Source organism: Phascolarctos cinereus, unplaced genomic scaffold (genome assembly GCF_003287225.1).
Source record: "Phascolarctos cinereus isolate Bilbo 61053 unplaced genomic scaffold, phaCin_HiC Scaffold_2;HRSCAF=192, whole genome shotgun sequence".
Taxonomy (NCBI): domain Eukaryota; kingdom Metazoa; phylum Chordata; class Mammalia; order Diprotodontia; family Phascolarctidae; genus Phascolarctos; species Phascolarctos cinereus.
This window is the reverse complement of record NW_027555625.1, coordinates 315,552,775-315,617,607: the sequence shown is the minus strand read 5'-3', so window position 1 is coordinate 315,617,607 and position 64,833 is coordinate 315,552,775. Positions and strand designations below refer to the sequence as shown.

Below are 64,833 nucleotides of genomic sequence, written 5' to 3'. Positions count from 1 at the left end.
CAAGAGCAAGGACTGATGTTTTATCTCCCACACTGCCAATCATCAACTAAGCAAATATTTCCACTGAAGACAGACTTTATGAATGGAGAATTGAGGGGAGGTTTGGGGAGACCAGGATTAGGAGAAATGGACCTGTGATTTCTCAGGTCCTCCTGACTTCAGGGCCAGTGCTCTATCCACTGCGCCACCTAGCTGCCCCATGGCTTTTTTTTTTTTTTGCTTTTTGGTGAGGCAATCAGGGTTAAGTGACTTGGCCAAGGTCACACAGCTAAGTTAGTGTCAAGTGTCTGAGGCTGGATTTGAACTCAGGTTCTCCTGACTCTAAGGCCAGAGCTCTCTCCACTGTGCCACTTAGCTTCCTCTGGACCTGTGATTTCAATGTTGTGGGGAAATCCTGATGTGAAAATCACTTCACTAGGGCAGATTAGCAACTCATCTGTACCTTAATAGTTTTAGAGAAAACTGGGAATTGAGTGACTTGCCCAGGGTCAAAAAAACATGTATGCATCAGAGACAGGATCTGAACCCAGATCTTCTGAATTTCTAGGCCAGTCATCCACTACACCATGCTATTTCTTATTTGGCCTTTAGTTGTGGAAAATGTTTAGGATGCCTTGTTTCCAGGTCGATTTGTCACCATTGAGTGAACATCTAGAGAATGAGGCCTCTAGTAATTGGAACTACTCTTACCTTGACATGTCCTTGGAGTATGGAAGTCCTTCATGTAGCCAGCCTGAACCTTCTTGCTCTTTTCCTCTGTGGTGCTAAGGGAGAGGAAGGCTATTTATACTTGAACATGATTAGCTGTGGGGATAATGAGAGGGTTGATAAGCATGCAGATAATTATCAAAGTAAAACAACAGACTCAGTTCTGTAGTAGTTTTTTACCCTTTCCAATGTAAATAGAATTCTATGTTCTCAGAGCTGAAGGAGACCCCTGAGGTCCCTAGACAACCTTCTTCCCAATACGTGAATCCCTTAGCCAACATGCCTCTGTTTGAGAACCTCCAGTGATAGGGAGTTCACTATCTTCTGAGGCAGCCCATTTGCTCTCAGGCAGATCTGATTATTAAGAAGTGTTTCATTGTATTAAGACAAAATCAGCTTCCTTGTAACTCCCACCCACTGGTCCTAGTTTGGTCCTCTAGGGCCAGGCAGAATAAATCAAAACCTCTTCATCATAACAATCTTTCAGATACTTGCCAGTTAAAATCGTGGAAAATGGGGGACCAACCTAGGGCAATGATGGTTCTAGGGCCATTTGGGAGGGCCTAGAGTGGCTTGGCAATAAACTAGAGAGTAGGAAATGGAAGTTCTAAAAGCACGATGTAGGATAGAGCAGAGGATGATGGGAAACATAGCTGGAGCCCAAATAGTAAGGCTCAGCAGGCCATCCGAATATGGGCTAAGCAGGCTGCATCCCAACATTCAGCCACTTGGGGGCATTTCAAGAAGTCAATCTCAAACATAATAGCACAAAGGGAACTGCTCAAGGAGTGATGGGACCTGAGATTTGCCACTAAATTCACTGTGTCGCCTTGGACAAGTCACATCCCTTCTTAGTTTCCTCGTCAATAAATGACATGGCTAGACTAATCTCTAAGGCCCCATTCAGCTCTTATGTTCTGGGTTCTATCCTAAGGTATCTTCCAGACCTCATACTTTATCTTCTACATTCCAAGATCCTTTCCAGTTTGAAGATTCCATGACTCTCTGCAAATGTTGTGGATTGGGGAGACAACCTACCTAACTCTGGATAAATAGGAGACAACAGATCTGAAAGGAAAAGTCTCTGTGTCTCCCTGTCTTCTCCCTGAAAGGATCTACTAAGGTTGGGTGTCTCTTACCATCTAAAGGACAGGAATAGAATTGCCTCCAGGAGAGTGAATGGAGGCAGATGTTCTGCACTTATGGAAAAGAAGTGGCCAGAAGGAGAATTCAAAAGAATGTTTCTGACAATAGCTCACTTATTTTTTAGCACTTTTAGATTTATAAAATGCTTTCCTCACAACCAAGCTCCTTGGGGGCAGGGATTTTTGAGTTGGATAGTAAATGGATTATTATCCTCATTTTACTGCAGAGAAACTGAGGTACAAACAAGTTAAGTGATTCATCCATGGTCACAGAGATAGTATTTGCCAGAACCAGGTCTCAAACTCAAGCCTTGTACCCTCAAACCCAGTGCTATTTCTGCGGCTATTCTCTGGTGCCCAAAAAGCACTGCAGTTTCTTAAACAGGGAAGGGGCATGGTCAGACTTCTGCTTTAGTAAGAGTATTCTGGCAACTGAGTGAAGGATGGATTGAAGAAGGCAGATCCTCGAAGCTGGGAGTCCAGGCAAGAGGTGCTGAGAGTCTGAACTAAGGTGGTGATGGCGGGGTGAGGAGAGGAGAACCAAAATGGGAGATTTGTTGTAGAAATATAATTGACAAGACTTGGTAAGTGATGGGGTATAGGATGTGAGAGGAAAGAGTTGTTTCAAAAAGTCTGGAAGGGTTTCAAACCAGCATGACTAGAAGCATTAAGTTACATCTCTCTCATACACACACACACACACACACACACACACACACACACACACACACATATACACACACATACACACACATACATGTATGCATGTTCTTGTTGTTCAGTCATTACCATTGCATCCAATTCTTCATGACCCCATTGGGATTTTTTTGGCAAAGAAACTGGAGTGGTTTGCCATTTCCTTTTCCAACTCATTTTACAGATGAAGAAACTAAGACAAACAGCATTAAGTGACTTGCCCAGAGTCACACAGCTAATAAGTGTCTAAGGTAAGATTTGAACTCAAGGGAAATGAATCTTCAGGCCTGACACTCTACCCTTTACATGTATGTATGTATATTAGATAGGATCTTAGGACATAGAATGTTAAAGCTAAAAAGGACCTTAGTACCTAGAATGTCAGAAATGCAAAGGACCTTTAGAACATGGAATGGCAGAGCTGAAAGGAGCTTTAGAACACAGAAGATCAGACATGGAAGGGATCTGATTACATGAAGTAGCAGAGTTAAAGGGTCCTCAGAGATGATCTAGTCCAACCCCATTATTTTTACAGAGTGTATTAGCAGCAGGACTCAGGTACCTGACTCCCAGATCAGAGCCCTTCCCCCTACACTTAATTATCTACCATGACAAGCAAGTATTGACTTTAGGCTGCCTGGGCTTTGAAAATGCTAGAAACACACACATATGGAGAGGTTTCTCATCTACTGCCTTCTTTGAGATTAAGTCTGTCCTTTTTCTCTGAGAGATGGACCCAAGATGGTGAGACTGAGAAGGTGGGGCAGCAAAAATCCCAGAGGGACCCTGTCCAGTTGAAGGCAGGCCCATAACTTTGAGACTCAACCTTCCCCAGTCCAAACCCAGTTTGTCTAGCCCTAGCCCTGAATCTCTGATGCCAGCCAGCAAGAGATAGAATCATTGGCTTATCCACTTGGCTTCTCTGCCCTGCCATACCACTAAACCTCAAAAACCTCAGAAGTCCTCAAAACCACAATGTGTCAGGAGGCTGCTTCCTAAGCCCCAGCCACACAGAGCCAGCTAAGCACAGGCAACCCTATACCTTTCCTTTTAGCATAAGCTATGGGAGAGGGACAAGACACGGAACCTGGAGTCTTGAATTCTAGTCTGGACTTTGACACTAAACATCTAAGTGACCTCAAGCAAGTTAATTCCCCCACTCAGCTGCAGTTTTCTCATCTATAAAATAAAGGGCATTGAACTGCCATCTCTGAAAGTCCCTTCTAAACTTGAAACTATTTTCCATCTGTAGCACTGATTTTTGATGTTCTGTACGTACAGACTGCTTCCCCTGTTGGAATGTGAGGGCAGGAAATGTTTTGCTTTTGTCTTTGAATCTCAGCACCTAAAACACTACCAGGCACATGATAGACTCTTAATAAGAGCTTGATGGATTGATTGAAAATCCTTCCATGCTCTGATATTCAATGAGATCTTCTTCATAAAAAAAAATAGTCAAGCATTTTTTCAGTGTTTGTTACATGCCAGGCACTGTGCTAAGTGCTGGGGACACAAAGAGAAGCCAAAAAAGGATCCCTGATCTCAAGGAGCTCACATCCTAATGGGGGAAATGCAAAGTGTTGTAGACATAAGATGTGTGCAGTATATGTGGAAGGTAATCTCAGAGGGAAGTGACTAGCAGAGGAGGGCAGGAGGGTTGAGGAAGAGGAATAAGAAAGGTCTCTGCAGAAGGTACAATTTTAGCCAGGTTTTGAAAGAAGCCAGGAATAAGAAATGAGCATTCCAGACAAGGAGGACAGCTAGTAAAAAAAGATGGCGGTAAGAAAAGAATCATAAAGTATCACATTCAAGGAACAGCAAGGAAACTTCTGTTGCTTCATTGTAGAGAATGCAGAGAATAGTATAACATAAGAAGATTGGAAAGGTAGAAAGGGGTGAGATTGTAAAGGGCTTTAAAAGCCAAACAAAGGATTTTATATTTGATCCTGGGGTAAATTGGGAGCCACTGGGGCTTATTGAGTAGGGAGTAACATGATCACTTTAGGAAAAATCAGTCTGGCTGCTGAAGGGAGGATGCATTAGAGTGGGGAGAAACTCAAGGCAGGGAGACTACCCAAAAGGCTACTACAATAATCCAGATAAGAAATATGATGGCCTATACCACGGTGATGGCTGTGTGAATGGAGAGAAGGGCATGTATGTGAAAGACGGCGTCAAGATAAAAACAAGACTACAGACTGGACACATAGAGTGAGTGTGAGAGAATAGTAGAGGGTAACAATGAGGTTATGAGCCTTAGAACAGTGATGCCCTCAACAGTATTGGGACGAGGGCATTTGGGTTGGGGTGAGGAAGATAATGAATGCCATTTTAGATATGTTGAGTTTGAGGTGTCCAACAAAAGGTAGTTGGCGATGCAAGATGGGTAGCTTGGGAAAGAGACTAGGGCTATATAGATCTGGCAATTCTCCCTATAGAGATAACTGGACCCAAGAGAGCCAATGAAGTCATAACCACAGCTCCTATCTATTGTTCTTGAATGTAAGAGGCAACACCTCCAAGCAGTGAGGTGTACGCTAAAGAAAAAGGTTTTGATTGTATGAGAAGGTGTCCAAAAAGCATTTCATATGGGGATATACAGCATACACCTGCCCCTTGGTCTACTTCTAAGATAGAAGAGAGTCAAAGGGAGGACACCAGGCCCTTTCAAATGGGTTTCAGAACACAGCTTACCAGTGAGGGATTTTAACTCCTTATTCATGCACTCAACCTGACCAGAACTCTGGGGATGATACAGAGTATGGAGTCTGGGGGAGACTCCAAGGTCAGAATACACTTGAGAAAAGACAGAGTCAATAAAGTGCGATCCTCTATCAGAACTCATGAGGAATGGGGACCACATCTGGGCACAATTTCTTTAATCAGCATCTTAGCTGCAAAGGCAGCAGTGGCTGTTGAAGTAGGGAAGGCTTCAACCCAGCAAGTCAATTGATCAATTATGACCAGACGATGTTGAAGAGGTACTGCCCTGGGTATATTTATGAAGTCTGTCTGCAAGTGTTCAGAAGGAGTGTGAAGAAGGAAGCAGCTACCAAAAGTTGCAGTCTTAAAGGCATATTGACCAAAGGCTAAACAGGTGTGACAATTTGAAGTTATTCAAGCAGCAACCAGAGTGATACCAGGAGCAACCCACCGATGTCTAATTGAATTATTCCCCATGTTCCATAATGACTACCAGAATGAATTGAAAGACACGCCTGATGATACAAAAAACAAAAAACTCTGGGGAGGAGCAGTTTGCCTTCAGGAATGACCCAGACCCCAGAGACCTGCTTTGCATTTCCGTCTTTCATTGTAGGTAAGAGGATATCAGTGCGAATAAGCAGGGTTGTCACAAGGCTCGTGACAAAGAATCACAAAGCTGGAGAACAAGAGTAGGTCCTTCCAAAGCTTCAGATTTGGCAGCTGCATCTGCATGGCATTTCCAAGGGAAACAGGATCAGTTCCATTAGTACGAGCAGAGCAAAGCACAATAGCCAATGCTCTGAGCCATTTCAAGGCAGAAAGAAGATCTTTAATTAAGTCAGAATTAGCAATAACTGTACCAGCAGAGGTCAAGGAGCCTTGCTGTAATCACAATAACCTAACTGTGTGGCGTGCTCCAAAAGCATAACGAGAATCAGTATATCTGGTGACATCTTTACCAGTGGCAAAGCAGCAGGCCTGAGCGAGAGCACTCAGTTCAGCCTCATGGGCACTGAGGTGAGGAGGGACTAAGGCTGCCCAAACTATACTGTAATCAGAGACTTCAGAGGCTCCTGTAAAACACCCTCCATCTCTCATAAAACAGGAGCCATCAGTATAGAAGATCAAGCCTGGATTGTCTAGAGGGACATCAATAAGGTCACTATGAGGATTCTCATCTAAGTCAACAACAGAGGCACAGTCATGCAAAGGCTCGGCTGAGATGAGAGATCACGGAGCAACGTTGCATGATTAAGGACACAGAACCTCTTATTGGTGACATTTTCCCTTCTAGGTAGAGTCACTTCATATCTAGCACATCTGTGACCAGAAAAGGCTTGAAAGCAGTGACATAACAGTAAAGCCTCAACTTCATGAGGGCATTAAATGGTTAATGGATTTCCCAGGACCAGGTCAGAAGCCTTTTCCACCAAGACAGCAGTGGCTACAATAGGAAAAATAGTGCACTGGTGGCTACATTATCCAGTGGAGCTGAATGATAAGCTATGGGGCACATTGTAGGTCCCAATGATTATGTGAGGACACCCAAAGCTACCCTGCTTTGTTCATGCACAAAAAGAGTGCAGGTCTTACCATAGTCTGGGGGCCCAAGAACCAGACCAGACATCGGTGCTTTCTTAAGAAATGAGAGCAGCAAGATGCTCAGGTTCAAGATGTAGAGGTTCAGAAATTTCTTCTTTAGTCAAAGCAATAAGAGGTTTAGTAATTTCACCAAATGGTGGAATTCACTGACAGCAATATCCTGCACTCCTAAAATGGCACGTACCTGCTTTTTAGTCTTAGGATTTGACAGGTGTTGAATTGGCTGTATGCATTTCTGAGAAATAGAAAGCATTCCAGCAGATAGTATAAATCTTAGATATTCTACCTGAGGCTTGCACCACTGTATCTTTGATCTGGATACCTTGTGTCCGTGGTAGTTGTGCTGGAGGAGAAGTTGATGACTATCCTTCTGGCAGATGTCAGTAATAGGTGAAGCTAGTAGAAGATCATCAATATATTGGACTAAAACTGAGTCTGTGAAGATAACAGAAACCAAATCTTGCTATGAAGTTTGAGGGAATAGAGTAGGAGATTCAACAAAGCCTTGAAGCAAATGAGTCCATGTCCACTGCCGATTATTCCAATAGGTGTCTGGATTCGGGACTTATAGGAATACCGAAAAATACAGTGCACAGATCTATACCTGTGAAATAGGTGGCATCTTGAGGAATTAGAAGAAACAATTGTAGCAGGGCTGGGTACCACAAGATGCCTTGGTATAACATATGCACTAATAGCACATAAATCTCAAACAAATCAGTAGACAGGTTTGTTATTTTTTCTTTATTATTATTAATTTATTTATTTTGAATTAGCAACAATCACTTCCATAGACTTTTGAGTTTTAAATTTTTCTCCCCCTCCCTCTCCACCTCCCTCCACAAGACAGTGTGCAATCTGGTATAGGCTATACATATACATTCCTATTAAACACATTTTCACATTAGTCATGTAAGAAAGAATTAGAACCAATGGGAGGAACCACCAGAAAGAGGAAACAAAACACAACAGAAGAAAAAAATAGCAAAGAGTATTCTTTGAACTTCATTCAAACTCCATAGTTCTTTCTTTAGATGTGGATAGCATTTTCTATCATGAGGCCTTTGGAGATGTCTTAGATCCCTGTATTGCTGAGAAGGGTTAAGTCTATCAACATTAGTCATCTCCCAACATGGCTGTTACTATGTACAACATTCTTCTGGTTCTGCTCACTTCACTCAGCATCAGACCATACAAGTCTTTCCAGGCTTTTCTGAAGTCAGCCTGTTCATCAGTTCTTATAGCTAAATAGTATTCCATTACATTCATATACCACAACTTGTTCAGCCATTCCCCAATTGATGGGCATCCTCTCAATTTCCAATTCTTTGCCACCACAAAAAGAGCTGTTATAAATATTTTTGTACATGTGGGTCCTTTTCGCATTTGTCTGATCTCTCTGGGATATAGCCCCAGAAGTTCTGTTACTGGGTCAAAGGGCATGCACATTTTTAAAGCCCTTTGAGCATAGTTCCAAATTGCTCTCCAAAATGGTTGGATCATTTCACAACTCCAGCAACAATGCATTAATGTTCATAAACCTAGACACCAGGAAGGAGGGATTTTTGACACAGAAAAACAGAAATATGAGATTACAGAGCAGTACAAGGCTGATCAGAAAACAACAGACTCTCAGATCCTGCCCCAAATCAAGAAAATTCCTCAGCTCTGTGGCTACCTGCATTCTGGATTTTCTCTCTCCAACAGAGTTTATCCTCACAAACTGGTGTTCTAAATGCTTTGCAGAGAACTCTTATTAAAATATATGGAATAATAAAAAAAAAGGCCCACATCAGTGGAAGAAGTGGCCCACAAAGAACTCAGGATATCATGGGGAATACTAGGGCCACTGTCACAATCATCTTAAGTTGGTGCCACAGGAAAAAGTGAAAGAAACTCATCATTAGAAAAATCATTGGGAAAAAATCAGTCAGATTGTCTGGCAGTTGGAGAGTTAAAGTATTATCTGGAAGGCCTAAAATAGTGGTATTAAATTTACACAGGAGATCTCTTCCCAACAAATTAGTAGGTACACTAGGTACCCATAAGAAGGAATGTAAAAAAGACAGGGAGCCCACCATCACCTCTTGGGAAGTTACCTCCCATAGGGGTTCCCTTTATTCCCACTATTTTTATAGATTGAATAATGGTAAAAATCAGAGCTTGGCTTTTTAATTAGAACTGAATGAGAAGCTCCAGTATCAATAAGGCAAACATATGAGACACCCACAATTTTTAGAGCAATTCTCTGTTCTCCAGTTAGGGGAGAGGCAGAGTCAAGGCTAACAGGAGCAAGGATATTGGAAATAACACTGTTCCTTGCCTCTCCCCTGCACCTTCATGCACAGAGGTTTTCCTGCTGTTCAAACTCTGTCATTTTGTTCCTGAACCTTCCATGCCCACTGTTCCCTTCCATTTGATTCAAGGGCTGCCTGAATCAATTTTCCTTTTGTGGGGCATAATTTTGCCTATGAAGCCAATTTAGGTCTCGTCTTTGGGTTTCAGTAAACTGAGGGTTCCTTTGTTCTTACCTTTCCATCATGCAGTCTCTAGTAAAGTGCCCTCTTTTTCCACAATAAAAATAATCCTTATGACCTTTAGTGGGATGCTGAATTAATCAAGGCTGAAAAAATGGGGTTTTGGATGGCCAGAAGTATGGACAGCTGCAAGGAGAGACTTAAGCTGAGCCTCTCTTTTGGACTTCTCTCCTGTGTCAGTACTAGCCTTAACAGGCTCTTTTCCCTCACAAACATATTGCGCAATCTCCTTGAGTTCCTCTATGGCTTTTTCATGCCATCCTGGAGAGTACTTGAGAAAGCAGTCCTTGATCTTAGGCAACAATTGATTGACAAAGGCTGCATTAATAATCCTTGCATCTCATTGGCTTAGGGAATCTAATCTAGCATGATGCTTTCCACTCTTACATAATGTATCATAAATTTTCATGGGGTTTTCACCCATTTCCTGAATGGTCTCCTGAAATTCACTAAAATTATCTGGTCTCTCTGCAAAAAGTTACATGTAAGGCATCCCTAACCTGTTGCAACTGGACAAACTCTGCAGGTTGATTAGGATCCCAGTGGTGATCTTGAACTGGCCAGGTTCCCTGATCTCCTGGACCCAACAATCTGTTTATCTGTAATTTCAATAACACCCTGTTCTTTCTCCTGGAGATAATAAGGTCCCCATGAGATCGGTTACATCATGTCATGTTGGGTTGTAGCAATGAAAAATAGCTTTAATTTGAACAATAACTGTAACAGGATTTTCATTAAATCTAGATGTATCTTTCCCCCAATTAAAGAGGTCTGATGGCCTAAAAGGATGATGTTCTTCAATATATATAAGATCTCCTCTTGCTGTTGTTTGGTGCATTTTATCTACAGGAGGAAAAATAGCAACAGGTTGCTCTGTTCCTTGAATTTTTATTAAGGAAGGGGGTGTTTCAGAAGGAGGAGCATAAACAGGAGGGCAGAGGAAGGAGGAATGCAAAAGTCTGGTAAAGCTTGATAGAGAGATGAGGCCTGACTGCCTTTAGACAGCACCTCCCAGCAATATAAAAAATTCATCTATTCTAAAATTAGCTTTGGGAGATTGCTTAATAAAATTCTATAAATCTTTAAGAGTAGAATAGTCAGAAGTTATGAACTTTGGCCAGAACCATTCCCTTGAGCCTTTTGTAGTTTCATACCAGATCTTACAGTTTAATAGCTCTTTCCCTGGTCTTCCCCTGATGGAGAGGGAGCCCACCCTCATCCCAGGCTGTTAAAAAGTTGCCTAGTGAAGATCCTGTAGGCATGCTTGTGCTTGACCCCATCTCTCCTGTGGGCATCACCAAACAGGAGTGGTGCTCCTCATTGGAACTTCTCCTGAGAGAATTGGACTAGATTCCTGAGATACTTGCCTTTTAGTTTATTCCTCCTGAGAAGTTCCTCACTAAAGACACTGGAGACAGCCCCTCTGACTATTTATGGATTGTAGGGGGCAGTCCTCTAACCATCTAAGTTCTGCCTTTATGGGAGGTTTTTCCTGCAGCTAACACTCAAAATATTGTAGGAATTTGTTCTGGCAAATTTCTTGAATACTCCAAATTCTTAATTTCAGGGCTCAACTTCTTTAAGACCTGTCAACTAGAATATATTAAAAATCAGGTGGCTGATCTCTGGAAACTCTTGTGTGTAGCTAAACTGGGCAAACATGGTTAAATGACTTTCCCAGGATCACACAGCTAGTAAGGGTCTGAGGCCAGATTTGAATTTAGGAAGATGAGTCTTCCTGACTCCAGGCCCTGCTTTCTATCCATTGCACCGCTTAGCTGCTTGCAGTAATGAGTTGCACGGTTTCTACAATTTCCTTGAATCATCTACATTGATCACTAAATTCAGACTTCCTAAATATGGCCCTTCTTAAATTTCTGGTGGCAATAATCTGATCCTGAATTGCCTCCACATAAAGCCCTCTGTTTCCACAAATATATCCACATCCCTTTGTTTGACATTTCCTTGATGAGTTCATATAGCTATTGCCCATAAAAAGCTTTTGGATTCCATTTCTAGATCATAACTATTTCATAGCCTCCATCCAATAAGCAACTTTTAGTTACATTTGGCAAATCTAGTCATATATACTTGTTATCATCCTTTACTATTTCTCAGTGAAGCAATATCTGATTGTTCCAAAAGGAATTCTGCAAATATTTTTACTTTTCATGTTCTCTAAGTGTTTATCAATGCTCTTTTTACATTTTCACAAGAAAGTATTCATCTTCCTATGGAGATCACCTCAGGAGAGTGAAGAGCCCGCTCCATTAATTTTGTAGGAATTTTTGTTAAAACACTTTTCAAACATTCATTTCATACTTACAAATGTATATATTGAGAATGACATTGCATAGATATTAATTGCTTTTAACATATTCTTCCCACTCAACTTTGATTTCAGGATGCCATTAAGTCACTTAACATATTCAGCCACAGATTTCTCCTTGAGAGCTTTTTGCTCTATGAGTCTTTTCTGAAAGAAATCAAGGTATTTGTAAGTACTGCCTTCATCCATGGATTCAATGTGTCCTCCAGATTTAAGGTCAAAACCTTCAGTCTCTTTCTTGCCTTTGTGTATGTTAAGAATTTTTCATATATTGAGTCCAAACACTTTATTACTGTTACTACAATAATTTTATTATTAATGAATAGATTAATGAGTTGTTTAACGCACGAATGAGTAATATCATATAAAATAAATTCAACAGCCCATACCCTGGTATCCAGACAGCTTCCCTTGCTTACTGCTACCTCTCCCTCTGTCAATCTTCACCCTTAATATCACAAAATCTCAGAGATGGAAAGAACCCCACAGATTAACCTATACTTGAGCAGAAATCTCCTCTGCAACTTCCCTGGTGAGCAGTCATCCTACCTCTACATGAAGACTTCCCAAGACTACCCACCCAATTTTTGTGTTTTGGGTTTTTTTTTGGGGGGGGGGTGTTGGGTTTTTTTTGTTTTGTTTTTTGGTGAGGCAGTTAGGGTTAAGTGACTTGCTCAGGGTCACACAGCTAGTAAGTGTCAAGTGTCTGAGGTCGGATTTGAACTTGGGTCCTCCTGACTCCAAGGCTGGAGCTCTATCCACTGCTACCTCTTGGATAGACCTGATCATGAGGAAGTTTCTCTTTACACTGAGTCAAAAATCTCCCTTTCTGCCAGTTCTATCCATCGCTCCTAGGTCTGCCTCCTGGGGACATGCAGAGCAAGACTTTCATATGACAGCTCTTCAAATCCTTGACAGATCTTATAAACCCCTGAAACTTCCCTTTTACAGGCTAAATCATTCCAGTTCCTTCAACTTGTCATTCGAGGTCATTTCTCACCCTGGTTGCCCTCCTCTGGAAGCTCTCTAGTTTATCAATGTCCTTCCTAAAATGTGGCATCCAGACTTGAGGTCAGACTTTGTCTGACCAGTACAGAGGACACCCAAACACACTTCTAGCATTGTAGACATTCTCAGTGCTAGAGAACATTAGCTTTTTTGGCTTACATTTCTCCCCATTGACAATCCTTCTAATACTTGAAGGCGTTAATCATGCCACTCACTCTTCCCCAGATTCCCCCTTCTCCAGATTAAGTTCTTTCTTTAAGTTCCTAACACAATTTCCTCCCAGACGGAAGAATCTTCATGACAATGATCACCTATTTCCCCATTTTTACCAAAGGGCTAGCCCTGCTGGACAGCTCTTAAGGAATGGGTCTTTGGTTTTCTGTTTCTCTCATATTATCATTGTGTCTAGGATGGTTCTACATATATCAAGGTTGCTTAAAAGACATTGCTGCTACTTTGTGATTCAACCAAAGAATCAAAAATGCATTGGGCAATGTGATCCCAGAAAGAGAAGTATCCACAGCAATTGATCCCAAAACATAAAGACCTCAACAGACTTAGCCTGGAAATTGTTACATTAGAGGAATTATTTATTATGGGATGGGAAAGAAGTAGGAGTATCCTTAGAGTCCATCTAGCTGTATGTTCCTCCTCCAGAGGAGATTTTGAAAAAATGAGGGAAGGAAGAAAAAATTCCAGGCAGGTACAGCAGTATTAACCTTATGATCACATAGCTAACAAAAATAGGATTCAGAGCATTGAAGAAATTTTGGATTTGATATTCATCCAAAGTATAGAATGGCCAAACAAGAGAGGTCCAGTTCAGCACAGCTTGCCCTGACCAGCAGCCTCTCATAGCTCCATGTTCTTCTCCTTGCTCAATTCTGGATATGAAGTCCACAGGACACCACAATAGAATCCTGACAGGCAGAGAAAACAAGTTTACATTATGGGAAACCAGAAGAAAGTTTAGAGTTACCCTAGTAGTGTACCCCAAAGGCTCACAGAAATAAAGAAACTCAACATCTAGTCCTAGACTTCCCACTAACTTGCTATATGAAGTAGACAAATCTCTTAACTTCTCTGGGCCTAGAACCATTGAAGCACAGATTAGAGACTGAATATGGCCTTAAGAGTTCATCTCATACAACCCCCTAATTTTTCAGAGAAGGAGACTGAAGCCCAGAGAGGGAAAGTTTTGGTTTTGTTTTGAGACTGGGTTTCCCTATCTCAACCAGTGGTCACTAATGGACTCATCCCTCTACTAATCAACACATAAGCTTTGACCTGCTCCATTTCCAATGTGGGCTTGATTCCTCCTCATTAGGCAGCTTGATAGCCTTCCTACTCCCCAACCCTGAGGGCTCGCCACATTGGTTCCATATGTAGTGTGGATGCCTTTAGTGTGATTGCATTTAGCCCTGCTGCAGCTCAGAACTCCCAAACTTAAGAGATCCACTAGCCTCAGTTTCCCTAACAGCAGAGACTACAGGTATGCACTGCCATGCCCCACCCAAAGGGGAATTTTTTTGCCCCAAAGCACTGAACTTATAATGTGAAAAACAGTATTGGATTTGGCATTAGAAGACCTTGATTGAAATCCCAGCTCTGTTGTTTATTACCTGGGTGACCTAGGACAAGTCAGCTAACTCCTCCTGTCCTCTGTTGTCTCAACTGAAAAATGAGGTGGGTAGAGAATTCTGGGAAGATGGCAGAGTAGGTCAGAAAATTCCAACCTCTGAAGATTTTCCCCCACAAAAAGAAATAAAATAGCACCTCAGAGTGAACAAAGTGTGAGTAAACATAAATAAGAATAGGGGCATAACAGGGATCCCCCTTGGACAATCTAAGAAGATCTGAAGAAAAATAGGGTCCACTTTAACAAGTGGGCTTAAACAACAAGCAGCAAACTCTGGGGTTAGCTGGGTTGGGAGGCTGCCTTGACCCCAGCCACAGGAACTTTTACTCCAGGGGACTGTGAGGGGAGTTGGGTGTCTGACCTGGAAAAAGATCTAGGGAACTTCTTCTGACAAGGAATGCCAGATCAGCTGTGCTTCGGACAGCGGCCAGGGGAGAAGGAGCTAGCACATGCCAGGTGAATACAGAAGCAGTGAGGCAAAATGCCCCTGGCTGTGGGCACTTACAAGAGGCTGGAGGTTTGGTTTGGTTCCAGGCTAGAGGGAAGAACTGAAGATCTGGGGCAAGAGGCACCATCCCCCATATCCAAGGGCTAGAGGTGATTACAAAAAATAAGCTATTACTCCAAAAAAAAAAAGCACAGGCAAAGAAGAAAGAATCCAACCATAGAAAGTTATTGTGGGAATATAGAAGACCAGGGTTCACCTTCAGAGAAGGATATTGAAGCAAAGAAACCCTCTTCTACCCCCAGAGAGTAATGTCAAGCAGTCACCTGCCCAAAGAGAATTCATTGAAGAACTTAAGAAAGACTTAAAAAATCAAATGAGAGAGACTGAGGAAAAACTTTAAAAAATAAATAAATAAATTAGAATAACCCAAGAAAAAAACAAGAAGATTAAGAAAAGAATGTCAACCAATTAGAAAAGGAGATCCAGAATCTTAAGGAAGAAAATGACACCTCGAAAATTAGAATTGGGCAAGGTGAAACCAGTGAAGTTATAAGAGATCAAGAAATAATTAAACAAAATATGAAGAATGAAAAAAGTAGAAGAGAAAATGAAACATAAGAAAAACAACTGATCTGGAAAATAGATCAAGAAGAGAAAACATAAGATTAATCAGGATACCTGAAAGCTATGATCAAAAAAAGAATTTTGATACAATGATACAAGAAATAATTAAAGAAAATTGTCCTGAAGCATTAGAACAAGAGAGGAAAAGGAGAAACATAAAAATCCATTGATCATCACTTGAAAGAGATACTATGAGGAAACTCATAGGAATATTATAGTCAAACTCCAAAACCCCTGTTCAAGAATAAAATATTAAGAGCAAAAAGAAAAAAAATAATTTAAATAAGACAGCGTCACAATTAGAATCACACAAGACCTAGCAGTGGAGATGCTAAAGGACAGCAGGTCTTAGAACACTATATATCAAAGAGCCAAAGAACTGGGTTTCTGGCCCAAAATATCATACACAGCAAAGTTAAGCATAACCCTGAAGGGGAAAAAAATGGATATTCAATCAACTGTCAGACTTTCAGAATTTTGTTTAAAAAAAAAAAGGCTGAACTTAATATAAGATTTAACATGCAAGAGCCAAGAGAAACACAAGGTACACACCAAAAACTGATTCCAAGGGATTCAATATGAATAGACTGTTTACCTTTTATATATGTAAAAAGTAAAACATATGTCTAACATTGTCATTAGTAATTGGGTAGTTCGTAAGAAAGACTGGGGTAGACCTGAGTACAATGTAACATTAAAAAGTAAAACCACTTAGCAACAGCTAAAAAGAGTAATTATTTTATACAAATGAGATGCAAGAGGAAGAATCAATGCAGAGGAATTAGATGGGGGAGGAGAGCTGGTAGTTTTGGTAACCTACTTTTATCAGGAATGGGTTTAAGAGGGAATAATGCATATATATCTAGAAGAGTATAAAAGTCTTCTATATTCAGAAGAAATAAAATGATAAGGGGATAGGGAGGGGGGAGAGGATATGGGAGGGATATCTACAGGGGAGGGTGAGGGAATAGGTTATGGGAGTTATAGAAGGGTATTTAGATTTATGGGTATGGGAGGTTAGGGGAGGGATCCTTGGTGGGTGATAGACTAAGTAACAGGAGGGCAAGGTAGCAGGTAGAAGTAAAGAAGAAGAGATAGGAAGGGAAGGAAATAAGAGACACACAAACAAAGATCAGGAGTAGAATTTGTTAGGGAAGGTACGTGTATGTGTGTGTGTGTGTGTGTGTGTGTGTGTGTGTGTGTGTGTACATATGTATGTATGCATGGGTGTGTGTGTATATCTATATGTGTGTACATATCTAAAAAGAAATGCATATACATATTTAATTGTAGCCTGGGGGGGGGAGAAGAGGGGGAAAAAAGAAAAAAGTAAAAAGTACACAGCAGAGAACAAAAGAAAGCTTATAAGGAAGCAAAGAAAAGATGGACAGCTCTCAACACAATGTGTAGTATTTCTCATACAGGCCTTCTTGAAATGAAAATTTATTGCTACTATATATATATATATATATTTGAATCATCTCTTGTGTTCTTCAGTGCACATCTCATGCTTTTTCTTTTCTTACTTCGTATTTAAGTTTCAATATTTAAGTTTATGATGTGTTTCTTTTTCTTTTCTCTATTCTGTATTTGAGGTCTGGTGTTAGAGTCTAAAATTAAAAAATGAGGGGATTGGACCAGAAAATCTCTAAGGCCCCACTCAGGATAAATTCTATGCTCCTAGTAAAAGGCAGGCAAAGGACTGTAACTCAGGTCTTCTGATTTCAAATCCAGTGATTATTGTACTTCAACATGTGGCCTCAGTTTTTAAATCTGTCACGTGAACATAACTGTTTTTCACGCCTTATAGAAGTAATGGATACATGAAAGTCTTGAAAAGCTCTATATGTAAGCCTGGCATGAGGAGTTTGTTATAAATAGAGCAAAAGGTCACATGATGTCACGGAAAGAGCACAGAACTGGGGCTCGAGAGACGAGTTTGAATTCAAGCTCTGACCTTTACAAGCTGTCACTTCCCTTCTATAAGATGAGGAGGTCAGACTAGGAGGGGCAGTTCTCAAGCTTTTTAGGACCCCTTTACCCTCTTAAAAATTATTGGAAACCCTCCCAAAGAGCTTTTGTTTAGTTTACGTAGGTTTTAGCTACTGATATTTGCCAAATTAAAAATTAAATGTCAAAGTATTATTATGAAAATAGTTTTGACCTTTATGACCCTCAAATAGGGTCTCAGGAATCTCACCTATGGATCCCCACCTTACTTCGAAAACTGCTGCACTGAATGATCTCGGAGGTCCTTTCTAGATCTGAATCCTATGTTAAATCTTATGTTAAATGTATGAAAACTTATAAACTATTATCTCCATTTTATTGGTGAGGAAACACAACTAATTAGTAGCATAGCAAAGACTAAATCTCAGACATCCTAACTTCAGTCCCAACTCTTCTTCTAGCAAGCCAAGTTAGAATTGTTTTTAACCTCAAGAGGGAAGATCATTGGCTATAGAGTTAGAGTACTTTGATTTAAATCTCAGCTCTGTCCACTTATTACTCAGAGAAGTCATTTAAAAGCTATGGACCTCAGTTTCCTCATCTATAAAGTGTGGGGAATAGATCCAGATGACCCTCTTCTAAGCTCTAAATCCATGATCCTATGAACCTCTGGACCTACTCATGGTTTCCTGGTCGTTAATTTGTTCCCTTCCTTCCCAGAATATGAGTCTGTTTCCTATTAAACCTGGCTCCCCTAAGTTGGGACCACTCTTCCTAAGCTGTCTGCACACGTAAGCAGCAGAGACTGGACTCTGTAGGAGCCAATACGGTAAGATAGAAAGAGCACTAAATCCGGGGTTGACTCTAACACTCAGATGTGTAACCTCATTATTTTCTCTAGGCTTTCGCTTCCTTACCTGCAAAATGAAAGGGCTGGGATAGATGGGCCCTAGTTCTTTCTAGTTCTAAAGCCTGTCACCCCTTAATATTTCCTACCTCTTTGTGTCTCCATCCTACCCATGCCACACCCATGCCCCCAACCCCAACCAAGAGTCATGAGGACACAAGGCCAGGCCTTGACAGAAGATGCCAAAACCTAATTTAAATCATTCTTACCTCATACATAAAGACCTCAGGGGTGATGTAGCTCACTTTAGCAATGGTGGGAAGAGTGACTCCCAAGCCAAAGAGTGCTATGAAAGAGAAAAAAAACCCACAATCAGTTGTGTCCTTCCCCTGGACACTCAAACAAAATGACCTCCTCCCATGCCAAAAACAATCATTTGAATTTCCTTATGAATGCATAGACCCCATATGCTGCTCCAGACATGGCCTTCCCAAAATTGAAATCCAAATGTCACCAGATGAGGAGGTAAGATTCCAGGAGTCATCCTGTAATTTCCATTTTAACTCAGGGTCCAACATTGCCAACTCAGCCATGTTCCCAAGCAAGAGAGTTCAATTGAAAGAAAGTAGGACCTGTTTTATATGCCGGCCCTGCCACTAGTTACCTGAGTGACCTTCAGCAAGTCACTTATGCTCTCTCTTAGTTTCATCATCTGCAAAATAAAGGGACTGAACTGGTTGGCTTCTAAGGTGCCTTTGCAGCTCTAAATCTATTATCCATGAATGTAGAAACTAGAACATGTCTAGAGGAGAGCAACCAGAAAGGAGACTTGAAATTATGCCACAAAATGCTTAGTTGCATGAACTGGGAATATTTCCTCTGGAAGAAGAAAAGACTTCAACTGGGAATGTGATCTTCAAACACCTGAAAAGATATCACAGAGAAAAGAAACCAGACTTGTTTTGCTTTTCTCTCAAGTGGAAGACCTAGAACCAGCAGAGAAAGTTACATGGAGATAGAATCTAGCCTCATATAAAGAACTTAACCCATTAACTATCCAGCTGGAAGACTCAGTGGATAGAGTACTCTTGAGTCAGGAAGACCTGGGTTCAAATCCAGCCTCAGATATCTGTGACTTATGTGACTCTGGGCAACTCACAACCTCTGGACTGCCTCAGTTTCTTCAACTGTAAAAATGCAGATAATAATAGCACTTATCTCATAGGGTTGTTGTGAGGATCAAATGAGATATTTGTAAAGCACTTAGCACACAGTAGGCACTTAATAAATGTTTGTTCCCTTCCCCTTCCGAGAACAGAATGAGCTACCTTCAGAGGTGAGAGTTCCCCATCACTGTAGACACATAAGCATGAACTTGGTAACTTTCAAAGAATCATAGATTTCCCCCACCTCTAGTCAAAGATACCATTAAGGGGATACCGCATAGACGTAGATAATCTCTAAAGTTGCCAACTTTGAGATTCTGGGATTTAGGGGGAGAGAGGAGGAATAAACCCATGTTTACCCTAATCACTCTCTTGGGATTTTAAATCGATCAATCACCTCCCCCTCAGTCTCCATATATTGAATAAATAAATGAATACTTTTATTCTGCCCCCGGCCAAACCTGTATAAAGGATCAGAAGGTGATGGACCTTACATCTAGAAGAACTCTTAGATATCTGGTCCAGCCCCCTCACTTTACAGATGAAGAAACTGAGGCCCAGAGGTTAAGTGGCAGAGCCCAGATTTTAACCCAGTTCCTCTGACCCCAGATTCAGCCTCTTTTCTCTACACCACATTTCTCTTAGGAAGGTGTCTACAGTATTGTGCCAGATTCTCCATTTTGCTTCCTAAACTAGCAGACATTCTCTGAGATGCACCGCCCAAAGGCGCCTTGTCTCCCAGAGCTACACGTGCTTTTTTCCATGGCTGAGGTTCTTACCATTCAGGTGATCACTCAGGGACTTCTTGACCATGGATATCATTAAAGCCTTCACCCGTGACAGCTGGCACCAGATACCAGAAAGGTGCGTTCCCGGTGTCAGACAAATCAGGGTGCCATAAACCAGTGTTGGTGAGATGAGGGGAAGCAAAGGAGAGAAACAAATGGGCAGGCTGAGAAGACTCTGTTCCCAAAACAAAGCCAAATATGTCTCTCCCCTCCTCATTACATTCCATGGCTCTCCTTGACCCATATGATGCAATCTAAACTCTCTTGCCTGACACCCAGGGTTCACATCCTGGCTCTGCTATTTATTTACTATCTGTGTGACCTTGTATAAGTCCCTTCCCCTTTCTGGGAGGTCAACTTCTTCATCTATACCATCCTAGAATAACCAGTTTGGAGCTGACAGAGACCTCAGGGGTAGTCTAGTACAGCCTTCTCATTTTACAGGTGGAGAAACTGAGGCTCAACAAGATTAAATGATTTGTCCAAGGTCACACAGGTCATAAATGGCAGAGCCAAGATCCCAGTCAAAGTTCTCTAACTATAGAGCCTATGGATTAAAGTGCATCATTTCTAAAGGCCTTTCCAGTTCTAAGTCCTATGATTCTGGGATCCACATTCAAGCCCCAGCTGACCACTCCAACCTCATCTCCCTCTAATCTCAAATACAGCTAGGTGGTGCAGTGCTTAGAGCGCTGGACTTCAATTCAGGAAAACCTGAGTTCAAATTCAGCCTCAGACACATACTAGCTGTGTGACCCTAAGAAAGTCACTTAACCTCTATCTACCTTAGTTTCCACAACTATAAAATGAGGATAATAGCAATGCCTACCTCCAGAGGTTATTGTGATGATAAAATGAAATGTTTGTAAAGAGCTTTGCAAACCTTAAAGTGCTATATTAACGCTAGTTATTATACGCATAGTAGCAACACTGGATAATAATAACTAGCGTTTATATAGTGCTTTTAAAGCTGTTTACAAATATGATCTCATTTTAACCTCACAACAACCCAGGGAAGAAGCTTTTATTATTAATCTCATTTAACAGATGAGTAAATTGAGGCAAATAGTTAAAAGACTTGCCCAGGGTCCCACAGCTAGTCAGTGTCCAAGGCTAAATTTGAACTCAGGTCTTCCTGACTTCAAGCCTGATGCTCTACTGTATCACCTAGTTGCTATTCCTTGAGTTTGTCTTCAGTCTTTCCTTCATGTCTTTGCTTACTCTGTTTTTTATTTTCTGCATGAAATCAACATCTATTAAAATTCTATCCTTCAGAGTTTAGCACATGTTTACTGCTATGCTGAAGTGTTTTCTTAAATACTTACATCAAAAGTACCCACATTGGAGGAATTCACTTTGAGCTCGATATCCCTAGAAAACAATCACAAAAAACAGATGAGGCAGGTAGCCCTCCTTATTAAGTCAACATCAGTCAACCAGATTTTATTAAGTACCCACTGTATACCAGACACTGTTCTAAACACTGGTCTTAGCATCAGAGCTTCATCTCTTTCTTCATACTCTTCTCCACCTAACTACGCACAGACATAACTCCTTCCAATCCACAGATGATCTGATTTGGTAAACAAGCTTTAAAAAAAAAAAAGGCAATCATGCCATGAGGGAACATACTCCTGGCTCAGGAATCTAGACACCTGGATTCTGATCCTAACTTTGCCACTAAATCCCTATGTGATCGTTAGAGAGCCTCTTCTTCTTCGTGCCTCAGTTTCCTTCTTTGGAAAATGAGGAGGTCAAACTAGATCTCTAAGGTCCTAAGTTGAGAGATTCCTAAATATAAACTAGAAATGGGTTTGCCTTCCCTCAAAGAAGTGTGGAATGTGTTCAAGCAGGGATTCTTGACTTGAGGTCCATGTACCTTTTTAAAAAAGAAAAATTGGATGATTGAATTTCAATATAATTACTTTCCTTTGTAGTCCTATTATTTTAGGAATTTTAAAACATTGTTCTGATAAGGGTTCCATAGGCTTCACCAGGCTACCACATGCACACATACACACACACACACACACACACACACGCACACACACACACACACACACACACACACACACACACACACAAGAACTTCTGACTTAATTAAATTAAAACAAATGAAAGACTCAGCCACTGTTTACCTGTTTGACTCTTCCTAAGCTCTTCCTAAGCCTTTAGAAGCTCTAGATTCCCAAATCTTCTGCTTTGGGGAGGGTGGGAGGAGCTAAAAGCATGTCTCACCTGGTAGTATCATCTGATTCCTTTTTACCCAGTGTTAGCAACAAAATCACTGGGGAAAAGGAGGAGAGATATATAGATATTGATCTGATGGCATTTGCACTGGAAATAAGCCAAGAAGATACTTCTACCTCTCTTTTGGGGCCACAAAAGCCTATGCATGATTTCTATTCAACTGTCTTCTCTCATAATATTGATTCTCCCTCACATTCCCTTTGGTACTTTACAGGTTACAAAAGGCTTTCACTCTCACACTTCATTCAGTCCTCACTATGGCTTTGGAGGAGGGCAGGGCAGAGATCATCAAGACCATTTTATAGATGGAGGGTGAAGTTCACAGGAGCATAAGAAAACAGGGCTAAGAAGGCAGTCATTTAAGAAGGCTGCGTATGAGCAGTCAAGGTGTGAATAGTACCTAACTCCTTTGACTATTCACTATGCTATATTATATAATTTCAGAGCTGGGAGGAACCTTGAAGATGACCTAATGTGACTCTCTCATTTTGCAAACAAGGAAAATAAAACCCAAAATTTGGCTTTCCCAGGAACACACAAGCCAACAATATGGCTGAGATTTGAACCCAAGACTCTGGATTTTTAGTCCAGTGCCTCTTTCACTGGATCATGAAATTCAGAAATGGAGGAAACTTTAGAGATCATAGAATCCAGTCCCCCTCTTTTTAACAAATGAGGAAATTGAGAGCCCAAGTGTTTAAATGATTTGCCCAGAGTTGCCCAGGTAGGTAGTGGGTAGAGGAGACAAGATTTGAAGCCAGCTTCTTCTATTCCAAATCCTGAGCTCTTTCCACGAGCTCATTAGGTTCTGGGCAATCCTGGCTACCCTTTGCCTTGCACCCATGTGGCTGCAGGAGCTGTTCCTCACTTCAGGAATGATACACTAGCCTGCAGCTTCTTTCCAGATATAGTGACGTTGAGCTTCAGTTCCACAACCTTCAATGAAAAGGGAAAGGAGAGTCAAGGAAGGAGGAATAGCTTACTTAACCACATAAGCATACTAGTCTTCAAAGACATACTCAGAGTATTGCAAGTGGCAGGATGAGGATGTGGGGAAACTGATAGGAGAAAAGGGAAAAAACCGTAACCAGCCATCATCTCTGTACCTATAGCTCTGGATTTGCGGGACTTTGTACCCTCATTCAACCCATCAACAAATATTTATTAAATGGTTACTATGTGCCAAGATCTCTGCTAGACACTGGGAACACACAGAAAAAAAATGAACTAGTTCTTGCCCTCAAGAAGCTTGCATTCTATCACGTGTGCAACATATATACATATAAGTTTATTCAAAGCACTTGCCCTTTCTCTGACATGAGCCACTAGAGGAAAGCAACAAGTTTGGGGGACCACAAGCAATGCATTAGGGAGAAGGATTAAATATTGTAAGGAAAAAACAAAGATGAAAAAGGATACAATGAGGAAGAGGGGAATCCTAACCATTGTCAGAAAGTTGGAGGGTAGAAGAATGTGATGGCAAAAAGGAAGAAAACAAAGACCACTGAACGTTAAATATTAAGCATAATTTACCCATCTTTAAAATGAGGGAATTGTACTCATTGGTCTCTAAGGTCCTTTGGGGAGGCAATATGGTACAGTGGAGATAAAATTGGTCTTGGATTCAATCCTGCCTCTGCTACTTACTACCTGTATAACCTCAAGCAGGTCACTTCACCTTTCTGTGCCTCAGTTTCCTCATCTATACAATGGGAGGTGTGGACTAGATGTCCTCCAAAGTCTCTTCCCAGCTTACATCTACGATCCGATAATTTTTCGAAGAATGATATACTATCAGAGCTGGAGAGCACCTTAGACATCATCTAGTTCTATGTGTGAGGGATCATCACATTTTACCAAAGAGGAAACTGAGGTCTAGAGAGGATAATGACATTCCTGTGATCCCCAACTGTACCTTGACCCCACTATAGCCATGTCATTTTGGTCCTTTTCAAGCACAAGTGACAACTACCAACCAAGATAGTAGCAACCAAGGCACTGAAAATTTTCTTACAGAAGAAGAAAAATGATTAAAAGGAAATTGAAATCTACAAACACTAACTGCTCTCAATGAGTTCCAGTCACTATATATGGAAAACCTTTATCCCAATGTACTGAAGCAACTGAGGAGTATGATTGCTATGCCACCATGAGTGATTTTGGAAAGATAATGGAGAGCTACTGAAGAATTGGAGATAAATGTTGGACTCCGAGGAGAATTAGGAGTAGAAGCTGCGAAAGGACAAATTTGGGTTTATGTTAGGAGAAAACTTCCTAACAATTAGAAGTATCCTCAAATGTAATGACTAGCCTTAGGAAGCAACAGTTTCCTCCTCATTTGGTGATCTATAAACAGAGGCTAGGTGACTACTTTTCAGATGTTACAGAGGGAATTCTTTGCTACATGTGGATTTGATTACATTAGATAGCCTCTGAGTTCCCTTCCAACTCTGAAACTCTAGGGCTGCACCAAAATCTGGAAGCAAGTCTGAAAACTAGAAACTAATGAGTTTAACTTAAATTTCTGGCAGAATTATAGAACAGATTATTAAAGGAACAATTTGTGATGAAAATGATAGTCAATAAGAGCCAGAATTATTTCATCAAGAATAAGTAATTCACTGTCTGAATTGGTATAGAATGAAATAAGTAGATCCAAAAGGAAAAATATACAATGATTACAAAGTAAGTTGTTTTTTTAATGACTAAAAGGGTACTGAGTTTGGAGTAAATGAAAAATCAACAACAACTCAGAGAAACAGTAATGAAGCAAAACTCTCTCCTTTTAGCAGAAGCAAGAGACTACTTAAGGCAGAATGTTGGATCCATTGCAAGAACAAGGGAAGAATTTAATTTTGAGAGTACAGTAAGAAGGAGGAACTATTTCCAGAAATGACTGTGATATAAGAACAAAAGACATCAATAAAACTTTTTTTTTTCCAAAACAGCATAACCATTATGGAAATTGATCCTACCATTCTGGAAAAAAAAAATTAGAATAATGTGAGAAGAATCATTCAACTTTTCATACTCTTTGATCCAAAAATATCACCACTGGTAATTTTTTTTTCTTTTTCTATATTTCACTACATTTATTTTTCTTCTAATGGGTATATTGAGGAGTGTGCTGGTAAATGTTTAACAACCAGCCCTCTGGGGGGAAGGGAGGTGTACACACAACAAACTTTTAAGTTTAATCTGCATTATTTATATTTCCCCATCTCTTTATTAAGTCTAGACAATAAATCAAATCCTGATTTTTAGTATTTGCCTATTTCTGAGATGTGAATTCTCACACCGAAAATTTAACGATTAGCTCTCTTGAGCTCATTCGAGCTTGCTCCAGCACATCCCTGTATGACCCAAGGGTATCAAAGTCGCAAAATAAAGCCCCATATATACCAACATGTTTGCAGCAGCACTTTTTGTGACAGCAAAGAAACAGAAAGAAAGTGGTTACTCAGTGATTAGGAGCAGCTCAACAAGTTGCCGTGTACAAAGGTGATAGAATATAATTGATCTTACTCTGAAATCAGCTCTCTCTGGTGAGTTGCTCTAAATCTATTGTAAACCATGGCCTGGGGCCTTTCCTAAAACTCTAGGTTCAGAGGTCCCCCCCATTCCAATCCTAGGGACAGGCTCTAAGAGGGTCTTTTCTTTAGTCAAACTCATTTCCTGTCTTCACTGATAGAGCTACTAGACCAATAAATCAAGGGACTGATATAGATAAAATTTACCTAGATTTGAGCAAAAATTTGACAAAGTTTCTCTATCATTTTCATAGACAAAACACATAGATAGTTTAGGTAAGTATATCGTGAGCTAGTTAAAGGACACTACCCAAGGCATTAATGGGTTAATGTCAACAGGAAGGGTGGGGACTGATTTTTCATTTTGTCTTTTTTTTCCTCAGTGTCTAGCACCATTCTCAGATCAGGATTTCTCCTGTTACCAAGAGTCAAGTAGACATTTAATAGTTTGGACTAGGTTGGACTGAATGATGGAAGGGTTCCAGTGGCATGTCCTATAGCATTGACCTCGGCCTTACACAATTTAACTTCCTATATTAGTGACTTGGAAGACTCCATCAAGAGAGCATGCATATCAAAATTTCAGATGACATAAAGTTGAGATAGCTAACATACTGAATGACAAAATCAAGATACAAAAAGATCACAGAGAGCTAGGATGATGAATTGAAGTTATTAGGATAACATTTGATAGGGATAAATGTAAAGTTCAACATAGACTTTAAAAAATCAGCCTCTTAAGCAAAGGAGGGTTCATGAGATAACAAATTATGTGAGGAAGAAAGATCTGATCCTGTTAGTGAACTACAATCTTATTAGGAATCAACAGCGTCACATGGTAGGTCAAAGCTCCTAGCATGCATGAAGTGAGGCATTGTGCCTAGAATGAAGGAAGTGACAGTCCTACTCTACGCTGGCCTTAGTCACCTAGCAGGGCAGCTAGGTGCTGCAGTAGATGGAGAGTCAGGCCTGGATTCAGGAGAAAATGAGTTCAAATTCCACGTGAGACACTTACCAGCTGTGTAATCTCAGGCAAGTCACTTAACCTCTCTGACTGCCTTGCTGTCATCTTTTGTAAAATGGGGATAAGTAATAGCAACTACCTCCCAGTGTTATTGTGGGGATCAAATGAAATAATAATTGTAAAGTGTTTAGCACAGTGCCAGGCACACAGTAAGCACTATAAAAATGTTATCTATTATTATTATTATTATTAGTCAGACAAATACTGAGTATTTTGTTCCATTCTGCACATCATATTTTAGAAGGACGTTGAAAGAACAGAATACATATAGAGCAAGGCAACCAGGATGCTGAGAGGACTGGAGTACTTGTCATAGAAGGATTCATTAAAGAAACTATGTTTATTCAGCCAGGAGAAGAAAAGATTCAGTGGGGAACATGCTAGTTGCCTTCAAGTATTTACAGAATTGTCATTTGACAGAAGGCCTGCTTAAGATCTAGTTATTCTGCTTGGTCTCCAGAAACTAGAAAGAGTAACAATGGGGGAAATTTTCAGAAGTGGCATATTTTGGCACTATGTGAGTAAAACACCCTAGTAATAAGACAAGTCCAACAGGAGACCTTAGGAGCTGCCTTGGGAATTAATGGATTGTCCCTCCCTGAGGAGTTTTTAAAGTTGAGGATGGATGATGTTGTCGAAGTGATTGTCAAGGGTGATGGAAAAGGGATTCATAGTCAACTCTACGTTGGACTAGTTGGCTACTGAGATCTTTTCCAGTTTTGAGAGTCTATGAGTCTTTGATCTGGAAGGTATCCTAGAATACGAAATATTAGAGCCTTTGAACAGGATGTCAGAACTGGAATCTACCCAAGAAACACAGAACGTCACAAGAAGAAATGACTTAACTACATAGCAGTTCAGAGATAGGCAGGATGAAATTTAGCGATGAAAAGGGCCTTGAAGTATAAACTTTCAGAAGTAATTGATCTTAGAATAGAGAATGCCCAAGTTGAAAAGGACCTTATAACTTGGGACGTCAGAACTGGAAGTGATCTTATAAGATAGAATGTCAGAGCTGCGTGGTTTCTCCCTTTTGTTCTGATTCTTCTTTCACAACATGACTAATGTGGAAATATCTTTAATATAATTGTACATATATAGCCTATTTTAGATTGCATACTGTCTTCTGAAAGGGGGAGGGGAAAGAAGGGGAAAAATTTAGAACTCAAAATCTTATGAAAGTGAATGTTTAAAACTAAAAATAAATAAGTAAATGAATTTAATTTTAAAAAAATGAATGTCAGAGCTGGAAAGAACCCTAGGACATGCTGTTTCTTACAGGTAGAATTCTCTCCTGTCCCAAAGTCCTCAACTTCAACCTCTCCACCCATCCCCTTGCCTGTTAAAATACAGAGTATTCTTTCATGTGTACTTAACCAATTCATTTAACATCACTGAATCTCAGGACTCTGATCTGTGGAATGGAAATGATGATGACATCTGTCCCTACCTCACATGCCCCTGGCAAAGATGAGTGAATCCATGAGCTCAGTACCCAGCCTGTGTAGTATGCTTTAGAGGACTGGCCAGATTGGAGAGGAAATAGGCAGAACTTAGAGTCAGCTATTCCATCCTGATCCTTACCATATCCAGAGAGAAGAGGGACTTGAAGGCTGAGTTAGAGGAGATAGCCAAGACCTCCATAAGGTAATTGAGCATTAATGATGTTCTGTTTCTGTGGATCGTAGGGGAGGGTGAAGTACTGATCCGAGCCTTCATCGTTATGGGCATGGACTTAGGGAATTGGTGTTGGACCTGTGGAAGGCAAAGAGAAAGAGGAGCCTTCAGGATTCCTGCCAGATCCTAGAAATACAGACATACCTCCTATGGTACAGGATGTCCCAAGGACAATCATCTTCCTATCTTTGTTGCAGAATAGAAAGGGAAAAATGGAGGCCATAAGTGCTCATCCACAGCCCCAGTCATGGGCTTTAGTTACTAAGCCTGTGGTCAACCCTGTCCCACTAAGAACAAGCAATAAGACTGGGCTTAAGCCCACCCTTAAGGGTGGTACACTGGATAGAGCACTGGGTTGGAACCAGGAAGACTCATCCTCTTGAGTTCAAATCTAGCTTCAGACACTTACTAGCTGTGTGACCCTGGGCAAGTCACTTAACCCTGTTTGCCTCAGTTTTCTGATCTGTAAAATGAGGTGGAAAAGGAAATCGCAAACCACTCCAGTGTCTTTGCCAAGGAAACCCCAAATGGGGTCACAAAGAGTCTGAAATGACTCAACAACAACAAAGATATTACCCATCAGGACAGCGCCACACACGTACCCCATTGCCCAGCAAATAAGGATCATACTATCCCTAGCCCCTTGTCACCATCAACCAGATGCAGAGACAGACATCCCAGAAACAGACCTCAGGAATCAGGCTCCCCAGCACTGATGTGGCCAGCGGATTGTTTTTAGAGTTCTGAAAGTAACACAAATAATAACAATAATAAATGCATTATTGAAAAGCCACATTGCATACTGGAAAGAGCACTGAATAAGGAGTCAGGAAACCTAGGTTGTGGTCCCAGCTTTGCCACCGACTGTATGGGTAGCCTTGGATACAGTCACCCCCTCTCTGCCAGCCTGTTTATTCTTTACAAATATTCCAATTCAAGACAACAAGCATTTCTTAAGCAGAGTATATACACGGTCAATAATCCTTGCATTGTCCTCCTTATAGACATAATGGAAGGACCAAATGAGAGTAGAAATAAAATGCTTTGGTATAAGGAGTCCCCAGGAGATGACTATGGAAAGGGCTGTGAACAGGCAGTTTTCAAAGGAAGAAATGCACGCTGTCAGTAGTCATGTTAAGAATGCAACAAATCACTAAAAATACAATAAATGCAAATTAAGCAGTCCTGAAGTTTTGCCACATACTCATGTATTTGAAAGTGACAAAAGACAAAAAATGGCAAATACTAGGGGAAGGGGAAGGGGGGGAGGTGTTGAACATACCAAAACTCAAACACACTGTTGATGGATAAGTTAATCAGTCCAACCACTCTGGAAATCACTTTGGAATTCTTTTTCTCTTATTTGAGTCTTCTTGTACAAAATGATGAATATAGAAATACTTTACACGATTGCATATGTATAGCCTATATCTTATTGCTCACCATTTCACAGAGGGGGTAGAGGAGAAGGGAGAGATAGAATTTGAAAATCAAAGCTTAAAAAAAACAAATGTTAAAAAATTGTTTTAACGTGTAATTGGGGGAAGTGTGTGTGTGTGCGTGTGTGTGTGTGTGTGTGTGTGTGTGTGTGTGTGTGTAATAAAAATAAGGGGTAAAAAGTAATTTCACTGCACATATCCTTTGACCAATGATGTCACTTACCAGGAGGCCAGAGATAGAGGGGAAGGTTTTATATGTGTGTGTGTATATATGTATACATACATATATACGTGTGTGTGTGTGTGTGTGTGTGTACAAAAATGTTTCTAGTAGCATTTTTGTAGTAGCAAAAAACTGGAAGGAAAGTGAGTGCCTACGAGGTGGAGAAGGTCTGAACAAATTGAGACATGTGAATGTAGGGCGAAATTACAGCATTGCAGGAAATAATAAGTACAAGGAATTCAGATAAACTTGGCAAGCCTTACATGAACTGATGCAGAATAAAACAAGCAAAACCAGGAGAAAAATGTACGCAGTAATCACAATCATGTAAAAGAAAATAGCACTGTGAGGCAGTGAGGTGGCGCAATGGATAGAGCACCAGTCCTGGATTCAGGAGGACCTGAATTCAAACCCATCCTCAGACACATAACACTTACTAGCTGTGTGACCCTGGGCAAGTCACTTAACCCCAATTGCCCCAAAAAGATAAAAATAAAATAAAATAAAATAAATTGAAATGGCTTTACAGACTTTGCCAGCCCACCATCTGAAAACTAACCTGCCTAAAATGAGGGAGGCTCTTCACGAAGAATCAACCACAAAGGAGTGAATTTTCTGGTCAAAGCAATTTACAAAACCACCTGCTAAAGGCATGGAAAAAGGGATTATCTGAGTGGACAGAGGAAGTATCCATATGGATGAAATCAAGGACCCACACAATAAATCTTTCTGTGGGCTTATTTCCAGAGAGGGGAAAATGTGTCTGCACAGGTAAAACCATATTCCAAGAAACACGGAGTAAAATTACCTACTCTGATGCTATCATTGGCTCCATTCAAGTACTTGAAAGCATCTACTCCCTCTACTTCGTTCCAAAGGAATCTGTTCTGTTTTACTCTTAAATGTCTTATTCTGTGGTTTACTCCACAGTTTTCTCAAGTCATTTAAGAGTTTCATGTGCAACAATCTTTTTTGTTGTACTATGTTATAGAGATGCTTGTTTCATTCCACTAATTAAAAATAAAATTTTAAAAAATTTTAAAAACAGGCAGAGCAAAAATGTTAAATACATGTTAACATAACAATCCCACATGTGTACAGCACTTAATGCTTTTTGAAGTGTTTTTACATGCAATAGCATATGCAAGATCGGGTATTAGTTATTGTCTTTATTTTGTAGATAGGGAACCCCACAAAGAGTACCAAAGAGGAATGATGAAAAGAATGTGAAAAGAAACTTGTGAGGAAAGAATACTAAGGAAAGAGATAGAACAGCTGTCTTTCTTTAGGCAATCACAGTGACCCACAGGAAATCTGCCTCCACTTACCAACTGGCCCGTGATGTCTAGATTAATGGACCCAGACTTCTGCATGAGGAAGTAGATTGAGTCAAGCGTCTCCTTTGGGAATACAAAGTTGACCATGGCATTCCTAGAGCCCACTCGTTGAGGCAGAGAGAAGGAGGACACATCTGGAGGGAGAATGATTGGCTTGCCCAGCAGATAGAATGTGATCTAGTCAGAGAGTTTGAGGGAGAAAAACAGGATCTTAATGCAGACCTCTATAACATCAGTATTGCTCTTGAAGGCCAGAAGACTTTACTGGGTATGGCAAGGAATCAGCGAAAGATCAGATTACCAGCATCAGGGCATTCCTGTAGTCGGGTTTGATTAGCAAGACTGACTCATTTCATGTAGGGGAGTACCAGCTCATGAAGACCCACCCCAGGTGCACATTTGCAACAGTGAACCTTCTTATACGAGCCCTTTGAGTCCGAGCTTCCTAGTTTCAAAGTCTTGTGCAACTGCCATCTTAGATCCACTTCTTACCACACCCAATGCCAAGATTCTTATATTGTTAATACTCCCTATCTAATCATTCTTGCCACCTTCTTTTGCCTCCTCATAGTTCATATGGTTTTTACCGTGTTTGAAAAAGTTTCCTTTATACCTGATAGAGCCTTTCATGATGGATGTCCATGTCTTTTATGGCCCTTTCTATGAACCACAGAAGCAGACATCACCTCTGTTGGCCTTCAACATGGGTTTGGGTCCAAAAACCAAATAAGTGATGCCATTCCTGATTATTTCATGTTGTTTTAGGGCTGTTTAAAGAACCTCTATACTCCAGCCCCATCAATTCAATTTATTTCAATTCATTCAATTTCTGTGTCTATACAATGATGGGAATATGTGATCTCTAAGGTCCCTCCCTTCGAGTGCTATGAATTCAACAAGTATTTATGAAATGCCTACTGTATGTAGAAGCTAGTGTTAGGTGTTAGGGAAAAAATAGAGTTTAGATAAGACATTTCTTCTGTGGCCCACAGAAGAAATATGAAATATATACAGGTAATATAATATTGTTTATTCTTATCTCTCCTTCCCAACATATTCCTTCTGCTCCAACTAAGTCAGTTTCCTCCATGTTTTGCAGCACATAATATTCACACCCAGTTTCTATGGCTTTGTTTAAATTGTTCTCTCCTCACCTGAAATGCACACCATCTTCTCCTCTCTAAATCCTGCCATCTTTTGAGGTCCAACTCATGTCCCATTCCCTCCAGGAAACTTGTCCTTATTACCCTCACTGAAGGATAGTCTCACTTTTTCCAGGTTCCTGAAGTACTTAGATTCTGAACTTAATTTGTCCCTTGATCAAATCCCATGATGCATTCTTTGTTTATTGTGACATGTTCTATTTACACACACACACACACACACACACACACACACACACACACACACCCAATAGGCTTGAGGGCAGGCTCTGGGCCTCTTTCTCCTATCTACATCACAACTTAGCCCAGACAGGTACTCAAGGAATCCTAGGCTGTTTGGGCTATTGGGGAAGCAAGTCCTTTGTCATAACCTGAAGGTTCCCAAACTAAAGGGTAGAAGACGTGGCAGAAGGTTGGAGACTAGTCAGCAATAGGTAAGCTCAGAACTTACATTGATATTCAAGGACATGTGTTCTTTGGTGATGGTAGGTAGGTCGGTCAAAGAGTAGCTGATTTGGGATTCAGGACCAAGAGGGTGAAGACCTAGAATTACAAAAGAACAGACTCTCCCATCCAAAACCACCATTAGAGATTGCCTAGTGCAATAAAGACCACTGGGTACAGTGGATAGAGCACTGGACCTGGAGTCAGGAATATCTGAGTTGAGTTCTAGCCTCAGATACGTCCTAGCTTTGAGACCCTGAGCAAATTAACTAACCTCTGCCTGTCTCAGTTTCCCCGCCTATAAATGGGAATAATAACAGCACCCCCCTCCCAGGGTTGTTGTGAACATAAAATGAGATAATATTTATAAAGTACTTGGCACATAGTAGGTCCTCTAAAAAATTGAATTTACTTCTTTCCGATACTCTCATTTTATAAAGGAAGAAAATAAAGCCAAGAAAGAGGAAGCACTACCCACCTAAAGTCATAAGAAGAGTTAGTATCAGAACCAGTCTAATAGTCTATGTTCTAACAACCCTTCCAAACCTGCTATTCTGTATTCTATGGTCCAAGGGCCTTTCTAGCTCTAATGTTCTATGGTTCTTGTCTTAGGCATCAGGTATAGTGGAAAGTTCATTGGATTTGGAGTCAGACAACCAGTGTTTGACCATCTTCAATATTGACTAGATAGATGAATCATTTAACCGCTCTGAGCCTCAGTTTCCTCACCTATAAGATGGGAATGATAGAATGGTAACATGCTATATTGAAGAGAACACTCAATTTACAATGGGAATACCAGAGTTCAGATCCTTGACCTACTCAAGGACTTGTGAGACCTTAGGAAAGTCAATCCCTTTGGGCTTCAGTTTCCTTTTGGGTAAAATCAGGAGACTTGAAGCAAAGGATCTCAAAAGTCACTCAAAAGTTCCATATCCCATAATTCTATGAACCATACTTTTGACTATCTAGATTACAGGGGTGCTAAATGGAGAGTGCTTTGTAAGCTGGAAGGTTACCTATAAATATGTTGGCTTCCTCACATAGCCCAAGACACAAGCCTGAACACAGAGCAGGTGCCCATCTTGGAGATTCATTGATGACTAATTGCTTCTAATGATCTATACTCCTAGATATTGGCTAAGTACACACTGTTCTCTTGACTTACATTTGATGATTCTGCTCCCTTGAACCTGAGGGGCATCTGTGATGCCTCATGAATCTGGGCCCAGCCAGAGGGTGAGCAGCCAAATCAAGTCAGCTCACAACACTTACCAATCATTGTACCCAGATAAACATTCAGTCCTTCAACCAGGAAAAGGAGCTTTGAACACAGCTGTACCAACCAGAAAGAGGACAAACACCTTGTTAATTAAGTAGGTGGTCAAGGCTAAAGAAGGAAGAGCCAGTGGCCATCTACACCAATTAATTCCATTAGCAAGCATTTATTAAGTGCTTATGATGTGGCAGGCCACATGTTAAGCTCTGGGCAGGCAAGCAAAAAGGAAATGCAGTCCTCACCCACAAGCAGCTTACATTCTAATGGAAGAGGCAGCATGTACACAAATAGACAAACACAAGACAGTAGATGAAGGCAACCTCAGAGGGAAAGATGTTAGCAACAGGGGGCACTGAGAGAGATCTCCTGCAATGTCTATCCCCAAAATCCCTCCTTTCCCAATGAGACTGAAATGCCTTCAGTGGGGACAAAGACCTCCATTCTCAAAAAGAAGTCAAGACTGAAAAGGTCAATTAGGCTGAGAGAGGTATCCCAGGAACAGATAGATATTCATGGAGAGAAGTAGGGAATGGCAAGGTACATCAGGTCTTAGAGTGTCTCTCAAGGTCAAGAGACCTTAAAAAAGGAAGTACGAGAATTAGAGAGAGCAGAAACAGTACACAAAACCAAAGCTGGGGTCACCGAAGACAAACTTGACCCACTTCAAAGTTTTGCTACCTCTAGGCCAATCCTGGGGACAATTGTTCCCTCCCTTCGAGATTTTTTTGTAGGGACAAAAGTGATTTGAAACCATAAGGGGCTATAGAAACATTAATGTTAAAGAGTTGATGTCAAGTCATATCCTTTCTATATGAACTCTCAATGGATTCCTACTTAAGTAGGGATTTCATTCCAGGAAACAATGTGTAACTGCTGATAAATTCCTCTTTTTCTGTCCTCAGAAAAATCTAAACTATGTAATCCAGAACATTTTCCTTTTTCCTGTAGGATCCAGGAAATTTAGAACCACATCTCTTGACCCAGAGCTTTAAGCAACTCATCCAGGTTACTAAATAGCACCAGTGCCCACTGCTTCCTGCCAAAGGCATTTCCTCTGTTTCAATCTATTCTGAAGTAAGCAGGGGAATGATGATCAGCACCTTTTAAAATATCAATAAAATCCTTCACAATGTACATATGGCACTTTGGGACTTTTCAAACTATTTCTACATCTGCCATCTCCTTTGAACCTTGGGACTTCCCTGCAAAGTCAATAGGGAATGGACTTTCCTCATTTACAGGTGGCAAAACTGTCCAAGGAAATCCTAAAAAGGATGTTAAGAGAATGGTGAGTAGGATGTGAATAGATGATGGTAGGAAGATGCAGGGGGGCAATATAAGGAGAATCCTACAGAGTCATAGGCCTCTCCAGCCACCTCCATAAGGTCCTGGGGTATCACAAGAAAAGAGTCCCTCTTTCAGCCTGCCAGAAACCACTGCTCCCCTATTCCCACAGGCTCAAACAAACTCCAAGCCTAGAAAGGGACCCCTCCAGCTGAAAACTGTCCTGGCCCCTCAATTCATTTGGGAAAATAGATAGTACAACATGGTGCATTTCACAGATGAGAGAAAAGGCCAGGCTCCAAAATCATCCCACTGGTGCTTAAAATTCTATTATTATCAGAGTTGCTAATTTCACTGGCATTTGAATTAAACATTCCAAAAAGCTGAAGCCAAAAGGTTCTTTACCTTATCAGGTAAGATAATTCTAATATATCCCAGGATAGGATTCCATAATTCTTTTAACCTAGAGAGGCCAAGTAAAACATGCCTATCAGATAAGGTGAATACACATCCCTCCAGCTCCACAGACTTAGCCCAAATGTCCAGAATGTAAGCTGTTCCCTGCCTTCACCTGGGTCCTCTTCCCTACAGCTTTCTTCAGTGCTCCCCATCAGGATATCCCTATGGCCCATCCCCTATGGGAACATATGAAGGAGAGTTTGTATGAAGCTCACAGTCTTTCCTCGAAGGAAGGGACCTAGAAGGAAGGGAACCATCTGGTCTAACTTATATCTGGATCCTACAGGATGCTAGGTGGTTCAATGGATAGAGAGCTGGGCCTGGAGTCAGGAAGACCTGAGTTCAAATCCAGCCTCAGACTTTCACTAGCTGCGTGACCCTGGGCAAGTCACTTAATCCTGTTTGCCTCAGTTTACTTATCTGTAAAATGAGTGGAGAAGGAAATGGCAAACCACTCTAGTATCTTTGCCAAATGGGGTCACGAAGAGTCAGATACAACTGAAACAACTGAACACCAAAATATCTGGATCCTAATCCCCTCTACAAAATCTACACTATGTAGTCACCCAGTCTCTGTCAGAGACTCAGTTACTCCCAAGGGAGCCATTCCATCCCCAGGCAGCTGTAATTGTCAGGACGTGTTTCTCATGTTGAGACAGACTCTGCCTCCCTTCGCTTCCTCCCACTGCTCCAAGTTCAACACTCTGGGGCCAAGCAGAAAAAGTCTAAACTTTCATCACGTGGCAGCCATTAGACCACTATTTGCCTGTGACAACACAGGCTGGATTGGGTATTCTCAGCCACTGAGCAGTTCAGGGCTCTCTCCAAACGTTTGGGGTAGAAGGGCAGCTGCTATACAGGGGAAAGATCACTGCCTTCAAAGTCAGAGGATCTGAATCCCAGCTCTGCTACATGTGTGACTGTGAGCAAATCATTCAACCTTCCTGAGCATCTGTTTTCTCAGCATCTGTAAAAAATGAGTGGAGGAAATTAGACCTCTAAGTGCCCCTCCCGCTTTAAATGCCACAATTTCACATGACCTGGGGACTAGGAGTCAGGAGGTCCAGATTCTAGTCCCAGTCCGCCAGCAGTCAGATGTACGTATGACCTTTGGCAGGTCATCATTATCATAGACCATAGACCATCACAGCAGGAAGGGATTTTTCATCCAAATCTTTTTGTTTTTCAGAGGAGAAATTTGAGGCTTAGATCAGGAGAAATGACTTGCCCAAGGTCAGGCGACAAATGAGAATGAGAGCCAGCACTAACTATCTAAGAACCTGCCTGACTTCTTTGTCCAGAGTGTTTTTTTTGATATATGATACTGAAAGAAGTCTCCATTTGGTTCATTGGTTAATAAACAGTAAGTAGGGAATTAATGCAGAGGATCATTGTCTCAGGGATACCTTACACAATCTTTTCTAGGACTACATCTAAGTTATTTAGGGTGTCTGAGATCTCAGGTGTCACCAAAACCAAGTCATCTCCTACATTATTGTCTTTGCTTATGCTGTTCTCTCTACCTAGAATTCCTCCCCTCTCCTGTTCACCCATGGAATTCCTATCCATTCTCAAATGTCAGCTCATTTGGAAAGGTTTCTTTGATATCCCCTAGGCTGACAAAAAAATTCCCTTCAGACTTCAAGTAGCACTTTGAACTTCTCTAATGCAATATTGCACATTATAGTTATTTATGTATTGTTCTGCTCCTTTACTAGACTATAAGCTCAATGCAGGCAGGGACCCTGACATATAAATTTGAATTTCCTATATTCCAGAGGTTCTGCATGTTGTAATTACTCAATATGTGTTTATTAAATTAATGAATGAATGAAAGCTTAGAATCCCTGGTATAACTGAAGTATAACTGAAGACTCCCAGGAGCCCTATCACTTAACCCTCCTTCTATCACTTGACCTATAAAAAGTCCCACCTCCAGGCCCCTGCTCATGTGACACACGTGATATAAGGAGATGCTCAGGGTACATACCCGTCTTCTCTGTAGATAACAGTGATATCCTCAGGGATGGATTTGCAGAGAGAAACGCCCACAAGTGGTGATCCTGTGGTGGCTTGAGTGACGACTATATCTGCCGTGATATTAATAGCCACTCTCAGTTTGTGGAGATTCTTTGTTCTGCACAGAAAGAACCCAGAATTTACTTTTTTACTCTTTTGGCTTTATTTTATCTTGTCATCTCATTGAGTCACTGGCTTCCACTTGATCTAATCTAACTGTCAAGGAGTTTGATTTTGCACAAGGTTTTATAACTCTCCTACCAAGCCATTAATTTCCTGCCTAATTCTGTCTTCCACAGTTACCATTTCTTTTCCAGTTTTTTCTCTAACATTTTCATTTCATTAACAAAAAATATTTTAATGCTTTTTTAAAAAAATTCTTGCTTCATCTCATCCAAAAATTCTAGTTGAATGTGTGCCTATACTGTGCTATTCTTTGAGATTTTGCATGTAGACATTTTAGAGTCATTCTCTTTTTCTGGATTTGTATATTAGGCGTCCCTGTCACCATATTTTTTTTTTTTGGTTTTTATGGTGAGATTTTTTTTTTTGCTTGCTTTTTTGCTCATTCTTCCAGCCTTACTTCCTGACTTTGGACTCAATGTTAGAGCCAGGCTTTGTGTACTTCTGAAGAGAAGGTCTAGGCTAGTGCTACTGATGCTTTCTTGGGGTACTGAATGTCACATTGTTCCAGGATCCCAGGGAACAGCTCAGGCTGGGGGATTTGCCAGCTTTTGGGGCTCCCAAATTGGTCTGATACAGTTTAAAGCCTGATTGTTGTCTCCCTGGACTGAATGATGCAAATTCCTGTCCTAGGTTTGGGTCTGGGCAACAGCAAAACACTGCTAGATTCCACCCCTACCATTGATCTGGGAAGCTCTGTTAGTTCAGAGTGACAGAAATTCAGGCTTCCCATTGGTCTGGAATTCCTGCCCTGGTTATGCTTCTACAGGTTTCAGATTGGACTAGAGCTATAACTGAGGCCCTGCTCTGTTCCCAGGTTCCATCACAACACTGCTGCTTGCTTCTGAAATAGCTCTTCTCTTGATACACAGCCCAGAACCTGGAGATGCTGGAGGTGCTGAGGGTAATGAGAGAGGAATCATGGTGCAGGTGCCCTCCTCAGTCTACCTCCAGGTGTGTGATCTGGAACTGGGTAGTGTATGGCAAAACTGCCAGTTGGCATGTGTCACCATCAAGGTGCCCCAGCCTGGGTCTGGGGTTGCCCCAGTATGAGCTTGGGATTATTATTTGCCCTTAGGCACAGTCTCTTCCTGTGCTGGAGTGCTCTATGCTCCTGGTCAGACCCCAGCCTCAATGTCCACAGACCTCTCTGCCTGTCTCCTTATGCTGATACAGACTGGAAAAATGACACTGTAACTTTTTCTTGGATTTCCCCTTCAGATTTGTTCTAACACATTTTCCAGATCTGTCTGGAAGAGTTTGGGGTGAGGGGAGCAGAGCTCACCACCTCTTGCTCCTCCTCCATCCTGAATCTAATAGCCTTTCCTCAGTCCTCATCCTTGATCTCTCTACAGCCCCCAATGCTATCAATCACTCTCTTCTCCTGAAACTCTCTTCTCTGTAGGTTTCTGTGACACTGCTCTCTGCTGGTTCTCTCCCTACCTGTCCGTTTCTTCTCAGTCTCCTTTGCTATATCATCCATGCCCACTAAAAGCAGTTGTACCCCAAAGTTCTATCCTGGGCTCTCTTCTCTCTTCATCTATACTATCTTACTTGATGATCTCATCAGTTCCTATGAATTCAATAATCCCGTCTAGATTAATGATTCCTAGATCCGGCCTTAACCTCTTTCCTAACCTCCAGTCTTGTATCCTCAACTGCCAATTAGACATCTCGAACTGGATGTTCATTAAATATCTCTAACTCATGTTTAATGTTTAACTCATTTTCCCTCTCCAGTTTCCTAACTTCCATATTACCGTTCAGGGAACCACTATCCTTCCATTCACCCAGCCTCACAGCCTAGATGTCATCCTCATCTGAATCTTGGTTTCTTCAACTACTGAACAGAGATAATCACCCCCTTCCTGACTACTGATCCGAATGAGATAAGAGTTTGGGGGTAGTACTTGAAGGAGGATAAAGTATTGTGATGTGAGGTATGGAAAGGATTCCTGGGCAGCAATCCTGACCAAAGTGGGGCCCAGAAAGGAAGAGCTGTTTGGAATCCTTGTTAAGTCATTTTTGCTGCTTGGGGGTTAGTAGGAGTCAGAATTTAAACACATACCCCAATTCCCAGCTCAACCTTTCCCATAGGAATCCTCTACACCCATTCCATCCCTCTTTCCTGGCCCAAGGGTGCATACTCACAAAATAACTGTCATATTGACGTGGCCAGCAGCAGACAGGCGAATCCCATAATTAGGGATAAATTTCAGATTAAAGTGGGGAATATCGCTGTCAAGTATGAAGACCCTGAGGGATGAGAAGTGAGCATTAGTGAATGGTTTCCAGGATGAAAGTCTGCGTTCCAGCTTGGACCCTGAGGCCAGAGGCAGACAAGCAAATAGTTAGAGCTGTGGCCCAGAGCAGGAGAGCCAAAATCAAGGTGATTGGATGTCTCATAGCCAATATAATCCCAACGTTTCAAAACAGAACTCATGATCTTTCCGCCCAAACCCACCTTTCTTCCAGACTTCCCTATTTCTGTCAAAGTACCACCATCCTCAATATCTCCCAGGTACTCAGCCTCAGAGTTATCCATGATGCCTAACTCTCCCTTGTTCCACATATCCAGTCAATTCCAAATCTTATCATTTCTACCTCCATAACATCTCTCAAATCCAACACCTGTCCTCTACTCACACAGCCATTGCCCTGGTCGAAGTCCTCATCACCTTTGGCCTGGACCATTGCAATAGACTAATAATAATAATAATAATAATAATAATAATAATAATATTAATCTCCTTGCCTTAAGTCTCTCCCCACTCCAATTCACTTCATTTCACACAGCAACCCACAGTAAGTTTCCTTAAGCATAGACTTAATCATGTCACCACTCTCCCCTCTCATCCACACCCCCCTTAATAAATTCCAGTAATTGTTTGTAACCTTTAGGATCAAACAGAAATTATGCTGTTTGGCATTTAAAGATCTCCACAACCAGGCCCTTTCCTAGTTTTCATGTCTCAGTACACATTATTCTCCTTGCACCCTATGATCCAGCCAAACTTATGCAGCATGCCATCCCCCATCTTTGGGATGACTTTTTCAAAGATGCGTTTGCACTGGCAGGCCCCCACGCCTACAATGTACTCCCTCCTCACTCCTCCCCCTTCTAAAATCCTTTAAAACTCAGCTGAAACCCTACCTACTTGAAGTTTTTCCTTATCTCCCCCCTTACACCCTCACCATTGCTCCTAGCACCCTCCCTGCCAAAGTGACTTTATACAGTACTTAATATGTGTACATATATCTACATATATATACACTCAGTATATATTTAATCTATGTTCATTGTGTCCTACCCAATTAAATATAAGTACCTTGAGAGTCAGGAATGTTTCTTTTTTTTTTCTTTGTAACCTTAACACTTAGCAGAGTCCCAGGTACATAGTAGGTGCTTAATAAATTCTTGCTGATTGATTGATTGACAGATAGCAGGAAGGGGCATGCTGAGAAAGTGCGGCTGTGGATAGGTCATTCCCTTCTCTGGTCTTCAGTTTACTCATTTTTTAAATGAGTAGGTTTGACCTTCTGACTCAGAATTACATGACTTTAAGATCCTTCACTTCTCTTTTAGAGTGGCAAAATGTCAAGGGCCACGCCGGAGAGATTTGGGCTCAATAACACCAAAAATGAAAGTTAGGTTCCCCATTGAAACCATCCCATGTAGGTAAGACAACTGCCTGGGCCTATTACATAGACATGAATATAGCTGGCACATGCCACATGACATGAGTTCCCATTTTCCCTTCCAGAGAGCTTTCCATGAATGAATGAATAAAAAAGCATTATTAAGCACTTCTTATGTGCTAAGAACTATGTTGAATTCTGGAGGATACAAATAGAAAAGCAAAGACAGTCCCCCCTTCTTTTTTTTTTAAGCTATTGGGGTTAAGTGACTTGTCCAGGGTCACACAGCTAGTAAGTGTCAAGTGTTTGGTCTGAGGCTGGATTTGAACTCAGGTTCTCCTGACTTCAGGGCCAGTGCTCTATCCACTGCACCACCTACCTGCCCCAACAGTTCTTCTTCTTAAGAAGCTCACATTCCAATGGGAGACACAGCACGTGAGGAAGGTTTCAGCTCTGAGTGAGAGGGAAAAACTCCATGGTGATGACTACCTAGCCAGGGTCTACAAGGAGTCTGGTAGTGAAGTCCATCTGCACAGCCTGCTGGTGGAGGTAGCGCAGAAGCTTCCCCCATGAACAATGCTCCATCAGCACAAAAGCTCTGTGGGAACATGGAGTTCTACAGAGAAGCCCCTTACAGGAAGGGAGCCCTTAACTTGGGCACTGAAAGAAGACATCACAGATCTAAAGCTGAAAAGCAGCTAGGTGGGGCAGTGGATAGAGCTCTGGACCTGGAGTCAGGAAGACCTGAGTTCAAATCCAGCCTCAGACACTTACTAAACATATGACCTTGGGGAAATTACTTATCCTATGCTTGCCTCAGTTTCTTCAACTGTAAGATAGGGCCAATAGCAGCACCTATCTGCCAGGGTTATTGTAAGGATCAAATGAGATAACATCTGTAAAACAATTATCACAGTGCCTAGTATACAGTGGGCACGCCATAAATGCTCACTATTATTATTATAGAATAATAATAGAAATAATTGAGTTCAGCCCCCTTTTTTACGGAGAAGCAAATAAAAATCTAGGAAGGCAATGTCTTGGAATCTTAGAATCAAAGCACCCCAGAGGTTAAATAAACTACAAAGGGCACCTAGTCCATTCAACCCCTAGCAGAGCAGGAATACCGCCTATAATATGCCCTTAAATGGTCATGCAATCTTTGTACTCCTCCAATGATGGGGAGCCCACGACCTCTCAAGCTCTTTCCATTATACTATACTAAAGAAAAGGAAGAGGGATGAAGTTTAAAGGAGACTCCATCCTTTGGCTTCCCCAAGGTCACATAGCTAGGAACACTCCAGAGCCTCCATATAATACCATACTACCTCCATGGGAAGACCTAAGTAAATAAATGCTTCTGCTCAGATGTAGATAGGAGATCAGGGACACAACTATTTACAGTAGTTTGACTTGGATTGACTAAAGACTGTCTGGAAAGGAACAGCGATAGCTTCTGAGAAACGTCAGGGCAGGGACTGGCCCAGTGGGGAACTTACGGGGTTCGTTGGAAGTAACCTTCTTTTAGGTCAAGGAGATCAGGGAGTCGAATCTTCAGGGCATTCTGGAAAGACGTGCGCCCCATCTGTGCCACTGAGTAAAAGAGGCAGCATTTCAGTGTCGTTGCTATGATGCCATATGAGAGCTATGATGGACCTTAGAGCCCACCTAATCCATCCCCTCATTGTGCAAGAGGGAAAGCAACCAGGAATACAGCAAAGCAGAATCAGAACCCACGTCTCCTGGCATCCAATCTTTCCCCTATAGGACAGCATCCTCCACATTTCCCCAGACTTGGGGCCAGAGGGGAAGTTCCATGCCAGACTTTGAGGGAGGAGGAGAAGGAAATGATTGCTTACATTTATAAGCACTTTATAGTTTCAAAGCACTTTATATCCATTATTTCAATTGACCCTCACAACTGCCCTGTGGGGTAGGCAGAGAAAATATTATCATCCAGCATTTGACACACAGTTGGCACTTAATAAATGTTTATTGATTGACTGAAGGACTATGTGATGAGAGTAAATGGCCTCATGGAAAGAAAGTACATTACTCAAGGTCATACAATTAATAAGTGGTTAAGCCAGGACAGGAAACCCAAATTTTCAGATTTAAAGTTCAGAGATAATTAGAATCAAAGCACCCCAGAGCTTAAATGAACTACAGAGGGAACAGGAAGGCCCTCTACAACATGCCCACAAATGGTCATACAACTCTGTACACCTCCAATGATGGAGAGCCCACTACCTCCTGAGCTCTTTCCACCACACTATACTAAGGAAAAGAGAGAGGGATGCAGTTTGAAGGAGACTCCATCTTTTGGTTCTTTATTGGGAGGATGGAGGGAGAGCGGCAGGATCCTAGACCCCCAGGGCCCAGCATTCTGAAGAGATGACTAACCCTGAGGGAAGGTGTGCCCTCTGAATTCCTGGGCCAGTCACACAATTTCCTCTTGAAATCAACAAAGGCAGATGCAGCCCTTGTGGGACAAAAGAAAGTCAAACAGTCTGGTGTGACAGAACAAGGAAAAGAGCCAGAGCCTCTCAGACCTAGTTATTCAAAGGCAATCACCCTTTCACTTGTGTATCTGTCACACCAACCAAACACAGATCACTGACATCCTTTATCCTCTGCCAGCGTAAGGGATCCAACAGGCCCTCCTGGCCTAGATGTGACCCAGGACGAGAAGGTTCCAGCGAAGGCTGCTGCAAATTTCTAGGTGACTCTGCTGGGCACTTTTGAGAAAGGATATTGACAAACCAAAGCACATGTCCACAGGAGGGTGACCAGGAGGGTGAGAGGACTAAAGGCTAAACCAGGATCAGTTGAAGGACCTGGGGATGTTTAACCTAGGGATTTTGATAACTCTTCAATTATTAGAAAGGTTGTTAATGAAGTGAAAGGATTTATCTCAAAGGCAGGACCAGAACAATGAGTGGAATTTTTCAGCTCAGTAGTGGGTAGAGTCTCTGAACAGTTAGACTTGGATATTCTTTTTTTTTTTTTGCAATTGGGGTTAAGTGACTTGCCCAGGGTCACACAGTGAACAGTTAGACTTGGAAAAAAAAGTAGAGTGGGTGCTTCAGCAATAGATGCATCCCCATGAGGACATCTTCAAATGGAGGATCGGCAAAAACTCTGCTTACATCCCACCTCCACAAAAGTCCTTTGGAAGGGAGGCATATGTGGGAGGGGGACAGTTACCAATCTTCCCTTAGGGATGACTTTCCATTTACACTATATATATCTTATATGTACATAGTTATTTTCATATTGTCTATCCCATTAGACTATGAGCCCCCTTGAAAAAGACTTAACACATACAAAAATATTTATAGCAGCTCTTTCGTGGTGGCAAAGAGTTAGAAATTAAGGGGATGCCCATCAATTGGGGAATGGCTGAACAAGATATAGTATATGATTGTGATGGAATACTATTGTGCTATAAGAAATGATGAGCAGGATGGTGTAAGAAAAACCTGGGAAGACATAAACGAACTGATGCAAAGAGAAGGGAGTAGAACCAGGAGAACTTTGTACACAGTAACAATACTGTAATGGTGATCAAATGTGAAAGGCTTAGCTACTCTGATCAATATGATGATCCAAGACAACTTCAAAGGACACATGATGAAAAATGTTATCCATCTCCAGAAAGAGATCTGGTGAACTCTAAGTGCAGATTGAAGCATACTTTTTTCACTTTCTTTATGTTGCTTGCTTTTCATTGCTTTTTCTTTTTTTGGTTTGTTATTTTGTTTTGGGGGGTTTTTTTGTGAAATGCCAACATGGAAATATGTTTTGCATGACTTTATATGTATAATGGATATCATGCTGCTTGCCTTCTTTGTGGGTGGGGGAAGAGTAGGAGGGAGGGAGAGAATTTGGAAATCCACATTTTTTAAATGAATGTTAAAAAATAAATGAATAAAATTTGTAAAATGTAACATATGCCCCTTTGAGGACAGGGACTATGTTATTTTTATTTTTGTGCCTGGCACACAGTAAATATGTGATTAGTGTTTCTTGATTGACAGGCTGAGAATCTGAAAGAACACAGAGGAGCTCTCTCTGAGGAGCCTAGGCGACCAGACACATAAGAAACCCTATGCCTGCAGGGACCAAACATCAGCTAGAACCAACACATTATTCTGTCTGACCCAAGAGGCATGTTCCTACAGCTTATAACACTCTAATGGTTCACAGATAAAACGTTTTACCAATCCTAGGAGGAAAGGGACCTTAACACACAGAACATCAGAGTTAGGAGAGCCCTAGAACAGACGATGTCACAGCTGGGGGGAAAGAATGTCAGCAATGAAAGGAACCTTAGAACACAGAATTTCAGACCTGAAAGGGAACAGAAAATGTCCACTCTGCAAGGGACCTTAGAGATCATCTGGTACAATTCCCTTGTTTTACAGGGAAGAAAACAGAGAATCAAAGGAGATAATATTTATAAAGCGCTTAGCACAATGCCTGGCACAAGTTAGCTGCTGTTATTGTTATCATTACTGCTGCTATTGTTATCATTGTTATGTCAAATATTTTGTACAGCAGAAAGTTCAATGGCATTGCAGAAAAGGGAAGCTTCTAGCCTAAGATAACATAGTGAATTAGTGAAAGAGTTGGTTAGACTAAAAGAATAAATGACTCCAAGGCTAAAGCTCCCTTCACTGTAGAGTACAATTTCAGAGCACATGCAAAACCAAAGGGCAAGACCTTCCTGTGCTGAAAGACGAGCCGACACCAAACTTCTCAAATCTAAACTAGTATACCTCAAACTCCAAGGCTCAGCAGCAGCACCTCCCACCTGCATCCAATCTGAAAGTCCTGACTCCTCACTGGCCCCTCACTCGAGGCTCCCAGCCCCTGCTATGCAATCACCCTGCTCTGATTAAACACAAAGATTAATGTAATGCTCTGTAAGTTCTACCACCAATACTCATCCCAAAGCCACGAAGTCTGAATCCCGTCTCAGACATTTACTAGTTATGTGACCCTAAGCAAGTCTCTTAACTTCTCAGGGTTATCAAGAAGTTGGGGATATGGGAAACATCACCTGCCTCGCAGGGTTATTGTGAGAACCAAATGAGATAACATGTATAAAGTGCTTTACAAACCTTAAGATTCTATAAAAACACTAACTAGTATTATTATCATTATTATTATTATTATTGCCTATTCGCATGACAGGTGGCACCCATAGCTGATTAGAGAGCCATAAATGGGGCAAGGCTATGGGGCAAAATATAGAGGGCATAAAAATCTAGTAATGCACTCACAGCAGTAGAAACGATGAGTTTGTTAACCAGTTGTTAACATGACTAATTTGTTTTTTAAAAGAAGCTATGGGAGGATGCTATTAATAGCACTTATCTATAAGCCACTGTAGTAACCAACTCTCCCTCTCCCTTAACTGAAATCTCTCTTAATTACTCCCTGTATTCTTTTCATTTCATAAATTGCAAAGTTAATTTGAGGGTACCTCTCCCATTGCTTGACCCAGATTCGCTGCTTGTTCCAGCACTGAAATAGCTAACGACTACTCTGATTGACCAGATAAGTCACTTCACTTACCATAGTCCAGGGCTGCCTCGTTAATCCTGACCACAATCCTTGGTGAGTAGGCTCCACAGAATGGGACCAACATCCCAAAGAGGAATCCCAAGGTACACACTAGAAACATGGCTGATTCTGGCAATGAGTTACGGATCAAGGAACCTGGTGAGAACAGGATAGCTGGTACCTCATCAAAAGGGTTTGGGGGTTAAAATAGAGCTAGTTCTGTCAAAACTGATCCACAAAACAAGCTACACAATCCTTCACTTAATCAACTCCCTCTTCTTCTTTCAGGAAATATAGTAAAAGGGAAAATTTAATCAAATTGAGAGTTGGGGACCTGAGTTCTAATCCCACATCTACCACTGACATGATGTGTGACCTTGGACATTTCCCTTTCCAGGCCTCCATTTCATCCTTTATTAAATAGATATGATCACTCCTGCCTCGCCCACCTCAAAGTATGGTTATAAACAGCCAATGGATGGAAAAGTGGGAAAAGTGCTTATTATTCAAGTCCTTGCTAGAGCCACCCTGGAAAGACTTTACCTGCATTTTCAGATTTAAGAGAGCTATGGAAAGAAAGAAAAGAAATACTTTGAGGATGTCCCCAGAGAAACACACACCAATCACCCAGCTTGGTCCCCACCTTGGACCCAATCACCTGCTCCAGTAGACAAGCTTGGAGGCTGGGAGACCAGTCCTATGCCCATAGCTGCCTTAGCCCTACTGATGTTCAGGGAATGTGCAGAAACCTTTTCCAAGGGACCTCGGAGAATCAGTGACTAATATCACAAAAGGACTTGTCTTATCGGATGGGTTTGTTTCCCAGACACTCTGTGACTCAAGTTCAACTATAGACTTCCTATGTAAGGATTCAAATCCAAGAAAGAACTTGCCAAAGGTCTAGTTAACCCTCCACATACAAGATTAGTTGAATGAACTGGGAATATTTTGTCTGGAGTAGAAAAGACTTCCATGAAGAGTGGTTGTATAGAGAAAGGGTAAACTCAATTTTCCTTAGAAAGAACCTTGGAGGAGCAACTTTCTCCTCATCTTGACTCAATTCTTTTTTCCAGAATGTTCACATCATTAGCCACCTTGGTGGCTAGTTTTCTGACTGGGGACTCCCTAGTGCTGACCACCATTTCTTGATGGACCATAGTAATACTTCACTCCTGATTCAACTTACTCTCCTGACTTTTCCATCTCCCTGACAGGTGCCTTGCTCCACTTAGGTACCCTTCCCCCCTCCCACTTTTCAGTTCTCCTTTACACAGCATCTTCCCCCACTGGGCAAAAATTATCTTATTTAATTGTATTTGTATCACTGGGGCTTAGCACAGTGCCTCACATAGTAAGTACTTAATAAATGCTTTATGCTTACCTACCTCTAAATGTGAGCAGCTAGGTTGCACAGTGGATAGAGCACTGCACTTAGAATCAGGAAGATTAGCTTCATGAGTTCAAATCCAGCCTCAGACACTTGCTAGCTTTGTGATCCTGGGCAAGTCACTTAACCCAGTTTCCTCATCTGAAAAATTAACTGGAGAAGGAAATGGCAAACCACTCCAGTATCTTTGCCATGAAAACTCCAAATGGGCTCATGAAGTGTCAGATGCTACTGAAATGACTAAACAAGGATACCTCTCAATATAAGGAAAACCTTCCTAAGCCTTGGTTGTCCCAAAGCAGAACAGGCTGCCTCAGGAATTAGTATGTTCCCCATCATTGGAGTTCTTCAATCAGAAGTTGGTTGACCACCATTCAATGATGTTGTAGAGGAGATTCCTATACAGGTCTAGGATGAACTAAAGGGAACTCCAACTCTAAAATTTTATGGGATCAGCACTTCTAGCTTTTCTTAGGTCCTTTCCTTTCCCCAAGTTCAGTATCTCACCAGTTCTTCAGAACAGCCGCTTAGTTGGAGTAGGGCAGGAATAGTCAGTCCTCCTACATGGAGAAACTGAAGCCCAGAAAATACCTAAGGTCACGTAGAGAATGAGTGAAAATGCTAGCATCTACATCTTGTAACTATTAAACTGGTGTTACTTTCCACTATACTGGGGTCCAAATCACCACTTGGACAAATTTAATTACTTGCTGAAAGAGATAGACAGGATCCTGTAGGACTCTTTAAGAATAAACCTCCGAGATCATCCTATGAAAAAAATCAAATGTCAGCATCATGGGTTTTAAAGTTTAACATTTAGAATGTTAGAGCCAAAAGAGGCCTGAAAATGTAGAACACAGAACACCAGGGCTGGAAGGGATTTTCCAAAATAAGAGCTTAGGATATAGAATGTTAGAGCTCAAAAAGACCATAGAAAAACAAATGTAAACATTGGAATGGACCTCAGAAACTAGAACAAGGAATGGCAGAGCTGGAACAGACCTTAGAACTTAGAGAGGCAGAGCTGAAAAGGACCTTAAAGATGGATTCTTCACATCTTAAAAAACGGTTCTTAACATTTTTGTGCCATTGACCCACTTCTAACTCTGGCAGTCTGTTGAAGTCTGTGCACACCTTTCTCAGAATAATGGTTTTTTTTTAAATAAAATACATAAGCATATAAAGGAAATCAATTATACTGAAATAGAGTTATCCAAAAAAAAATTTTAATCAGTTCGTAGATTCCACTTTAAAAACCCCTTATATAGTCCAACACACTTATTTTGTAGATGAGGGGAACAGATCCAAATACGATAAGGTATTTGTCCAATGTCACACAGCTAGTAAATGGTAGTGTTAACACAAGAACCCAGGTCTCCTGATGATATCTTTGCATTGAACCCCATTGCCTCCTTACGATCCCTTCATTCCCCTCCCCCCAAAAAAACAGCTTTCCCATTCATACCTCAATCTGTTACCTGTAGAAGATGGATCATCAGTGGTAAGTCCTTGGGTCTTCCCTCTCCCTGGGCCAGAGACTGCTTTATAAGCCTCCCAAAGAGGACGACACTTTGGGGAAAGGGAACAGCAACCATGAGCACCTTGCGCCTAGGGAGGGGCCCATTTGCTTTTGATGGGCACTGTTTTCTCTGCAAATAAGGACCTTTGCCAACTAGATTCACCCCTGCTGAGGTGATAGGAATATGCCACGTTGCTGGGCATAGCTGCCAAAGGGCCCATCAGTGAGCTGACATCTTCATCTCCTCCCAAAGGTAGCCAGAGGATATTCCCAGAAAGAGAGGACTCCTCAAAATCGTAGCAATCTGTGATGAAGAAAAGGTGAGACAAAAATTGCAAGGAAAGAGGAGGGACTGAATCATCTTCATATCCAAGTGGGAAGTTCCCACAAGCAGGAGTATTACTGAGATGATCTTTATCCTAGGGCTGCTGTAAAGAAAGCAATTTGTAGGGGCAGCTAGGCAGCACAGTGGATAGAGCTCTGGCCTTGAAGTCAGGAGGACCTGAGTTCAAATCCAGCCTCAGATACAAAATAGTTACTAGCTGTGTGACTCTGGGCAAGTCACTTAACCTTGATTGCCTCACCAAAAAAGAAAAAAAAAGCAATTTGTGAGCCTTGAAGAGGTTTGAGCTAGACCTGTAATTAATATGACCTCTCAAGGCCACCTAACAACATTCAGAAAATCACCAACTTTTTTTTGTTTTGTTTTTTTGGGGGAGTTGTTTATTTACTTATTTTTAGTTTTCAGCATTCACTTCTATGAGATTTTGAGTTCCAAATTTTCTCCCCATCTCTCCCCTCCTTCCTCCCCAAGATGGCATGCAATCTGAGATGGGCTTTACATATACATTCATATTTTCATGCTAGTCATGTTGTAAAGTATTAGAACTAATGGAAGAAACTACGAGAAAGAAGAAACAAACAAAAAATAAAAAAAAAGAGAGATCAAATAATGTGCTTGGATCTGCCTTCAGACTCCATAGTTCTTTTCTTGGATGTGGACAGCATTTTCCATCATGAGTCCTTTGGAGTCGTCTTAGATCTTTGCATTGCTGAGAGGAGATGAGTCTGTCAAAGTCAGTCACCGCACAATGTGGCTTTTACTGTGTACAACGTTCTCCTGGTTCTGCTCACTTCACTCAGCATCAGTCCATACAAGTCTCTCTAGGTTTTTCTGAAATCTGCTTGCTCATCATTTCTTATAGCACAATAGTATTCCATTACATTCATATACCACATCTTGTTCAGCCATTCCCCAACTGATGGGCATCCCCTCAGTTTCCAATTCTTTCCCACCACAAAAAGAGCTGCTGTAAATATTTTGGTACATGTGGGTCCTTCTCCCATTTGTATGATCTTTTTGGGATACAGACCTAGAAGTTGTGTTGCTGGATCAAAGGGTATGCACATTTTTGTAGCCCTTTGGGCATAGTTCCAAATTGCTCTCCAAAATGGTTGGATCATTTCACAACTCCACGAAAAATGCATTAGTGTTCCAATTTTCCCACATCTTCCCCAGCATTTATTATTTTCCTGTTTTGTCATATTAGCCAATCTGATAGGTTTGATATGGTACCTCAAAGTTGTTTTGATTTGCATTTCTCTAATCAATAGTGATTTAGAGCATCTTTTCATATGACTATAGAAAGCTTTAATTTTTTCATCTGAAAACTGCCTGTTCATATGCTTTGAACATTTATCAACTGGAGAATCTTATAGATTTGGCTCAGTTTTCTATATATTTTAGAAATTAGACCCAGAAAGGCACTGACTATTAAAGGCAAAAATCAAGAATGATGTAGTGGAAATCAATTGACAAGCATTTATTAAACACTTACTGCATGTCGAGGAAAGAGAATTGGATTTGGAGTCAGTTCAAATTCTAGCTCTGCTACTAATTATCTAAGTGATCTTGGGTAAGTGACTTCCCCTTTCTAGCCTTCAGCTTTGCTTGGTATAAAAATATGTATAAGTTAGACTAGATTTTTTGATCCCATGATCAACTTTCAGCAAGACATAATGGCAGCTTTGAGACCGGTTGATCCCTGTCTAAGCCACAGCTTGCTCCAGCTCCACGCTGAGAGCTGACATCAGGACCAGAGAATACTGGTCCAAGACCAAATCCTTCCCTGCCCCCAGTAGAGCTCCAGCCTCAGCTTCATGCTAAGCTTAACTAAGCTCTAACTCTCTTTCCAGGAATTCTCTGGCTGGCAATGGCAGAAGATGAAGATGTCAACTCTAAATTGCTGAGACATGAGCTATAGCTCCTAAGGGATCCAAAAAAGAGAATGGGGTTGGGTCAGTACAAAATATCCCCAAAGAAAATTAAGACACTAATGCAGTGTTGGTAAACTGATTCAACTACTCTGTAGAGAGCAATTTGGAACTATATCCAAAGTGCTATAAAACCATGTATACCCTTTGACCAAGCAATACCACTACTAAGTCTGTATCCCAAAGAGATAGATAAAAAAGAAAAAGAAAAAGGAACTACACGTACAAAAATATTTATAGCAGCTCTTTTAGTACTGGCAAAGAATAGGAAATTGAGGGGATGTCCATCAACTGGGGAATAGCTGAATAAGCTATATATATATGATTGTGACTGAATACTATTGTCCTATAAGAAATGATGAGCAGGAAGCTCTCAGAAAAACCTGTAAAGACTTACATGAACTGATGCAAAGTGAAGTGAGCAGAACCAGGAGAACATTGTATACAATATCAGCAATATTATATGATATCAACTGTGAATGACTTAGCTATCTCAGCAATACAATGATCCAAGACATTTGAAGGACTTGTGATGAAAAATACTATCCATCTTCAGAGTAAAAATTGATGGTGTCTGAATGCAGAATGAAGCATACTTTTTCTTTATTTTTCTTGGGGTTTTTTTGTCTGTGCTTTCTTTCACAACATGACTAACATGGAAATATGTTTTGCTACAGGACTCAAGTGAAACGTGAAGAGGTAAACAGGAAGGAGAAATCATAAGAGACTTATTAAGATTGAACTGTTTACATTCCTGCATGGAAAGATGATATTTATAACTCATGAGACCTTTGTCAGTATCAGGGTAGTTGGAGGAAAAAAATTATATGTATGTACATATAAATAGATAGAGGGCACACGGTGAGTTGAAGATTAAGGGGTAATAGCTGGAGAATAAAATTAAGGGATGAGAGAGGATTATACTCGGAGAAGAAGAAAGGGAGAGGTAGAATGGGGTAAATTATCTCACAAAAAAAAACAGAAAAGTCTCTTACAGTGGAGGGGAAATGGGGGAAGGTGAGAGGAAATGAGTGAATCTTATTCTCATAAGGATTTGGCTTAAGGAGGGAATAACATACACATCCAATTGGGTATGGAAATCTGTCTTACCCTACAGAAAAATAGGGGGTGAAGGGGACAAGAGAGCAGGGGGATGATAGAGAGGAGGGCAGATTGGGAAAGGGGGTAATCAGAAGTAAATACTTCTGAGGAGGGACAGGGTCTAAAGAAAGAATAGAATAAACGGGAGGGCAGGATAGGATTAAGGGAAATAGAGTTAGTTTTTCACATGTCTACTATGGACGTGTTTTGCATAACTGTACCTAAAGTTTTAAAAACATATGTTTAAAAAAAGTTTCCACATGCTACTGGGAAATAAGAAATATAGGAAATGGGGTACAGAAGTCTATCCTGCCCTACAAGAAAATAGAAGGGGAAGGGGATAAGAGAAGGAGGGGAGAGATAGAAGAGAGGACACACTAGGGGAAGGGATATTCAGAATGCATGCCATCTTGGGGTGGGAGGAGGGGTGAGATGAAGTGAAAATTTGGAACTCAAAAATTTGTGGAAGTGAATGTTGAAAACTAAAAATAAATAAATTTATATAAAAAAGAAAGAAAGAAAGAATAAGCCCTGCCCCCAACCTGAACTGATTTCCCTTGCAAAAACTTCCACCCATTTCTTGTCTCTGGGCAAACTTGTATAACTGCCTTCATTCTAGATTTCTGTGAAAAGATTTTGCCCCCTGAAAAGCCCAGCCAATGGGATAAGGGGAAGGGGTTAGGGGGAGGAACTGATGTTAGGGCATAAATAAGCCTTGATTTCCGTAAGGAACTAGTACTCTCCTGGCCCACAATGGCGACTAAGGGGGTACCCTTTCTCATGAGAAAGCAATAAACTCCTTTCTACTTTCAAAAAAAAGAAACATGTTTTGCATGACTGCACATGTATAACCTATGTCAAAGTGCTTGCCTTCTCAATGAAGGGGGAAAGAAGAAAAAAGGGGAAAGAATTTGGAACTCAAAAATTTTGAAAAACAAATGTTAAAAATTGTTTTTATATATAATTGGCAAAAAATTTTTTTTAAAAAAAGAAAAAACAAAATAATCCTCACTGCTGGGTCCCTTCCCTAGGGACCCAGGACTACACAAAATACAAGTCATCATGATAAAGGATTGAAAGCTCCATCTTCCTGTATTAATAGCTTAACTACCTCTGGATCCAGCTGTCTCTGCCACAGGAGATGCCATCCTGCATTCTGACTTGGTGGAAAGGACTCTGGAATAGGAGTGAGAAAATAATAGCTTGAATATTCAGTACTCAGTCACTAACTGAGGCCAAGTTACTCCCTCCCCCTGTTTCCTCCTCTGTAAAATGGAGATGATAACTCTTTCTCTACCTAACTTTAAGGGCTGGTATGACAATCCAAAGACAGAATGGATGAGGAAGCAAGTCCATTTGTAGCACAACATATACATATATGTATGTATGTATATATATACATATATATGAGCTATTGTACAGTCATTTCAGTTATATCTGACTCTCCATACTGCACTTGGGGTTTTCTTGGCAAAAATACTAGACTGGTTTGCTACCTTATTTTACAAATGAGGAAACAGGCAAATCGGGTTTAAGTGGCTTGCCCAGGGTCACACAGCTAGTAAGTATCTGAGGCTGAATTTGAACTCATGACTTCAGGCTGGGCGCTCTATCCATTGCACCACCTTAGCTGCCTATAGTTACAAATAGCATTATTAATTCTATACGTATATAGAATCATAAGAATGAGACTAGAAAGCAACTTAGAGCTCCTCTATTCCAACTCTTCTTTTTTTGCAAAAGAAGAAATTAAGGCACAGAGGAGGGACAGGACTTTCCCAAGGTCACAAGTGGCAGAACTGGCATCAAATCCAGGTCCCCAGACTCCAAATCCAGGGGTCTGTCCACAACGCTGGGTTGCTTATCTCTCCATCTAGATGATGAGCTTCTTAGAGCAGGGACATTATCCCTCTTCCCCACAGTAAAACTGGATATAGGATTGGGCAAAACTAGGATTGTGTGTGTGTGTGTGTGTGTGTGTGTGTGTGTATGTGTGTGTGTGTGTGTGTGTGTGTGTGTGTGTGACAAAATCTTAATTCAGAGCTGGAAGGGACCTTAGCAACATGTAGTCCAAGGGTTGGCAAACTATAGCCTGAGGGCCAAATCCAGCCCACCACCTGTTCTTTTATATAGCCTATGAGCTACAGTGGTACCGTTCTTAGCTCATGTACCACTGGGTCACCATCTTATTCCTGCCAATGTTTTCATGGTCTTTTAGGGGCTTCCAATCATTTCGGAGTTTCACATGGCATCTTGGTTGGAGTGTTTTCTCTTTAACTTTAACTTTAACCTTTGGAGGTGGTGGAGGTGGCGGTGGTGGTGGTAGAAAGAGTTCAGTGATAAAAGTCCAAGAGACCTGGGCCTTTCATTGGCTTGCTGTGGAACCCTTCCTAACTCTGGTCTCAGTTCCCTCTTCTAGAAAATTGGAAGTTAGACCCCATAGTCCCAACAGTTCCCTTCTAGCTCTAGTGTTCTATGAGTCTGTGAAAATGAGAGGAAGAGCCAGTGAGATGTAAGTGGCTTCTGAGTGCCTCTTCTCTATCTAGTCCTGTTTTGGCACAGTGATCACACAGAAAAGGGGACCAGAAGTACTTACTAGCCTGGAGGCACCATGCAAGTCCCCTAACCTCATTATGCCTCCTGCCCATCGGGAATCATCACATATGGCTGGAAAGACAAGACTCATGCACAAAAAAACAATACAACAATAACAATACAAGAAACTCTATAATAGAATGATGGGTGAAAGAAATAATACGATCTCTGAGGGGAACAATACCTTGAGGAGGAAGCATCTCACAGCCCATAGGGAAGAGGCATCACAGCAACATTTAACCCCCTTTTAAAGATAAGGAAAGCAAGGTCCAGAGAGGCCAAGTGACGTATCCAGCATTGCACAGTAAGTTAGTTGGGATACAGCCAAGGTGTGATGTAAAATGATGAAACAGAAAAAAAGTGACAGAGTAGAAGTCCGGCCATCTGGGCTTCTGCCAACTCATTGTATGACCTTGCACAAGTCATTTCCCTTCCCTGTGCTTCAGTTTCCTCCTCTGTGAGTTTCACCAAAAAGAGAATCCAGAATGGCATAATGAAAAAAGCACCGGACTTGGGAGTTAGAAGATGTAGGCTCAGCCCTATCTCTGACACTTACTAGGTGTGGCACTTTCAATTTCCTCATCCCTAAAATGAAGAGAATGGACTACATGGTCTCTAAGCTCCCTTTCCACTTAAATCTATGATTCTGTGACTTGCATCCCCGGCTCTTTCCAACCGACCATATAGTCAGAGAAGGGAATGAGCAGCATGAGCAAAGGGCCTAAAAACAGGTAAGAGTCTGGTGTGAGGGAGCTCCTCAGAGTCTGGAAACAATCCCTTTGTACAGATAAATACTCCTTTAGAGCAAACACATAGAGGATTTCTATTTCCCAAAATGCTATCACTTTAACACTCTTTGTCTCAGTTCACCAGTCCTTGAAATGGGTGTGACGTGTAACTGCAGAGTTAACTTTCTCATCACTGAGATACAAATCAAGCTCATTGGAAGGAGATGCAAATATTTACTGAAATGAAGTCATATTCATTGTTGACTCTGGGAAAGGAAGCTTTTCTCTTTCTCAGTGTTTCCACCACAGAAGACACCTCATGGCTCACTGGAAATCCTGGGCATTTTGATGGCAACTGGCAACCTGGGCATTTGAATGGCATCAGGAGCAGTGTGACACAGTGGAAAGAGCATTGCCTCTGGACTAAGAGGACCTGGGTTCAAATTCCACTTCGATGCTAACTACTTGTGTGACCTTGGGGAGGTCACCAACTCCTCGGACCTCAGTTGTTTCATCTATAAAGTGAAGGGGTTGGACAAATTGACCTCTGAGGTCCCTTTCAGTGGCAGATCTAGGATGCTATGATGGGTCAGCATTCTGACTCTCCTGCTCAAATACTCAGATGTCACTACAACCCAAGGCCAACGTTAACCAACACTTTGCCATTTACTTAATCAATAAATATTTACGAAGCATCTGCTACTGTGCACAAGAAATTCAGGGGAGAGAGACATACCTTAATCCCATGTGATCACAGAAGGCTCAGAGTTACAGGGAATTTTACAGGTTATCTGATCCAACCCTTTCATTTTATACATGGAGAAACTGAGGCCCAGAAAAAGTGACCTCAAAGGGTTAAATAAATGTGATGTAGCAGTAGCCGTAGGGAAAGGGTAAGGGACTAAATATGTATATAGCACCTACTATGTGCTAAGCACTAATAAGCATTGATGGAGTGCTTGGATCCCAATTTCTCCCTGGCCTCACTATCCCTGACATTTCCCTCCAGCCCAAGGACCCTATCTCTGGCAGTCACTTGTGAGTGGGCCCAGTGAGGCAAACTATCTCTCCCTGTTACAAGAACAAGCTGACCTCTGTAGAATTTCCCTTGTCCAAACCTGACTATGTTGTACCAGCAGAACTATCAAGTACTGATGCCCACAGTTACTGTACATAATCCAGAGGTCAAGTTATAAACACCAACTCCCGAAACTATCTTGTTTCACACATAACAGACTGAAAACACGCCTTTAGGAACCCCCCCCCCAGGTTTCCAGCAGTGAATGACGTGGTTGTATGTTATCACCTAATTAGCATATGTGGCACATAATCCACTACTTTTCCTATATAAACTTTAGCATCATTCATGTTAGGTTGCAAGTTCCTTAAGGAGCTCTGCCCACCGTGGCAGAATTCCTAAAGGACATCTGCCCGCTACATAGCATAACAATAAATCTTTGCCACCTTGACTTGAAGAATGCTTGAGTCTGTGAATTCATTCCAGGACACCCCATCTGGTCTTTGAGGGCTCCCAAACTCTCAGACCTCAACAGCCTTTATACATATTATCTCATTTAACCCTCGCAACAACCCTGTAAGGTAAGTGCTGTTATTATCCCCATTTTACAATTGGGGAAACTGAGACAGACAAAGTTTAAGTGACTTTCCCAGGGTCACACAGCTAGTAAGTGTCTGAGGCCAGATTCCTCTCAAGTCTTCCTGAGTCAAGGTCCAGAGTTCTATCTGCTGTGCAGTAGCAGTGGTAAAATTTCCCAGTCAAGACGAGTAAGAAATACCATAGTTGAGATTCAAACCTAAGTCTTTAAACCTCCAATCCAGTGCTGTTCCAACTGCCTAGAGGAGGTGGCATCCAAGCTGGACTCTGATTCACAAGTAGGGGGCCTTTCAGATGTGGGCAAAGAGCTTTTTATTATGAGCAATGGGTTTTTATTTTCAGTGATGATCAAACAGGGATTCAGTACGTGTGGGACCAGTGGTAAATGGCAGGTTTAGGGAAGAGTGAAACCTTTGGGCATTAAGGGAGCATTTTGATGTAGTCACCCAGAAAAGCACTTTCTGTCCCCCTGTAGACAATGATAGAATTGGGCAATTGTCTGTATTATAAATTCATCAAGACAAAGCTAGTGGAACTAGAATGAATCCCAGGAAAAACCCAGCTCCACACCTTCAGGGGATATGTTACACCCAGTTTATAAATGAGCACAATGAAGCCCAGTGATGTGATTATTTTCCCAAGTTAATAAAATAGAGTGGAGCTGAGACTAGAACTCATGGCTCTTGTTTCTCAAACCACCCACCTGTAATGTAGGGAATTATCTGAGTCTATAAAGAGCACTAGCTAGCAGTCAGAAGACCTTGATTTCAGTTACATATCTACTATTCATCCCACTTTGGATACTTCTCTGAGCCTCAGTTTCTCCATCCATAAAATGGGAACAATAGTCCCTACCCACACCTACTTCAGAGGGCTTTTGTGAAGATCAGGAGATAATCAATTTGCAGGTATTTTGTGACTATAGTAGTAAGAGGTAGGGTGATATAGTGGGTAGAATGCACCTGAGTCAAAGAGGACATCCACTGAAATCCTGCCTCTATATGAAATCATACCAGCCGTCTGACCCTAGGCAAGTTGTTTAACCACACAGAGGCTCTTGCAACTTTTTAAGGCTGTACGTTGAATGGCATTTATAGACCAACATTGGTAGAGGGCATTTTCTTCACGGGGAGTTCTCTGCACTAATGAAATCACAGGTCTGATTTTTTTAACCCTCACTGTATGTTATTATCATCCTGGTCACCATCAAGACAGATTGTCCAATAAACAGTCTGGATCCTATGGGACCACCAAAGGATGAACAGGAAACCAAAACCTCAGTGAGATAACCCAATGGTCCAGGGTCAGAACAGAAACAAAAATGGTGGTGTGGAGTTGTTAAAATTGCTTGGGGCTCGATCTACTTAAGGGTCAACAGATCTCAGGGAATGAATCCATCTCAGTCAGAAAGAATCTAAGGTTTATTAGCATATAAGAATTCCCTCTAAAACCCCCTATAAATGCCATACAACCATTGATTGGAGATCTCTCCTGAAGAGGACTCTGCTAAGGCAGCCCATTCCAAATTTGAACAACACTAATACTTGGGATTTTTTCCATATACAAAGTCAAAATCTGCCTTTCTTCCCGTTTCTCTTAGTTCTTTCTCTGGAGCCAAGAAGAACCAGTCTGATCTCACACAATAGCCTTCCAAATACTTGACGACAGCTGCCACGTTCTCCCCCAAGTCTTCTCTTCTCCAAGCTAAATACCACCAGTTCCTTTAACCAGTCCTCAAGTGACATGACCTCAGTGCATGGCATCATTCTGCTAGCCTTCCTTTGGATGCCTCCAAAATGTCCTTCCTAAAACCAGATGCCCCCCAAAATTCAGCCCCATTGATCAGAGTCAAGGTTGTTGATATAAAGCCAAGGAAATCTGGAGGTCAGGTGGTCTAAGTCAGTCAGGTCACCAGGAATCCAGATAAATAGATGGGGTGATTGGAAACAACAAGAAATATCAAAGTCAAAAAGTTTTGTAAGCCTTGTCATTCCAGCAGCTCGTGACCCCAAGTGTCTCCTGAAGATTCAGTTTTACAGAGGGAAAATGAGGCCCAGAGAGGAAAGTGACTCCTCCAAGCTCACAAAGCTATTAAGTGGCATATTGAGGACTTGCACTCAGGTCATCCAAGTTTTCCCACTGAATTGTCCTGCCCATCTGTGCCAGTCATTGAGCTTTATGCACAGAAATGCCCTAGACTCTTGTTCTGTTCTCTCTTTTTAACACATTGTGCGTTATTGGGCGAATAAATTCTCTCTGGGCTTCATTGTTTCCCCTGTAAAAACAAAGAAAGGTGGACCAGATGGGATGTAAAGTCGCCATCTGACATTCTTTAATTTATTATTGAGTGGTTACACTGCACACTCCAGCAGAGGAAAGTGAAGAGATGTCAGGTCTAGGGTTCTGGTGCTGTGAATGGGGCTGCAGCGCGTCTGTGCTGTGCTCTGAACCTGCCTCTGTCTGTGAAGTCACTCACCCATCTGTGAGGTCACACCAAGTGAAGGTGGCTTCCGTGAGCCTCCCTCCCTTCCCTTCACAGGACATCTTAAAGGTGTCGCAAAGCAGGAGTTTGCCCCACATCGAGTTCATTTCTTCCCAATCTAGTGTAGTGATAGCCCATTCCCTGAACAATCCCTCCCGTGGAATCTGAGGGGGCAAACATGCGTCGCAATCAAAGGAGACGTTCGATCAACTGTTCCAACAGTCCGGAGAATGAGAGTGAAAGAGAGCCCACCCCAACTTTATTGACCAGATCCAGCAGGTAGAGAAAATCTTAGGGTTATAGCAAGGTACCTGGAGGAGATTCCCAGGGGTCACTGGGACCCGTTCTGGGCCTGGTTGGGAGAGACCCAGTCCCATGTGCCCTTTCTGAGTAGGAAGAAATAAAGGTCTACGTGCCTCAAACTCTCTGGCCCAGACCCCTGGGAAGGCGGACTGCTAGGTTCAGTCCTCAAAGGTCCCTGGTATGACCTCTTGGGGAGGGGCTTGTTGGCTCAAAGGAAGGTGCCCTGCCCGGCTCTACTTTTAGAAGGCCTTTCAAAGTTTTGTAGTAACCTATATTCATTTATTCATTCATTCATGCACACATGCATGAATACAACAGCTGTTTATGAAGTTCCAGGAATCATGGTAGGTGTAGAAGATACAAGGCCAAAGACAAAATATGGCCTTGAAGGTGTTATATTCTAGTGGGGACAAACAATATGAGCATAGACAAGTATAAAAAAAACATAAGGATGCTATCCACATCCAGAGAAAGAACTGCTAAATAGATATGTGTAGCATGGTTTTACATGCATACATATGTGTGTATGTGTGTATACATATATATGCATATTGGTGTCTAAAGGTATCTTTCTCTAGTGCAGGGTAGGGAGTGAGAGAGGAAAAAACTTTTAAGCACACAGCAGAAAACAAAAGAAGACTTAGAAGGAAACAGAAAAGCAGGGTATTTTTTTTCCTCTTAATAGTATTTTATTTTTTTTCAAATCACATGCAAAAATAGTTTCCAACATTCATTCTTGTAAGATTTTGAGTTCCAAATTTTTCTCCCTCTCTCCCATTCCTCCTCCCCAAGATAGCAAGCAATCTGATATAGGTTATACATGTACAATCATGTTAAACATATTTTCACAGTGGTCATGCTGTGAAAGAAGAATCAGAACAAAAGGGGGAAAAGCATGAGAAAGAAAAAACAAAAAAATATGAAAATATTAAAAGCAGGGTAGTTTTGAAAACATGTGTAATATTTATTACATAGTTTTTCAAAAAAAGTAAACGATGTGAAATGGAAATTCGCAGTTTTATATTGAATCCTCTTTTTATATTGTGCTGTGTATGTGGACATGTTCTCCTTTTTTTGTCTTTTTGCATTTAAGTTCAAAATGAATAAAAATTTTTAAAGAAGAAAATACATTGAAAGTAATTTCATGAGATCGGGGAGGACGACAGCAACCAAGGACATCAGGATAGGCCTTGAGAAGGAGGTGGCATTTGAGCTAGGCCTTGAAGGAAGGTAGGGAGAGATGTTGTGGAGGTAGAATTGACAGGCCTTGAATGGCCAAGTGTGGGGTGCAGAGGGATTGAAAGTAAAGAGTCAAGAAGGATTCTGAGGCTTAAACATGGGTGAGTGGAAGGACAGTGGGACCTTCAAAAGAAACAGGGATACTAGGAAGGGGGAAGGAGTTAGGTTTAGGAGAAAAAATATAAAAGTGACATAAGGTTTTAGTAGTTGTATGTCCCAACATTTTGACAGTACTAATTTCGAATAATCTGTCCCCATAAATTCAATATTTCAGCAAAGAGCCATTGAATGAATCAAAGCAAGAAATGTTGCAATGAAAATATATGAACATGATTACACACATATAACCTCTATCAAGTTGTTTACTGTCTTTGGGAGGGGTAAATGAGGGAGGAAGGAAGAAAATTTGGAACTCAAAAAAATTTTTAAATGAATGTTAAAAATTCTCTTTATATGTAATTGGGAAAAATAAAATACTATTAATTTTTTAATCAAAAAAGAAATTAAATTTATTATAAACTATTTTATTAATATATTATAGTAATATATATTGTAGATAATATGTATATGTTATCATTATAAAGAAATTTAATTTAATTACAATTTAATTTTAAAAAAGAAAATATATGTACATTCTCTCCAATAGCCACAAGCTAGGGAAATGTGGCAACCACCTAGGAAATTATGGATGCATGCATACACAGACACACATGCACACAAACATACTCATACGTGTGTCATTTCTTGTATGTCTGGCATGTCAAGTGTACCCTACCCAGGGGTGCCACTGACTGGCCATGACTATTTCTAGTCACAAAGTCTGTGAACACTATATTGTAGGCACTAGCAAGAAAGCTTCAGGACCAATGCTAGCAGCACAGCTGATTTGGAGGGCAGGGAAATGCAGAGAGGAATCAGAAGGCTGAAATTCAAATTTCACCTCTACCAAAATTCTCAAACATAGTGGTGGTACATTTGTGGGTGACAGCAAGCTCAAAGGCAGAATCTGATCCAAGCTGTTGCCAAAGTCTGTCTGGTTCACCTCCACAACATCTCTTGAATAGACCCCCTTCTCTCCTCTGACACTGCCACCACGCTAGCAGGCCTCCATCACCTCATGCCTGGATTACTGCAATAGCTGCTGGTGGGTCTGCCTGCCTCAAGTCTCTCCCCACTCCAATCCATCTCCATTCAGCCACTAAAATGCTTTCCCTTAAGTGCAGGTCTGATCACGTCTCACACGCGCGCATGCACACACACACACACACACACACACACACACACACACACACACCCTCAGTAAACCCTGTGGCTCCCTATTGCCTCCAGGAGTAAATACAAAATGCTTTGTTTGACATTCAAAAACCTTCATAACCTAGCCCCCTGCTACCTTTCCAGGTTTCTTAAACCTTATTTCCTGACCAGTACTTTTTAATCCAGGGACACCAGCCTCCGCTGTTAAACAAAACACTCCATCTCTCAGCTCTGGACATTCTCTCTGACTCTCCCCCGTATCTGGAAGGATCTCCCCCCTCTGCACTAACTACTGACCTCCCTGGCTGCCTTTAAGTCCCAACTAAAAGCCCACTTCCTACAGGAAGCCTTCCCCAATCCCTCTTAATTCCAGTGCTTTCCCTCTTTTAATCATTTCCTATTTATCCTGTAGATAGCTTACTTTGCATATATTTGTTTGCAGGTTGTCTCTCCCATTAGATCGTAAGCTCTTTGTGGATAGGAAGTGTCTTTTGCCTTTTTGCATTCCCAGTGCTTAGCCAGCGCCTGGTACATAGTAGGTGCTTAATAAATGTTTATTGAATTATGATTGTATGAGGGACAGTCTGTGCAAAGACTGGGGTGGGATGGAGGAGTAGGTCAT

The 64,833-nt window shown here is 41.3% G+C and overlaps 1 protein-coding gene across 1 annotated transcript; it reads right to left on the bottom strand.

The window, feature by feature from the left end:
- Positions 1-12,073: 12,073 nt before the first annotated feature.
- Positions 12,074-50,632, bottom strand: BPIFB2 (BPI fold containing family B member 2). Its single transcript, XM_020990545.2, has 16 exons — positions 50,567-50,632; positions 47,727-47,870; positions 43,643-43,736; positions 40,656-40,760; positions 38,293-38,439; positions 36,249-36,306; positions 34,556-34,616; positions 33,288-33,379; positions 31,665-31,850; positions 29,364-29,417; positions 28,582-28,752; positions 23,312-23,379; positions 21,519-21,564; positions 20,185-20,248; positions 18,509-18,585; positions 12,074-13,651 (listed from the first exon to the last, which is right to left on the bottom strand). The coding sequence occupies exons 2-16, from the start codon at positions 47,833-47,835 to the stop codon at positions 13,610-13,612; spliced, it is 1,374 nt and encodes a 457-aa protein (XP_020846204.1). The 5' UTR covers positions 47,836-47,870; positions 50,567-50,632; the 3' UTR covers positions 12,074-13,609.
- Positions 50,633-64,833: the final 14,201 nt, after the last annotated feature.

Bases quoted from the DNA above. Each gene is read 5' to 3' on its own strand.
- BPIFB2 (XM_020990545.2), bottom strand. From the start codon at position 47,835: ATGTTTCTAGTGTGTACCTTGGGATTCCTCTTTGGGATGTTGGTCCCA. The intron at 43,737-47,726 runs GTAAGTGAAGTG...TCTTTTACTCAG, and splicing joins CGAGGCAGCCCTGGACTATG to TGGCACAGATGGGGCGCACG. The intron at 31,851-33,287 runs GTAAGTTCTGAG...CTCTCTGACTAG, and splicing joins ACATGTCCTTGAATATCAAT to ATCACATTCTATCTGCTGGG.